We start from the raw sequence: 62,250 nt of genomic DNA, 5'->3' as shown, positions 1-62,250 counted from the left end.
CACCTTTTAGGGCTTCTGTGGCAAAAAGGATCCCCCCCCCCCCCCCCGTCTCCCCTTCCTCTCTCCTCCCCTTCCTGGAGCATGTGTGTGTGTGCACTTGTGGAAATGACACTTTGGAATGTGCGCAGAAAAGATATTTTTAAGCTGGCAATGGGGATTTGTTTGTCTCCTTTTGATAGCCAAATTTGCATTGGGCCCACTTTAATGTGCATTTAACCCCTTGTTCTGCTCTGTGTGTGATAACCAATAGCAAATGGGCTTGCTTTTCTGGGATGCCACCACTTTAACCATTTTTGGGATGGAAGCGCATAGGACCTAGGTGTGATAAACTCCTAAGAAATATTTGGTGATCTGTCTAGCCATATATCTTTGGCAGCCACCTCTTTCTCCTCCCCATGTGTGCTTCTCTGGCAATATCAGTTTCTTTTTCTTGCATGGCACCCATGCCTCTTTCTTTCTTCCTATGTGAGGGGGGGATGCTGGGAGATGCAAAATACATGGACACACTTGTTGGCTCAAGAACCGCCATGACTGGACTGTCAAAGAGATGTATCTAAACAATATAACTGTGAAGTCAAACAAGCACTTTACTTGCATCTGAGCATATTTTTAATGTAGCTGCATTTATCTCCCCATGGCTATTTACATCTCTACAATTACACAGGCAAATTTCTTTATATAACAATTAGAATATTTGTGATGTACAAGCAGGATTGGGAAAAGGTTCTCCTACTCCATTCCAATCCCTTTTCCTTTGCTCTACAGCATGTTTCAGGAGCTCCTATGACATTTTATAATACACTCGTTCCTCCACATTTGCAGCTTTGGCTTTTCTGGATTTGATTATTTACGGATTTTATTAATATGTTCTCTCTAGGAATATCTAGGTCCTCCAACACAACTCTATGGTCAACTTTAACCAAAAGTCGCACTGAAGGCCCTAGGGATTCCTAGAGAGAACACTCCACTAAGCATTTGTAGCTCCTCCAGAGCAATTCTTTGGTCAATGTCTGGCAGATGTTAACCACAGAGTTATGCTGGAGGACCTAGAGTTTCCTAGAGAGGTGTTCCCTGAGGTAAAAACATAGTGTTGTTGTTTTTTGTGGTTTTTCCATATTCACGAGGGTCCTGTGCCCCTAACCCCAGCAAATGTGGAGGGACGAGTGTAAGCATTTTCATGGCATGAAGAAAGACGCCAGATCCACTTTTTCCATTTTACTGCTAGTAAAATAAATGACTAATATGAGAATGATCTCCCAAAGAGAGCTTTGTCATCTCTGTTTAATGATGGACAGAAACATTTCGGCAGGGATGAAAAATTAGAAAAAGAAGAGCAATCTTTTTCATCATCCATCAGCAATAAAAATAAATGTATAAATAGACAAATTTAAAGCATATATTACATAAGATACATTAGAATAGTTGTCTGCCAGCTTTTTTTGCCATCACATAGACACATATGTGCATAGACGCACGTGCAATCTTTTTCAAAATTCAAACTTTATATCCACAACAACAAATGAGATAGAACATTTCTAGAGTCTTTTATGTCAGCTGCAAGGCTGGAGGTTGGGAGCACAATTGTTCTTTTTAATTATCCATTTAAATACCTCGCATATATTATTTCATTTAAGTAAGTTGTCGCTTTGACACTATCTCCACTTGTTTACTGAGGTTTGTATATAATGGAGATCGGCGCTAGTCTTTTTTCAGTGAGCTAGAACCAAGGATATTCTTTAAACAGGTTTTTATACTTGCATCAAGCATCTGTTAAGACTGTTTCCCCCCTCATTTGAGAATAAGAGTGCTTCTGAACATATGAGGACAGCTCTAGCCCATCCATACAATAGATGATTAGAGGGCAAAGAAGGACAGTTGGTTAGAAGAGCAGGAAGTTTTCAGTTTTAAAATAAAGCTGGAAAATGGTAATTCGATCCAAAATGTATCATGGAGATTTTAAAGTAAAACAGCCAGGGAAACATACAGAATATAGAATACATTAATACAAGATATAGTGATGCTCACTACATACATACATTCAGCAGGTGTAAGGCTGTTTAGATGGGGTTGTTAGTATGCTGATTAAATTACTAGTATATCACTTGTTCATACTCATACACATACTCAGTATATCACTTGCTGGAAGGTGCCGTGGTCTCTGTGCAACTGATTGGCCATTACGCGAACAGAAGAATAAACTAGAGAGGCTTGTGGTCTGGATCAGCATCATTCTTTTTATGTTATTATGTCTAATTATTAGCATCATAAATTAATTTATGCTCCCCCCCCCTTCATGAAGCCCTGGTGGAGCAGTGGTTAAATGAACGTACTGCAGCCACTCACTCACAAACCATAAGGTTGCGCGAATTCAATACCAGCAAAAGGGCTCAAGCTCGACTCAGGCTTGCGTCTTTCCAAGGTTGCTAAAATGAGTACTGTACCCAGATTGTTGGGGGCAAATAGCTTACACTTAGGGAGCGCATAAGTGCAGTGATAAGCAGTATAGAAATGTACTTGCTATTGCCATTTTAATTTTACAGCTTTCGCCTCACAGTTTACTATTTCCATAGCTGTGTTTGCTAAAATGGGAGTTTTGTACATGGCAGTGCAAGCGTCTTATTTGGGGTACACAGACCGTTAAATGGATGCTATGATATGCACCCAGAGCTCAAAAGATTCTTCTGTTACCATTCAAAAAATACACCTCACACCACCCATCAATGTAATTTAATTCAGCATCATAAGCAGTAACAGGTGGAACAGACCTCACAACCTTCACAATGGAGTTTGCTAGTCATAGGCAATGTGGGCATGCAGAGAACACACAACCAGTGAGTCCCACTCTTGCTCCTCTCCGTTCTTCCCCACTTTTCGTACTGTTTTGTGGCTCAGCCACTGTGACTTTTAATCCTCTTCTGTGGCATACTGTTGCCTGGAACAGCAATATATGCAGCAGCTACAGAAGATCAACAAAACCAGGATAGTGTGGCTAACAACAAGCACCCCAACTGCAAAAATGTACAGAATTTTATCACAGTAATCCTGGGGATGATGGAAAGGCGGAATGAAATTAGGCAAGTAAACTGAGAACACCCAGTAGTTCCCCAGTATGAACCATAGGAAGAGGAAGAGGCTGAGGGTGAGATGAATATAATATTTGTGAGCATTTTGCCTCCATGGATATTCGTCATCGTCATCATCATCAATCATGATTGATTTGGAAAGCAGTTGCCTCATCCTGGTTGAGTCAAATAGCAGAATGGTAACCTACACGTTGTACAGAAACAAACAAAATACGGTCAACAAATTGAAAGCCTGGCTCCTTAATATCAAATTCATATTCACTGTGGATTGCATTTTAATTGCACTCACTTCACCATAAATACCTTTAATATGACCACATTTATTATAGTCTGAGACTCAATGGCTACATGTACATAGCAGAAATAATGCAGTTTGACACCGCTTTAACTGTTATGGCTGTGTGCTATGGAATTCTGAGATTACAAGTTTTGTGAGATATTGAGCCTTGTTTATCACAGTTCCGGTACCACAACAAACTACAAATCCCCAGATGAGGCCAAAGCCTCTGACTTTTTTCAAAGTCTTTTTACACATGTCCATCCTCCCTTTTCCTCCTTTGTCCTCTCTCTAGTCTTTTTTAAAGCAGCATCAGCATTTGGAGAATGGTGATGGAGGAATGGGGAAACTGACTGTAGTAAACAATGTAATAAAGCTTAAGCTGAAAAGGAACAGGATTCTACTCCAGCCGGTCCCGCAGCATCCCTTACGGAGTTTCTATGAACAGCAAAACAGAAAGAAAGGGGACAGCAGATATACCTCCCTTACTAGCTATCTCCAACAAGTTCAGAAAATTTAGGAGCTTATCACACATGGGGAAAATTGGGGGTTTAAACAGTCATTTTCCTAGGGAAATTGTGCAATCGCAGTGTAGATTTTAACTTACATCGCAATTAGAGAGGACTTATTCTGGGAACAACCAGGAAATAACCAGCAACAAATCATTGATGGGATTTCCTCTTGAATCATTTGTTGCTGGGATAAGTCCTCTTTAATCGCGACATCATGTGAAAATCTTCACCACGATCATGCGACTTTCCCAAGAAAATGACTGTGTGACACACACATATGTACACACACACAGAGACAGACAGACACCATTTTCCCTGTGTGGAAAAAGTCCTTAGATCTATAAATATGGCCACCAAAATGGAAATCATAAGAAAAGTGGAGGCTGGTGAAAGAAAATCTCATCCCTGGATGCAGTTTGGAAGATGTCTTTAGTAAAGTCTCTCAAAATGTTTTACTTACGCAAGACTTACCTGACTGTTTCATTTCGCATGTGCATGTTGGTGGTTTTGAATGAAACATCTCTTGGAAAATGTCGAACTGTTGTTGTTATGTTTTTTATGGTGTCGGAAGCTATCCTTGTGCTTTTCATGTTCTTTCAGCCTCTAGTACCAAGGAATTAATGCCCAGGAACACATCTACTTCATTAACTGAAGCATACTAGTACTTCAGCCAAATGTAAGTTATTAATGGATAAGTAATTGCCATACAGCTATCCTTCAGGGACTGTTAAATCTAATCTGCACTGCAGAAATAATCCATTTTGACACTGCTTTAACTGCCATGGCTCAATGATTTGGAATTATGGCATTTGTAGTTTTGTGAGATATTTAGCCTCCTCTGTCAGTGAGCTCTAGTGCCACAACAAGCTAAAAATCTTAGGATTCCATAGGAAGAGCCATGGCAGTTAAAGCAGTGTCAATCTGCATTATTTCTGCAGTGCAGATTAGATGTATATTATTAAGGTATGATGTACCTTATTAAGTATACCTGCCATCCAAGGGATATATACTGTTTGTTCCAAACTGCCCTCATCCCTGCCATCACTCTGGTGCTTGCAACAGTTCCCCACCATGCAGAAAAATCTGCAAGTGAAAAATCTTCCTTAGCATGACGATGGCAGGAAAAATTAAATCTACTGTACCAGTTTTCACCTTGTGATACATAGCACTGGTGGATTGCCAAAAGATAGTCTTCAGACTTTATTCTGGGGTAAACAAACACACCTCAAAACAACTACAATAACAAGTCTATAAGTGACCATCAGTCTGTTCTGGGGAGACATTTCTCTCTAAACTCCCAAGTGGCAATGAGTTAATTCTGAGAAGGTGGGAGAAAGCATGATCCAAAATAAAAGATCAGTTCATTTAGTCTCCCAAATAAATGTTGTATCTCGGTTTTAGGAGTTTTAAACAATATTCCAAGACAGTTGCCAATTCCCGCCTTGAAATGGGTGACTCTGGCATGCTGGAAAGTACATTGGCTTTTTGATGCGCTGCTGCAGCCTGCCTGCCTCATAACTTCTTGCCCACAGAAGACACTAGAAGACCTTCCTCAAGTGAGAATTGATAGCAAAGGCCATACTAGGTGGGCAAATGTTATATTCAGTTCAGGCATCTCATTCTGAGTTAAAATTTAATTTCCTTGGCATTAAATCAGAAATACAGTCATTTGGGGTTTTCTTATTATTATGTCTCTGTGAATGAATCTCATCTCAAACATACGTTATATCACAATTTGTCTCAGAGGAAATGCTAACACATGCACAACAGTACCTTCAACGTGCCAACTACACCACCCACAAGAAGATATAAGGGAATTAGTGGCTGGACTGGACAACTGTTTAAAAATTTCATGCCTGCAGAACAATAAAACAAGAGTTACTTAGCTAATCTCTCAAGTGGTTAACAAAAAGAAACGATGCAATGGCTCTGAAATACAGGAAAGTTATATTAGGGACAGCCTCTAGGGACAATCCAGAAATGCAAGTTGCTGTGCTGATCCATTTCAACAAACTGCAAACACACCTCTGTTAACAAAGCCTCTAAAGAAGTTCCTTTTTACAAAGTCTTTTTATACACACCCAGCCCCACTTTCCCCTCCTTGTTCTCTATCTGGAAGGGATTTTTGGTGGCATCATTGGAAGGCTGGAGAAACACAGACTTTCAGGGTTAGGTGGCAGCAATATGCTGCTGAAATAATGTCCCATATTTAAGCTTGAGCTGGGAAAGTGTGGGTTTCTACTCTAGCTGACCTTACTGTGACTGTATTTGCTGATGTATAACAGGCAAGTTAAACAGTAGCTGCTTCCAGAATCCCTTATTGAGCATACATGAACAGCAGATAAGCCTGCCTCACCATGTTAAAATTGCATAGATGAGTCTGGACACCAAAATGGAAATCATAGGAAAACTGGAGGCCAGTGAAGGAAAAAACTATCCCTGGATTTATTTTGGAAAAAAGCCTTCAAGTGGTCTCTAGGAAGTTCAAAGTGTTCTTGTTTACTTACACAATGCGTGCCTGACTTGGTTTCTTCATTTCACAAGCACATATTGTTTGGCTGTGCATAAAATATTTTCTACAACATGTTGGACTGCTTTTCGTTTTTGGGGTAACTGAAGTATACCTGTATTTCCAGCAGTTTTCTTCTCCACTTGGCACAGGGCTGGGGTGTGTGTGTGTCTTACCTAAGTTAGTCTATTTGTAATGGATTTTAAGTGTCAAGACCAGGTACTCCTCAGACACTTTATTTGGATCACCTACATCAATATATAGCTACTTTGAAAATCCATTTTCTTCTCAGCTCTTGTGAGGATTGCGGCTAGGCTTTGAGGGAACAAGGTCATGGCAGATGAGTTCATTGTCGCTGCTAATGAAATTGTCCTGCTGCTATGATCCCATCAACCCTATATACTGGTAGTTGATCCCAAGAAGCATATTAGTTCTTCTGAATTTTGGGTTGCCACTATCTATCTGACAGGTTTTAATGATGATCAAAAGAGGATCCCACTAATACGTCTATGGGGATCATCTTATGCTCAGCCTAGCATGCTAACAACTTAAAAACAAAAGTTTTCAGATGTTTGAACATTCATAAACATTAGACAACATCTCAGCAAGTGAGCAGTCAGCTCAGTTTAATGAAATGGAATCCTTACAGCCTGTAACCATAACACGTGTTTAAAAAACTGAAGTTCACAATGAAGGAAGTGTTTCTTTGCTCAGTCACCACCAACTTAAATGGCTCTGAAAAGGGGATGAGGGGAAACCATAGATGAGAAGGCTTTCAATGACTGCTAGTCATAATAGCTATGTGTTACCTCCACTAGGGTGAAAGGCAACATTGCTCTGAATGCCACTCACTGGGGAATATTAATATGACAGTGCTTTTGAATTTATGTCCTGCTTCAGGAATCTATCCCACAAGCAGTGATCTCTGACTCTGGGTGACTACCAAAACTGAATCTTCAATCCAACAGGCCCTTGATCTGATCCAGCAACTCTGCATGTATGTTCTTATATTTCTGCAAGCATACAACTTTTTCCACTTTAATTTGATACCTTATTAATCTGTCTACAATTACAATAAGCGCTCTAGCAGAGCATTTAGAGAGAGAGAGAGAGAGAGAATTTAGCATCTATCTTTGGGGTGTTGTTTAATTTCTTTGGTTAAAAAAAGCTTACCTGTAAAAGCCATAGACAGTGGTAACGCTAGGAAAGCAAGAAGTCCAAAAATAAAGCAAGCTGTTAGAAAAATAAGAGTTGAGTTAGAGGTTTGGAATAATTTAAAAGGTGAAAAGCTCTACCAAATGTTGAATGTCTCTGTGTCAATTTCTAAAGGTTGAGCATCCCTAATCCAGAAATATGAAATCTGAATACCTCCAAACCCCAAAACTTTTTACCGCAAGCCACCCCCTTCCACCTTCAAGGTGGTTGCCTTGGCTGCTGTGCTCCTGCTCATTTGTATCTCAGATCCTCAGTCTCTCTCCAGTCTCATGTATCATACACCACATAAGATGCAACATGCAATGCTTGAGAGAGGTGCAAGGATATAGAAAATGGTGGGAGGCGAGGATTCCCATCAAGCACTGCTCTTGCATTTCCACCATTTCACAGATCCTCAGTCTCACAAATACAGTATTTTCTATGCTGTTTGTGTTGTATATTGTGTATAATGTAGGTGCAAATACAGGTATTCCAAAATCCAAACATAAATAAATAAATCTGAAATACAAAACAATTCTGGTCCTGGGTTGGGTAAGGGGTACTCAGCCTGTAGTTGCTTTTCATTTATTTCCTTTTGTGAGAAAACAGAGACAGTTCACTATTAAATAAAGGAAAAAGGGAAATGAAGAAAACCTATTATTAATATCCCACGGCAGGAGAACAAGAATGGATTATAAATGAGGTACTTAAGAACCATTTAGCAGCTATTAATGAAATGAAAACATGGCTGTAGCATAGCAGATTTCCCAAATGTTGCTGCCTCTTTCCCCAAGCAACCTACCATTGCTGGCAATTTTTGAGATGCATCGGTGACACGCTTTCTCGAAATCTCCATTCATTCTTGATTGTACTGTTCTCTAGCCCTTAGGGAAATAAGAAATCAGTAGTTAGATTTTAAGTTAGATAAGTGCTTTCATAATTAGTACAGATCAAACAGACCAATAACAAGTTGTTGTAAATTCTCAAGACACTGCCCCATTTTTGCTCCCCCTTTTTTTTGACACTCCAGATATTGTCAGGCTTTAACTCATATTAGCCCTATCCAGTACAGCTTTTGATGAGAGATCATGGGATTTGTAGTCCAACATCTGGAGGGTGACATGTTCCCAACACCTATTTCACTGGGATGAGCCCTTGGGGAAAATCCAGTTTGCTCTGCAGGAATGGGCCATGACAAATTGTGAAATCTGATCTAACCAAGAAATGGGAGCCTCCATTCATAGGTAAAAACATGTTGTTATTAACATTAATAATAAATGCCTAGAAAATATGAAATTCAAATTAATATTCAAGATTACAGCTAGTTATCTGCCTAGAAAGATTGGTCATATTTTGTGTGTATTCACATACACATATCATCAGGAAAATGTCAGGTTTCCATAGTTAAACATGAAGCCAAATTTCTCTGCCACACTACCAGGGTTTCCATGGCTTTATAAAGAGGCCCAGAAGAATAACTAATGAGATTTCAGTTGAATCACATTAAACCAAAGAGTTTAAAAAAGAGATCTTAAAGATTATGTAGCTCAGCCCCTTGCTTTGTGTAAGATCTGCAGTGCAAAGATGCAGCTATAGGATCTCTCTGTCATTAAGCAATATGTAGAGAGATCTTGTAGCACCCTTGAGACTAACTGAAAGAAGTTGGCAGCACGAGCTTTTCTAGACTTAAGTCTATTTCCTCAGACGCATTTGATCAAATGCAAATTCTCCAAGCTGTGGGCCTGAGCAAGATGCCCTGTGGACCTTCCTCCTCCTGGTCCCTGTCAGATGCCCATTTGCTTGCCTGTTCCTCTTCTGCCAGGTTGACACCACTATGGCCAGAGCCGATTGGGTGGATTTACAAGTTCTCTTTGCTGGGAGCTCTGCTTGCACACTTCTTTTTTGTGGCCAATGAGGCAGCCGCAGTGAAAAAAAGTGGAGACTGTACTCTGCAGCAGAGTGGTCCTCAGCAAGGGCCCAGCAGTTGCAAACCTTGCTGCCGCTAGCCCTGCTCATGAAGGTTCAGTTCAATGCAGACCCTCCACCTTTCAGAACAACTGTAGAAGGAGAAGATATTTGCCTTGCCAACAAAAAGAATGAATGCATTGCTTCTTCCCCCCCCAAACTAATAGGTTAACCCTCCTGCACATATATTATTTTATGATAAAAACATAAATCCTTGCAGAGATTGCAAATGTGGTGCAATTGACCCAACATGCCAGGGCCAGAAGACATAGGTCAAGTTTATCAACAAGAAAGTAATGTTACTGACATGCTGCCAACTGAAAACTGGGAACTGAAAATTGGCTTGCTGAAAACTGATAACATTCTATCCAACCAAGAACTATGTGCAACCTGGATGTCTGCATATTTTTACACCAGTTGAATTCAATCCACAAAATATCTCAGATGGATAATTGATCATTTTTGTGTCTTTTATTGTTTGAGACTGCCTTAGCCATGGTCTCACTTCTCCCTCAGTTAAGGTTACTGTGCAGTGGGTCCTGGTTAGCCACTGGGGTTTGGTTTCAGGTCCCCCCGTGGATAACAAAATCCATGGATGCTCAGGTCCCACTAAATATAATGCCATAGCAAAATGGTGTCCCTTATATAAAATGGAAAATCAAGGTTTGCTCTCAGGAATTTATACTTTTTAAAAATATTTTTAATCCAAGGATGCCTGGATCCGTGGATAAAAAAAATCTGTGGATAAGGAGGGCTGATTGTACTTCACTTATTAAAATCCCACCAAAATTGATCTCGACCCACTTTGCTAATTTGTTGCTAATACATACATTGCAATGCCACCCATCTCACTTACCTTATTGTACCAAAAGAAGAAAGACGTGAAGAAGAAAATGCAGCAGGTGTTCAACAAATGGGACAAGTTACACTCTGCCTGGTGTAGCTTATCTTTGCTTCTAAGTCTTTGACTCTGATGCGACTGAAGCCTTCCTTTCTTTTCCTTCATATGTCCTCACTTTGTGGACCACTCACCGTTCTTGTGCTTCTGCTGCAAAACATGCATCTTTCTTCAGCTTGTTGTGATGAGAGCTCTTACCTTTATTCCCTACACACTCCCACGTTCAGTTCACTTCACAAAGCAGCAACTAAAGGCTTTCATTGTGCCACGAGAGGGCAGTAAAGGAGTGTTTGGGACTCCTATTAAAAAACTGGCATTCTTTTTAAAAACTAAAATATTTTATTTAAATGTCAGCAGCAAAACGTGAAATGTAATTCAGTGAATTTGCTACGTCCTGCAGGAAATGCCATATTTCAGAGTTTGTCCAACAAATATAGTTACTCATCAGTATCCACGGATTCTGCATGCACAGATTCAACCATCCATGGCTCATGTGTGTTCAAGCAAACCTTGATTTTGCCATTTTATGTAAGGGACATCATTTTATTCTGCCATTGCATATAATGGGACTTGAACATCCATGGATTCTGGTATCCATGGGAGAGTCCAGGAACCAAACCACAGCGGATACCAAGGGCCCCATGTAAATAGGACCTAGAGAAAAACAAGCCTGGATTCTCACTACAAGCCAAGATTATCAAACTGAGACTGTCATACTTTGGCCATATCATGAAGAGACATGACTCACTAGAGAAGACAATAATGCTTGGTAATGGAGAAGGCAGTAGGCAAAGAGGAAGATTGCATTCCAGATGGATAAAGAAATTAGGGAAGCCATTTTAGTACCCCATTGTATATAATGGGCCTTGAGCATGCATGGATTTTGATATCCATGGGAGCTCCTGGAACCAAAACCCAGTGGATACTGATGATGATAATAATGTTGATGATGATGATGATGATTTTCTTACCTGCCACCCCTCAAGGTTCAAGATGGGTGCAACATAGATTAAAACACATAAAATTATTTTAAATACATTAAATTAAAACACAAACATAGAACACATGGCTTGGTAGCATCGCATGGTAGCATCGCTTCTGCTTGGAAATTGAAATGGCGTTTGGCTCTGCTCATTGCTGGCTGGCCACCATATCAGATCACCCAGTTGCAATGCTAAATGTCAACATTTTGGGTACTCTGAAACAGACAGTTGACAGTGGGTGGCAGGCTGGCCCATATTAACTCGTCTTTGGAAGTGTCACAGTTGCCCACCCTCTGGGCAAATCTGTCAATGTGAGTAAAGATGAAGTGAAGGCAGCTGTGATGATGGCAGCCAGGTTGGCACAGCAGAGTCAGGGATGGGCACTTCCGAGTCCTTCGGCTGGTGCAACTATGGCCCTCCAGATACTGATGAATGATTACTTCCAAACTCAGTCCTCTGAGAGCCAGCATGTGTAGTGGTTTGGACGCTGGACTAGGAATCTGGAGACCAGGGTTTGAATCCCAACTCGGCCATGGAAACTCATTGGGCAACCTTGGGCAAGTCACACTCTCTCAGCCTCAAAAGGTGATAATGACAAGCCCCCTTTGAAGAAATCTTGCCAAGAACCCCCCCCCCGTGATAGGTTTGCCTTAAGGTTACCGTAAGTTGGAAATGAGTTGAAGACACACAACAACAACAACAACAACAACATAATCAACAACAATTTGGTCCGTCACCGTTAGCCAGATTTGCTAAGGCAAATAGGATCTGAATTCTTTTGACATCTAGAACAAGCTGCCTATTATTCAAATCAACGTTAACAGCAAATTATACTAAGGCACACTTGCCCTTTCAAAAAATCAGAAAATGCTCAATGCTTTTAAGAAAGGAGGAATTAACATACTTGCTTATGAAAGCCAAAGCTGAAGAAATACTATTGTCATTACAAAATTGATAGTGTTAGGATTAGATCCAGGACAAATTCTGTCCCTATACAAAAGCAGCATATATGTAGCAGTGAGCTATAAAGGAAAGTGCTATGTGGCTGGCAGCTCACCTTGACCTAAATACTTTTGGGGAAGGAGGGGAAATCAGATTTACCAGACTGAATAACACTTTTGGGGCCACATGACCAATAAGGGCACTGGAGTAACATACATGCTACTTACAAGGTAACATATAATTGGCATTGCTGCCTGTCACTCTCACTCTGGGAAAAGGTACAAATGGGGTTAGTGGGAACTATAGGCTTAGCTGTCTGATCATGGCTTGGTTTTGCAGCATGGTACAGTTTCTCACTATTGCAAGCATTCACCTGCCACTAATGGCTGCCCCCTTCTGGGTCCTTATTGTGTGGCCCAAGGATCCACTCTGAAAACTGGAGTGGGGCACTCCTGGTGCCAAAGCACAAGCAGAGGTGTGGAGGTCTGATGGACTTTTGGTCACTTCCGTAGCTGACAATCATTTAAAAAAGGGGGCTTAAGAGAACACCGTCAGTCTTGATGCCATTTAAATGTGCCGTCACGAGTCCTTTTCTTCCACCTCCACAACCATACTGCTCTACAAAAGGCAAGGGGAGGGACGAGGATGAGGAGAGATGCTACACACAAGCTACTGGCAGGCCCCAGCAGAATGCATCTTTGTATAATCACTATAATTAAGTTGTCTCCACTCTCTCTTATATATCTGTGGCAGTATATATTTAATAAGCCAGTTCCCATCAAGCAGGTTTGTTCTTAACATTCTTCATTTCAATGCTGTAGCTGCATTGCAGAGAGCTTAAAATAGCACACGCATTATTGTAAGGAAAGGAACAAATCATAACAGAAATCAAAAACTCACTCCAGGATGGGAGAGCCATAAGCCCCTGTGTGGGGATGCCTTGGCCAATCCATCTTTCTGAATTTTGAGGTACAGTTCCAAACCTGAGTCTTTGCCACCCACAACCATGATCAAGGGGCCAGCACCACACTGCTGTGACTTGGGCCCAGTCGCTTGTAACCCATTGCTACCTATGGCCTTGTGCAGGGGAGGAGGAGATCCAAGTAGTTACAGAACTATGCCTTTTAACCCTCTCATCATTAGAGGTTTTCTATTCCTGTCCAGACAAACACTTTGGTTGCCTCCTTGGTCCAACATTAGCCAAAATCAGGTGATGTTTCCCAAAGGTGAGCATGAATTTGGTTGTAGAAAATCATGTAATGAGCTGGTCTGAACACCCCCCAAGAATATGTCACCTATTGTAAGAAAGTGGAACATTTAGCTGTCTAGACACTGAGCTGCAATTTCCATCACCTTCCATCTGTGGTTATAATGGCCAGGGCTGACAAGGAGTTAGAATCCAACTACATCAAGGGAGTTTTATATTCTCTACCCTTGGCCTCCTAACTGGTTGTGGTGGCTTCTTGCCGGGACTCCTTGTGTTAGTCCATGATCATAATAAATATTTACTCTATTATATTCTTGCCAGAATAGTAGTGGGTCCTTGGTATCCACTGTGGTTTGGTTCCAAGATCCCCCATGGATACCAAAATCCATGGATGCTCAATCACATTCTATACAATGATGTAGCAAAATGGTGTCCATTATATAAAATGATGAACAACTCATTTCCTTTTTGGAGTTTTTTTTTTTTTAGAAAATATATATTTTTGAGAAGTGGTTGGTTGAATCCATGGATGCAAAACCTGTGGATATGGAGGGCCGACTGTATTATTATTAGCTGTTGCAGCAACAGCATCATGCCTTTTTCCCAATCTGGGACAAAAGGTAGCTTACAAAGGTTAATACAGCTTTAAAATTCATCTCATACAAAATGTAACTGAGCTAACAATAGAATTAAAAGCAGTTTAAAACAATTTAAAAATACAAATAGACAGTACAGTACGTTCAGAGAGCCCCTTTCTGTGGAGCAATTGACCATCAAAGGCCTGCCAAAGCAAGGCTTCACCTGTTTATAAAAGGATAGCAGGGAGGTTATCAGTCTAGCCTTTCTAGAAAGGGTGTTCCAAAGAATATAGTCCTTCAGATAACCTGGACCTGAGCTGTACAGTAGGGCTTTATATTGTGTCCATTAACATACTGGCAGCCAATGGAGCTGTTTCAACAAGGGAATGAATGCTCCCTAGCTAACAATCCAGATGCAGATCCTTTGGACTTGATGTCGAACACAGCCACCTAGCCCAAAAACCCCACCAAAAAAAACCTTCTGAACACACTTCAAAAGCAGTTCCGTGTACAATGTGTCACAGTAATCCAAACAGGATGCAACAAAGACGTTTGTCACCACGGCTAGATCTGATGTCGCTAGGATCAAGTGCAGCTGGTGCACAAATCTAAATGTGCCAATATATTCCTGCCCATTGCTGAACCCCTATCTTCCAGTTTTAGTCTTAACTCCAAGAGTACACCCACATTTCAAACCTGCATTTTCAGAGGGAGTGTAACTGAACCTTAGCGCAGGCTTAATCCCTATCCCCAGATCTGCCTTTCAACTGACACAAATGCATCAACCAGCATTGCCCCAGAAACAAAGAGCAACCCAAGATGGACTTCTGCTGTCATCTCAACTACACTGGGCCTCTGTTGCTGAGACAATCAGCCTCAAAGCAAGACTTGAATGTATTGCAAATTTCTCAGTGTCCCAACTATGCCACTGTGGTTTGCTGGGTGAATTTTGAAAAAGGACATGATGGAAGTTTTGGAAATACTGTAGTTTGGTCTGTTCATCCTCTTTAAAAAGGTGGGCTGTTGAGGGAGTCAGCATGGTATAGTGGTTTGAGAGCTGCACTATGATCACGGTTTGAATCATTTCTTGAGCATGGAAACCCACAGGGAAGTCACATTCTTTCAGCCTCAGAAGACATGAAAGGCAAACTCCCTCTGAACAAATCTTACCATGAAAACCCCATGATAGCTTTGCCTTAAGGCTGCCATAAACCAGAAATTGCTTGAAGGCACACAATAATAACAGTATCTGATATTCAAAGCCTGGATGAAAAGCTCTTGTGGGACAGACAGATCATCCACCAACTGTAGTTTGTCAGGCTCTAAAAGAAACCATGAAAATCATTCTTCCTATATTGCTCTCTGGTGGCAATTTGAGAAATTGCATTCAATGTTCACATAGGGGGGAAATCTCAACACTGATAAAAGGTACAGTGGTACCCCGGGATACGAATGCGCCGCCTTACGAAATTTCCAGGTTACGAAAAAAAATCAATTAAAAAAACTGTTCCGGGTTACGAAGGTTATTTCGGGTTACGAAAGAAATTTTTGGTGCTTTTCGGCGCTTTTTCGCACCAAATCGCGGCTTTCGCTATTAGCGCCTATGGGGTTTCGGCTTGCGAAAGCTTTTCGGGTTACGAAAGCGGCGGTGGAACGAATTAATTTCGTAACCCGGGGTACCTCTGTAAAGGCAAAAGGTAAAGGTGTCCCAGGTCTTAAAACTCTAAAAGTACCAGATCCCATCTGTTCTTGGATGCTAAGCAGGATCAGCCATGTATGTTTAGTAATTGGATGGGAGTCCATCAATATCTACCAAGTGCTGTATGCTATATTTCAGAGGAAGGAACTGCCAAATCCATCTCCCAGGATTCCTTGTCTATGGTCCAAACACACTGCAGAAATAATCCAGTCTGAGACCACTTTAACTGCCCTGGCTCAGGGCGAGGGAATTCAGGGAACTGTAGTTTTGTGAGATCTTTAGCCTTCTTTGTCAGAGAGCTCTGGGCCACAATAAACTACAATTCCAAGGATTCCATAGACTGAAGCCATGGCAGTTAAAGCACTGCGTTTTGTACCTAAGAAAACTATGAAATTCATGGGCTTGCCATGTAGACAGGTAACTTGAAGGCAGATAGACATATACTCACAAAGGGGTCCCAAATTCAGTGTTGCCACCACACACACCATCTGAACCGAGTCTTTATATATCTAGCATTCGGAGGCCAAAAGCGTATGATACAAAAACAATACTTTATTAGCAGAAGATGAACATAGCAAAACAATTAATTTAACAAATATTTCACTCTCTCTATAGGAAGGAGCCAAGGCAGTTAAAGCAGGGTCAAACTGCATTATTTCTGCAGTGCGGATGCCACCTTAGACAACACAGTTGTCTACACTGTTGAGGAGAGGTCAGTCTCTGTTTTGGTACAAAGAACCAGTGTGGTTTAGTGGTTTGAGTGATGGAGTACAACTCTGAGAGACCAGGGTTTGAATACCTGCTCAGCCATGGGAACCCACTGGATGACCTTGGGCAAGTCACATTCTCTCAGCCTCAAAGGTAGGCAAAAACAAAACTTCTCTGAACAAATCACAAAAACCCCTTGAGCTGTTCACCTTAGGGTCAGAAATGACTTGAAGGCACACAACAACAATTCTATTTTAGTATGGTAATTAAGAAGTTAAGAAAGACCACAACCTAAGACTATTCTGTCCAGTTCTCCAAAATGCTCATTTTATTGGATATAAACAATCCCTTTCTGAATTTATGTCTCCCAGTCCGTAGAAAGCCATATCTTTGCTCTTTTTCAAACAGACCTGTTGGTGGACCGTTTAGGTCCAAATTATCTGGCAGACCATGTCTTCCCATCTGAGATCGCCCTGGTTCACAGATCTTCAGGGGAGGCCTCAACACCCTCAAAAGCATGTCTGGTGAGCACAAAAAGAGGACCTTCTTGATGGATGTTCCTATTGCTCAGGAACTGTCTTCCTAGGTCTTAGGAGCTGTCTAGGGTTAGACTGTCTCCTTCCCAGTGTGACCCGATGCCATAACCGCAAAGGAAGACAAGGTGTTCCAAAATGTAGGACATTCAAGATAAATGTAGGACATTACAAAGGCTAAAACACTAATATAAATTCATGCTTCTGATTCTCAAAATGGAGAACATTATTATTATTAACCTTTATATTTATTTATATAGTGCTGTAAATTTACATTGTGGAATCACTCCTGGGCAAAAGGTTTAAATGTAGGGCATGTCCTGGAAAAGTGGACATCTGGTCACCCGACCCTTCCCATCCTCCTTTTGGGCAGGGAAAGACTTGTATTCTGGCAAGCTTTTGAGAAAATGTTTTCCAAGAAAGGATTTTTAATAGGGTGCTGTACTATACCCTATTGTTTATACTGTTTTTAAGCTGCTTTTTATTTTTTATTGCACATTTTAGATTATTTTTAATGTTATTGACAGTTTAATAATACAGTGGGCCCTTGGTATCCACTGGGGTTTGGTTCCAGGTCCAGGATCCCTTGTGGATACCAAAATTGGTGGATGCTGAAGTTCCATTAAATGCAGTGGCACAGTAGAATCATGTTCCTTACACAAAATGGCAAAATCAAGGTTTGCTTTTTGGAATTTGTATCTTTTTGGAATAATTTCAACCTGTGGATGGTTGAATCAGTGGATATGGAGGGCCTAGGTTTTGGTATGTTTTAGCCATATTGTACAGTCGGCCCTCCATGTCCGTGGATTCTTTATCCACAGATTTAACCATCCACAGCTTGAAATTATTCCAAAAAGATGTAAATTCCAGAAAGCAATCGGTTATTTTGCTACTTTATATAAGGGACCCCATATTATTACCCCATTGTATTTAATGCGACTTGGGCATCCATTGATTTTGGTATCCACAGGGGGGCCTGGAACCAAACCTCTGCAGATACCAAGGGCTCACTGTATTTATTTTGATTTGTAAGTTTCCTTGAGCCATAGTTTTAGGCAAATGTTGAAACAGAGGATTTGAGCTGTCAGTAAAGTTACATTGATATGAAATCTGTCACATCTCTCCCTGTTTCACAGCTCATACTGCGGCACATCACGCATACTACATCAGACTATCAGATTACTTTGATCAATTATAACTACAATTACTTGTCTGCAAACTTGGAATAATGATAATGATAATTATAGTTTCCAAAATTCTGCTGCAAGTGGCCATGCTGGTTCTGAATTCTGGGATATGTAGTCCAAAAATAACTTTCATCAGCTCTATTTTAACTATGTATTTGAAGCCATCTGGATTTATGCTTCTCTTTTATCCAAGAGAGAGAATTGATAAAAGGTTGGATGATTGAAAAAAAGAAACGAAGCCATATTTTAGCACACTTTTCCTGAAACAGTTCATTAATGCCTGGCAAGCTTCATTGCTTTGCTAAATTATACCCAGGTTTTTTCAAGCATTTCAGTTTTTTTAAAAAAATGTTTGATTGCATTAACTAAAAACTCTGTCTGTATTGTAAAATTGTTCTCTGCAGTGTGCTGACAGATTTACAACACAACAAAATACTGGTAGTACTGTGGACCCTTGTTATATGCTGGGGTTTGGTTCCAAGATCGGCCGTGGATAACAAAATCTATGGATGCTCAAGTCCCATTAAATATAATGGCATAGAAAAATGATGCCCGTTATAAAAAATGGAAAATCAAGGTTTGATATTTGAAATTTACACTTTTTTGGAACGTTTTCAAACCATGGATGCTTGAATCCGTGTATAAAAAAATCTGTGTATAAGAAGGGACAAGTGTAGATGTTTTAAGATTTTTTAAAATCATCACCACATGAAGAGTCATGGCGGGGAAGAGTGGTTCAAGCCTTGCTGAGAACAGCAGCACTGATCTACTGGAATCATACTTCACAGATTTCCTAAACTTTCACCTAAATACTGTGTAATTTCAGAACCATTACAGTATTTGAAACTCTGGCCTGTTACAGACTGCCATAATAAAGCTGCTTCGAGTCTCTTTGGAGATATGCTGTTTAAATGATGCATACATCCTAAGAATCAGAAGCTGCACCAAAGCTGCACTCCAGTGCTTAGGAATGGAGTGTGGCTTTGGCGCGACCTCCGGACTCTTAGGACCCAGGCATCATTTAAATAGCATACCTCCAAAGAGACCCGAAGCAGCTTTATTTTGGCAGTCTGTAACAGGCCTCTCTGGTCATTGCCTTTTTAAAATATGCTTCCTGGTTGCTGTAATGTCATCCTGTAGCATCAGGCAGAAGTGCTTTCTCACTAAGGCTGCATCCAACAACAACCAACTACAATTCAGCTACAATTCCCAGAATTCCACAGCATAGAGCCATGGCAGTTAAAGTGGTGTCAAACTGGATTATTTCTGTGGTGTGGATGCAGCCCTAATCAGGTTCCCTCCAAACAGTGATTTTGTTTAGAGCTTGGAAATACTGTATTACTTTTCGGACTACAGCTCCCAGTAAAACTCTTTTGCACTTTCCCTATCTTGAGCAACATATGTCTATCAATGGGTAGTAAGTAATGCCACCCAAATCCATTTTAATTTCAAATGCAATACAATAAAATGTGGGAAAGTCAAAGGAAGGAGTTCATCCTTCTACAGGGCACTGTAGAGAGATGAATATGAGAAGATTGTTGAGAGCTGTGCATGTGTATGCATTATTTATGTGTAGTTAATACAAGAGATAAAGGATTTTCTTCTTAATTTCTTTCTTTTGGAGTTTCTTGGACATGAGTATGTGTGTGTTTGTGAGATTTTTCTGAGACTTAATTCATTTTAACTATTCTGAAGTCATGTATGTGCATGCATTTGTGAGATTAGAGAAGCGTTTCCTCATCTTTCTTAGGTTTAAATTTTAAACTCTTTCGGTGAAATAAAATAGCCATTGCTGTTTTGACTGGGAGGAGCAGCCATTTAGAGAGTGAAGGGAAGTGTGTGTGTGAGAGAGAGAGGAAAAGTAGAAAGGAGGCACTTTACAAAAACATTTTCTTAAACAATCACTAGCACTAGAAAACTTTTTTTGGTCTGGTAAGCCCTTCCTAGGTAGGATTTTTCTGTGTTTTCATTTCACCCTTATTCATCTGAAGTTTGTGTGTTGGTTTGGAAATTTAGTCACTAAACAGTTTAGCAATCCTGGATTAACACATCTGTCGAGAAAGACAGATGCAAGTTTATTTGTCTGATAAAGTAGAAACCAACACATTCACTATGGCATCTTTCTTCAGCTGCTTGTTTCTTTTTGAATGTCAGATTAGGAAGCCAATACTTTTCATTGCATACTGTCAAAGTAAAGGGGTGTTTTTCTTCATGCACACATAATGTTGCCATGTTTTCAAAACAGCAATAATGCACAGTTGAAAATAATGACATATGACAGGGTTCGACAGTCATGATGTAGATATAAATTTGTGTTCTACCTAAATACCAAATGCAAGTATTGATTTCAGTTAACCTAACCATGTGTTCCACGGAAAAATTAACACTTTGTCCACATTTACAAATTAGTTTTGCCTTTATGAAGGGTCCACACCCCAATATACAGGATTTGGAGGCATTTTATTCAGTCTATATATTTTAAAAAAGCTTTCTAAATAGGGGACATCCCTTATAGCAGTGGTTCCGAACCTTCCTAATGCCGTGACCCTTTAATACAGTTCCTCATGTTGTGGTGACCCAAACCCATAAAATTATTTTCGTTGCTACTTCATAACTGTAATTAAATAGGTGTTTTACAATGGTCTTCGGCGACCCCCATGAAAGGGTCATTTGACCCCCAAAGGGGTCCCAACCCACAGGTTGGGAACCACTGCCTTATAGTAAGGGACACCTGGCAATCCTATGCATACACAACAGATTTCAAAAACTATATTTCTCAATTAAAACAAAACTGCAAAGGGTTTATTAAAACCCTGAAACTGAAAACTGCCTAATACAGAGGCTCCTGATATTGGTGTGCAATTTGGCAGACTTAATCTCTTTAGGATCTATTAGGCCTTCCAGGTTCATCAGATCTGTGAAGAAGCAAAAAATGTATAGCTGTTTAGATTTCCCAGTAGGATAGCTGTTTAATGTTATTCTCCCTCATCACTCTTCTCCTCTTCTTTCACAGATGCAGTCCGCAATATATTTATTGTTTATTAAACAGAACATAATAATATAAAACAGCTATTCCATTAGAATGAGTCATGTGTCCTATGGGGATAGATGCTATATTATATCTCACCCAGGAATCTTAAGGCCATCCATAGTTGCCCTTCACACAGGTGGGACAGGAAGAAGTCCTTACATTGGCGGCTGAAGTGGGAATAAAGGAAACCCTTTACTCTTGGAGATTGCAGTGAGGTTGATAACAATCCTCACATGTAGTAGCAGCAGATATTTAGGCAGAATCTTACATCCGATGAGAAAAGTGGTGGGATAAAGAGGTTGAACCGCCACACTGTGTGCAGCTGTTTTCACTTTCCATATTGCAAATGTTCAGACTCATCCTTCTAAAGATTATTAGACATTTCCATGTCTCCGGATCATGGGTTAAACACAAGAACTCATGGTTTAGCATTAAAAGGAAGAAACAAATCTTGCCCAATGACGTTTTGATACAGTGGTAAAATTGTTCCTGCATTATAGCCAGTGGGTACCATGTGAACGAGCAAGAAGTTCTGTATTAGCACCTTTATTTGCCCTTGTACAAAACAGAAGTAGCATGTTTAAGCAATTTAAACCTATTTTATATAGTTGTAGAAAAAAATTAATTTCTAAAACAGTCACATTCTCAGTTAAGGAAGAAGGTCCTTGCCCTTGCAACCATTCATTTCTGTTTCATGTTATACTATCTGTGCTATTAAGAAGAAACATCCTGATTAGTCATCTCAAACATACACTTTGTCCCTATGCCTATAAGCAGTTCAAGTTGTTATAACACAAACCAGCAAACATCGGACTTCTCTCAGTAAACCTGCAGCACCTTCTGTTCACAAGGTTTCCTCTCTTAAAAATTAATCCATATTAGTATCTTTGGAAAGCATTTGGTACACAGATTGAGGTTCAGCCTGCCATCTTTGATGTCTCCACCTTGAATACGACATGTCATTATACAGAGACCTAAGAAGCAGCTCAGATGTTTGGATTACTTCAAGACAGCTTCCTCTGTTTTAATCAGATCGCACAAAACACACATACTCAGAACATGTGTTCTTAAAGCTGAGTATAAAACCTCCAAGTCTGTTGTGGAGAAACAGCCACAAAGTAAGGTAGTCCTGTCTCTCATCATTGTAGATCAGCTGCAGAGCATGGCATCCTTAAATATACTGATCTTCATCTTGGCTGTTTGTGAGCAGTGACCAATTGTCTGCTTCGTTCCTTAGAGAATTCCTCATGTGCCTTGACAGTCTGTCTGAAGACAACGAGCAAAGGGAGACTTGACTGATATCATCCCAAGAGTCTGCCTTGGGATGGTCTCGTCTCCTGTCATCCATTCCAATATGGACACTAACTTGGGAAGGAGTCAGTGGCTTCATGCGCCCATGAGCTTGTGCTTCATATCTTTCCATATCGGGCTTTTTATAGCTGCAGAAAGCAGAGAAACATACATATTACAAAATGTTAAAGGCTCAAAGAATTGTTCTCCAAATAACAGGGGCCACTGCAGTGACTACTTGTCACTGGTAAGTAGTGGCCTTGTGGCTTTTAAAATAAGCCTTCCCAGTGGCAGAAAGCACTGGGGCTATACAAAAATTGCCACTGTCTGCAAACCTATCAACAAAAGAAATAATGTATCCTCTTAATGACCCACTTATGTTTGAAGTCATTCTGTTTTCTTTAATATAACTCTAATAAGGAATGAACAATATAGTTTTTGTGGGTTTTTTGGGCTATGAGGCCGTGTTCCGGAAGAGTTTGTTCCTGATGTTTCACCAGCATCTGTGGCTGGCATCTTCAGAGTATGCTGGCATGGATGTGAGTGGGGTATATATACTGTGTGACCCTTGGTTGAGAGTGATTTACATGTTAATCTTTGTGTTGACCTGTTGTTGAATGGCAAGGCCTCAGGGTGTCTATTTAATTGCTGATCCATCATCTGCTGGGAAACCCCCTTGACCCTGGGTAGTTATCATTTGCCCTTGCTGGGTCTTGATTTTGGTGTTTTCAGGACTGGTAGTCAAACTTTGTTTACTTGAAGGGTTTCATCTTTCCTGTTGAAGTTGTCTAGGTGTTTGTAGATTTCAAGGGCTTCCATGTGCATTCTGACCTGGTAGTTGTTGGGATGGTCCAGAATTTCAGTGTTTTCAAATAGCATTTCATGCCCAGGGTGGTTTATAATGTGTTCTGCTACTGTTGATTTTTCTGGCTGACCCAGTCTGCAGTGTCTCTCGTGTTCCTCCATTCGTGTTTGAACACTATGTTTGGTGGTCCCTATGTGGACTTGTATGCAGCTGCATGGTATGCGGTAAACTACTGCAGCCATGAGAAGGTCTCTCCTATCCTTCACTGAGTGCAGCATTTGCTGGATTGTCTTGGTTGGTCTGTAGATCATTTGGAGGTTGTGTTTCCTCATCACATTCCCTAGTCTGTCTGTGACTCCTTTGATATATAGTAAAAATACCTTCACTTTGGCTGGTTGTTTGTCTTCACTCACTTCCATGCCAGCATTCTCTGAGGATGCCAGCCAGAGATGCTGGAGGAATGTCTGGAATAAACTCTTCCACAACAAGGCCACATAGCCTGAAAAACTCACTAAAAACTATAGATGCCAGCCATGAAAGCCTTTAACTTCATAATGAACAAAATAATTTGAAAGATGCCTCTAAGTGAAACAAAGATGGTAAATTCTGTTTCAAATGTAAAGTTCTCACAGTCTGGTAGGTTAAAAAAAATACCTATATTGTGGTTTGGGTGCATGTAGCTTTAGATTTTGAGCAATTAAATGTTTGAATGGAAAACCAGGAGCTCTAGTGAAATTTGTGTGTTTGTTTTAAATTCAGACTGCCACCATTTTTCTTCCCTCAATGTTAGTGCATATCTCTTTCCAAAACGGAAAGGGAGAGAAGAGGGAAACAGTAATTAGATGGTGTTGTACAACCATGCAGGATCCAGTCCCACATCTTGCAGACTAGATCATGGGCAGACAGAAGGTGGATTTGGACTATAGATAGATCACTGGTTGATTTCTAGTGGATTGTCTTTAAGTTTTGGTTGTTTAACAATCACTAAAACTTATCTTTTGACTTTGATCAACTGCTGAAATCAAGAATAGTAAGGCTAGTTGACCTTTGTGAGGAAAGGATGTGAGCCTTATTCAGTTTTAACAGTTGGGATTGACTTAATCCTTCCTTAAGCAATGCTAACAGACAGAATCTTAAAGTTGAAAGGGATCCCAACCATGTAGTCCAACCCCCTGTCAGTGCAGGAATCCATCACTAAATCAGCCATGAGAAATGAACATCTAATTGTTTGAAAAGCTCAGATGAAGGAGACTCCATCAACTTCATGGGTAGTCTACTCTGCTATCAAATAGCTTACCACTAGGATGTTTTTGTTATAATTCGAATCCATTGGTGTGGGTCCTATCCTCTGGAGCACCAGAAAATAAGTTCTTTCTATTTTCTGTGACATCCCTTGAAATATTTAAAGATGGCTATTACAGTATACCACTTCTCAGCCTTCTCTCTTCTAGACTAAACATACCTAGTTCTTTCAATCATTAATTGCAAGGCTTGGTTTTCAGATGCTGATCACTCTTTTCTGGATATGTTCAACTTGTCAATATCCTTCTTAAACTGTAGTGCCAAGAACTAGTCACAATACTGCAGGTGAGGTATGATCAAAGCAGAATATTTCCCTTGGTCTGGACACTATACTCTGGTTAACGCAATCTAAACTGCACTGTTTTTCCTTTTTCTTTTTTGGTGCTGCATCACATTGTTGACTCATGTTATTTTTATGATCCACCTAGACCTCTAGGTCCCTTTCCCATGTATCTCAGTCAAGCCAGAGATCACCTCTCTCATATTTCTGCATGTGATTTTTTTCCCCCAGCCCAAATGTTGTACCTTAAACATCTCCCTCCTAAAATTCATTTTGTCAGCTTGGGGCCATCCTCTGCATCATTCCCAATGCATCTATGCACCATCCTCAATATACACTAAGTTGAGGGCAGAGGTATTCTGGAAAAATGAAGATAGATGAAGCTACAGCCTCACCATTGATGTTTCTCTTCTCAGTGTTAACTGCTTATCTCCACCTATTGTAATTCTCAAGACTTCCTTGCCTGCCACCAGTTCTGCCCATCAGTGAGTTTGTATTATTCCCTTCATGGAAAGTCTGCATAAAATTCTCTTAGCTGAAATTATGCACATTGGCTACTGTACCCCAAAATCATACCAAGACTTACAATTTGAGCTGCAGGGAAGAGAGCAATACTGATACTGAGGAGGCTGCCATGGCTGCTGACCCCATCCATGGTTGTAACACAATTCCAATGGGCATAAATACTCCTGCCATAAGAAAGCACACAACACACACACAATAAATGCAGAGCATTTGTTTGAGTAAGTATCTTTATAAGCAGCTGAAAAAAATAGTTCAGGTATTAGAGAGAAGCCCTTCTTAGCCCAAGTATACTTTCCTTACCGCCTACCAATTTCCCTTTCAATTGGAGGAAGCTATTAGTCTGATGCACTTTCCCCAAAACTTATCAGCTGACTTTTCATTTGTCATGCTCCAAAGCAAGCCAGATATAGCACAAAGAGCCAGAAGGTTGAGTTATGGCTGTTATAGAAGGGCTTAGGAGAGGTAGGTTACCAAATGCGCAGGAAGGTCTTCTGATGTTTTAACTTTTTTTTTAAAAAAAAAACTGTAGATAGTTGAATTACATTTCAAAAATATCTTTTTGTGTGTTTTTACCGATATGTATCTTTTATTTGTACCTGTTTTAACTTTTGTATGCCATCTTGAATCCTGCTTGTTGAGGAAAAGGCAGAATACAACCGAACATCACCATCACCACCAAACAGGCCCATACCATTCCAAATCAAATGGCAAAAGGAACTAGATACTAAAATGTCAGTCCTTTCACTTCCACCCTTCTTTCTCTCACCCTTCTCACAAAGGCCAATTCACAAGGAATGTCAAGTTGATATGTCATTGTCCTGTCATTTACTACCTGTACCTTTTTAAGACACTAGAGGGGCAGTGAAAAATGTTCATATATGGCCTCAACCCATGGCCTCCTTGACTATTATGAAAGGGTGCCAGAGTCAAGTTAGTCGGCTTATGAGAGAAATGACTTGGCAACAATGCTACAATGACAATGTTGATGTTGCCCCCTCCATGTGTGAGCTGCCATATTTGAGGCTAACAGCAATAGTCCCCTGTGCCTGCTCCTAAAAAGGCCCTGACTGTAGGCAACATACTCTTACTAGAGATGTTTCTTAACAGTTAACCAATCTCCCACTTGCCCAAGACTCAAGCCAAATACTTGTGAACCATCCTAATCATTACTCACCTGCTGCTATCGGTATGCCAAGGAGATTGTATATTAAGGCCAAGATGAGATTTATCCGTATTCTTTTTACAGTCCTCTTGGAAAGATGGATACTTGCAACCACATCTAGTAAATCATTCTACAAAAAGAAGAGGAGGGGACAAAGAAATCAAGATGATTTTTTGTAATAATCTTTGGATTCTAAAAGTTCTGGGGGGGGGGGGTTATATATTATGGACTCACACGAATGAGAACAACATCTGCTGCTTCTATGGCAACATCTGTGCCTGTCCCAATAGCAATGCCAACATCAGCCCTGGCCAACGCTGGGGAGTCATCGATCCCATCTCCAACCATGGCAACTCTCTTCCCTGCTGTTTGGAGTTCTTGGACTTTGGCTACTTTGTGAGATGGAAGAACCTCAGCAAATACTTTTCTGATCCCAACCTAAGTGCAGAAGGACACTTTGCATTAGGACAAATTAAACAGAAAGTAATGGTAAGAGTGGCGAAACCAAGAAGAATGGAGAAAAGGAAATCTTGAAAACTGGAGATGGGCACACATACCTGCTTCTAAATCAAACCAAAGACCTATTTAATCCAGCATCTTGTTTCCTTTGGTGCCAACCAGATGCCTTTAGGAAGAGCACTTTTCTTACTTGGCAGTAACATACAGTCGGCCCTCCAGATCTGTGGGCTCCAGATCCACAAATTCCACTAGCCACAGATCAATCACCCCATATTATTAAATGGCAATAACATGAATGCCAACACACTGGAGCATGTGTTTTTTTTATCCATGCAGGGTCCTGGAACCAAACCCCATAGATATGGCAGGCCCATTATATTACTGTATATTTAAATCTGGAGGTTGCATATAGACACCAAGACTAGAATACACTGAAGAGTGAGTGATTCATCCCAAAGGTCCACATAACACAGATGCACATTCCTTACCCTCAGCTCCTGCTTAGAGGAGCAAGACAACTTACATTTCAGCTGTGGACACAAATCCAAAATACCAGAGGCATAGCCTTCCTTTTAGAAATGTTTTGTCTCAAAAGTTTTGCAGTGAAGAGAGAAATGAAAAGCTTGACATAGAAAGCATTACTTTAAAAAATTAAGATCTATATGAAATTAACCTCTTAAATTCAGCCAGACAAAAAATCTTGTCACTAAAAGTCACGTCAGTTGACTATTTTAGAATAGACCAGAGCTTGGAAGCATTCTTCTTTGCACCAGGACAGCTATTGCTTTGCTGGCTGGGAAAGTTGTAGTCTCAAAAGGTAATATTACTAAACTCTAGAACAGATCAATGTGTAACACTTCAACTTAATCCACTCTGGACTTTGTGTTGGATGGGAATGTCTTTTTCTGTTACCAGAATCTCATAATTCTGGAAAAGAAACATTTAACTTAAGTATAGACTTAATTTATGTGTACAGTATTTTAATATACAGTGTGCCCGCGGCATATGCCAGCATGCCATACACAACTTTCAGCTTATGCTGAAGACGCACCGTGGGAAAGACAATTCTGAGATAAAAGTTATTTTTGCATACCTAGTGAGAACCTTCAAATAATATCTAAACCAGGGGTAGGCAACCTGCGGCCCGCGGGCCGGATGCGGCCCAGCAAGGCCTTGGGACCGGCCCCAGCCCGGTCCTGCCGCCGATTGCCGCCGGGGCCTTTGGCCTCTTGCGTGCAGGGGCAAGGGAGGCAATTGTCTATAGATGCCTCAGAAACATGCATTTATATTAACATTTTTTAAAAAATCAGCAAATTTTTTGTGTGTCCTCCACTTTTTTTAAAAAAGGGTCCACCACTTGAAAATGTTGTCCTACATTTGTCCTGGTTTATTTATTTATTCAAATTGTAAAAAAATTATTTAATTATTTATTTTTTGGCTTCGGCCCCCCAGTTGTCTGAGGGACAGCAACCTGGCCCCCAGCTCAAAACGGTTGCCTACCCCTGATCTAAACATAGATCTGCCTCCCAATTCAGATGGTTAATTAAAAGGCTGATCATTCTCTCATGGTCTCTATCAAATCAGAAAGCATACCTGAGTTGCAATCGCTTTGGCTGTTTTTCTGTTGTCCCCTGTAATAAGCACTACATCCACTCCCATATTCTGCAATATGTGCATTGCTAGAGCTGCCTCTGGTTTGACTGTGTCTGCTATTGCAATCATGCTACAAAGTGTACCTGAAGAAGTAAGCACAAACATTTATTTATTTATATTGACACGTGACATTTATACGCTGACTCTTAAATCTGAGTCAATTGGGGCACCTTCTTATTTATTTAACATTCAAAACCAAGTGGCTCCAGATGGGAATGCTATATGCATTCCTCCACAACCTTGTTTTTACATTTTTAACTTCTTTAAAACTGTCGAACACCACCATAGCAGCTTTGGCCACCCAAGATCTATAGCAATCCAGCTGTTTTATCCTTCCAATTATGGCAGTGACCAAAGTGTGGCCTGTTCTCTTGCATATAGCCTCTGTGGCCATGGCCCACTCTAAACAAGGTTTCTTCACACACACACACCCAAAAAATCTGTCCCCAAAAGCTATTTGCCATTCCTGGAATTTTCCACAGATGGTGGATTTACAATCTTTTTGATGCTGGCACTCCTCTACTCCCCACAATTTCCAAGAATGCAAAATAAAACATAAAACACGCTGAAACTACTTGCCATGCCTATTCATTTGGATTTTTTAAAAAATAATGAGTCAGGTGTACACCTCAGAGTGCCCCAGGAGTCAAAACTGGCCCAAAGACCTTCTGCAGTTGCCCACCCTTGTTCCACCCTACCATATAACAAAGCTGGACTCCCAGTGGCTACAAAGGACACAGAATATGTTTAAATATCTTTAGAGTACCATCTATAGCCACCAAAACAGCTGTGTGTCCTTTCATTTCATGGCTCGTCATTGCTTCATGGACATCACTGGAGATGAGCAAGCCATTCCGTCTCATCCATTCCCGATTTCCTATCAACACCGAATAAGTCTGAGAGATGTCTGCATCTGTCAGATACAGAAATACAGTTCCATGAAAACTTAAAATTGTTTAAGAATCTCCATAAATTACAGGGAAAGCTGTTTTACAGAACCTGCTTAATAGGCAGTGGGAATATTCCACTACTGCCCAAGAAGCATAATGACTGCTGCTCTCTGGTGAAATACCAGGGCTGTTTTTTGTTTCTTTGTTTTGGTTTTGTTTTTTTAGTGATAAAGGCCCATCCTATTTTGGCTAACTTACACTTAGGACATTTTGAAAATTTTGGCACCTGGAAGCAGACAGTCTTTCATAGACTGACAGTACCTAAAGCACATAGGCATATAAATTCTAAACAGCACACTGAGTAAAATACACACATGCACACACACGCACCAGTGTCCAAAGTTCTCTAGTGGAGCATGTAAATCACAAGATTCTTATGAAATACATTGTTTTCAGAAGAAATACACACTATACACTCTTAAAATTGAGCCCATGAAGTATCTTAAGGTGTTATGACAATAAAAATGGGCGAGAATAATAGAATCACAGAGTTGGAAGAGACCACAAGGGTAATCCAGTCCAACCCCATCATACAGGAACTCACAATCAATGCACCGCATGTGGCAGATGGCCATCAAGCCTCTGTTTAAAAACTTCTAAAGAAGGAGACTCTATCACAACTTGAGGGAGTGTGTTCCACTGTTGAACAGCTATTACTGTTAGGAAGTTCCTCCTAATGTTGAGGTGGAATCTCTTCTCCTGTAGTTTGAATCCACTGGAGCAGCAGAAAACAAGCTTGCTCCATTGATTGGGGACCTGGTGACTCACAAACCACTAATTCAGCAGCCCCTCAATGTATTACTTACCTCTCAAGTCTGAGATCAGAGGCTGTAAACTCTGCTGCATCACACTTCTTTCAGACTCACCAAAGTGCTGCTCAGATTTACCCAGCACAATTTCAATGCTGCTGACATTACAGCTTATTCCACATCCAGGAACTGCATGAAAATCTTTGCAGTACCCTAGGATCTCTGTGCCAAGCTCCTGCAAAAAAATTGGATTTTAAATAAACCTTTGCTTCTTCAAAAGTGCTGCAGATATTATGTGCATCTACAACAAAATGCTGAGTCTACAGCTACAAATATAGACCTAAATGGGTTTCCTTGGGACGGGGCCAAGAAATGTGCAACCTACTTAGTTTGCTCATTCTTGCCTTAAGGCACCCCAGACCATGAATTTGAAGAGGAAGCCTAGTGACAGTAGAAAATTCTCACTAGTGACACATGTGAACAAATATTTCCAAGGCCCCTGGTTTTCTGGGCTGGGAGGGGCCATGCCCCATGAGTTTCTAACAGATATTTGTAAAGCTCCTAGCATATTTCAGGCTCTTTATTCTGAACTGTATTAAAAACCAGTCTGTAATGTTAATTTGACTTGAAATAAAGATAACTTTAGTTGTGAGCCCATTAAGAAAGCATATTCATCATTCATCACACTTTCTACAGTCAGTCTTCTCTTCAAGTTTATCCTGAAGGAAAATGGGTTCTTCTAGAAAATGTAGATAGTGTGAAGTCATAATTCATCCTCACACTACCCCCAGATGAGTTTTTCCATTTTCTGGAAGATTACAGTAGATTTAAAAGTAAGGATGGTACCAAATTAACACTCATGAGAATCAACCCACTTGGGCTTCATTTTATTATTAAGGCAACAGCTAGCCATTCTGAACCATGGATGAGAGGGATAAACAAATGATGGAGTCTGGGTTGAAGCAGTGCTTGGAAAAATTACCATTTGGGACTATATTTCCCTAGCCAGCATGGCTGTAGTTCTGCCTTGGACCTATTAGAGGGAAACAGGCGCAGTGAAACCCATTTGTATGATTCGCAGAGACCACGAAGAAGAACTACATATCCAGTGCAATATCTCATTGCACAGTGAAGGAGGAATTGCTTTCTTGGCCTGTTACAGACAGCCAAAATAAAGCTGCTTCGAGTCACTTTGGAGGTATAGTATTTCAATGATGCATGAGTCCTAAAAGTCTGGAAGCTTCACCAAAGCTGCACTCCAGTCTTTAGGACTGGAGTGTGGCTCTGGTGCGGCCTTTGGACTCTTAGGACGCATGTATCATTGAAATACCATACCTCCAAAGTGACTCGAAGCAGCTTTATTTTGGCTGTCTGTAACAGGCCCTTGATCCATTGTGTTCTGTGAAATGCTCACTGAAGTGTGAAGTGTGCACACACTTGGATCATAGGCCCTCAGGGAAGGGTGGCTGGTTTAGACAGGCAAGTTGTACATGGGCAAACCTAGCCCAAGTCTGGGAAATACCCACCAAGGGGAATTAGGGTTATCCAAATTGCTGAATTAAAGTATTTTGACATCACTTTAACTGTCATGACTATCCTACAGAATCCTGGCATTTGTAGTTTGACAAGGCACAAGAGCTCTCTGACAGCCCAGGCTGAATATCTCACCAAAGTACAAATCCCAGGATTCTGTAGGATGGAGTAATGACTGTTAAAGTGTTTAATAATAATAATTTGTTGTATTTATATACCGCTATTCCAAAGATCATAGCAGTGAACAGCAAGTAAGCTAATTAGCAAGTAAGCTAGTTTGCCCCCAACAGTCTGGGTACTCATTTTAGCCGAAGGAATGCAAGTCTGAGTCGAGCTTGGGCCCTTTTGCTGGTCTTGAACTCCAACCTTGTGGTTTGAGTGAATGTTGCAGTAAGGCATTTAACCACTGCGCCACCAGGGCTCCTTAGTTGTTGTCACTAAGCAATCTGCTTGAATTCTGCCATGTGGATAGTTGAATTGGCAGTTCAAGTGGTGTCAAACTGCTTGAATTCTGCAGTGTAGATACACCTCTCCTTCACCTGCTCGCTTTGTTATACTAGCAAGTCTTTTGTAGTATTGGTTACAGGGACCTGCAAATAAGCATTGAGGAGAAAGTCTCTACATGGGGTTTTCAGACACTGAGAAACCCCCCTTTTCATTTCCCCCTCCTCAAGCAATAAAATATTCTATTTATTTCTAATTGCTGACAACACTTTTCAGAAATTCAGTATTCTAGTCCCTCTGGGCTTTAAACATTCTTCTGAGCAAAATGAAAGTGAGTTGCGGGACAAATCATGCCCACTACTTCGCTATGCAGCTGTCTATCATGAGGCTGATTCTTGTTCCAGGCTTTGCTCAGCTTGGAGGAACATTTATTGAGTTCAAGCTGGAGGCCCAATAGCCTGGTGCTTTGTAGTACAGTGCTTGGCCTGGGAAACTAGCATGGCTGGACTGGGAGAACTTGCTTCAGGCACAACATGGCTGGGAGTATGCTTATCCTCAGGTGGTCCCCGGGTGCTAAACATGGTTCCCGCCAAAGCTTTGAAGGGGCTGCTGCTACCAGGCAGCAGCATGGCAATAGTTTTGGGCTAGAGCTATCTGTGTCTGAAGACCAGGTAATGGGGCAGGGAAGGTTGCCTCATGACTTTCCCATTTCTCTCATCTTTCAGTTATCTGTAGTATCAGAAGGGACCATTTTCCTGCACTGTCTTTCACCAGGCAGCATCCACAAGGTGCGTTGGGAGCAAAAAATTCAGCCTCTCCATTTCTTGCCCATGTCAAGCATTAAGGGTATTCTCCTGCTTGATGTTCAGATAGGAGATAAGATGCTTCAAATGGCCTTTGATAAGCTCTGACAGTTTCACAATTGGCTACATTTGGCAGAACTTTCCTTCTGGACTGGGATGAAATGCTGATGAAAAGGGCATACCTCTTTGCAGTATTTAGTGATAGCCATTCCTAGAGGATGTTCGCTGCTGGCTTCTGCAGTGCCAACAACTGCAAGTACTTTTTTCAGAGAGAGAGAGGCTCCTGCATTTCCAAGCAAGAGGACTCGCATGACTTTTGGAACTCCATAGGTGATAGTCCCAGTTTTATCAAACATCACTGTCTTTATCTGCAAGAAACAAATCAGGCAGCAATAACAATAGCAATAGCAGTTTCATTTAAATACCACTTCATATTGCACTAAGTGGTCTCTAAGCAGTTTGCAACTGTACACTAATTGCCCATAACAAGCTGGGTACTAATTTTAACGACTTCAGAAGGATGCCAGGCTGAATCGACCTGTAGCCCCTGGCTAGGATTGAACTCACAACCTTCTGTCTGGTGGGAAATGGAAGGAGGTCAATTGGGGGGGGGGGTCACACCATGAGTTACTGCACCGGGTAACACCAACCCTAGGGACGGCACGGTTCTGCTGAGGTTAGAATAAACACAAACCCACAATTAGATGAATACCCCTATTCTACTCATGATACGGATGGTGTTCATGGGAAGCTGCAAACCTGGACTCCTCTGCCCAGCCTACAACTAAGCTATCCAACAGTAAGTGAGGAAGGCTGCACCTCTCCATCTCTCCATCAGTTCCAAAATATCTGTTGGCCAGTCTCTTTGTTTCTCTCCATGCCTGTGGCACCCCAGCCTCTCATGTGGAAGTATCTAGAAGCTTCAACATTTCTCCCCAACTGGTCATCCTCATTGGGCAACTGTCTTTCATGATCTCTGTTGTCCTTGGTGATGCTGATCCCCAGTAAATGAAACTTAAAACCATCACATCCTTAACACTTTTTTAAAAACCTGGAAGAAAGACTATACCTCTCAGCTCTGTTGCCCAGATAATGGGAAAGCCCTTTATCACAGAAACCTGCAGGGTAGTCAGTATAAGAACTATGAGTAAATTATTTTAGCCCAGACAAAATCTGTCAATAACTTTTTAGTTTTTTCTCTAGGCTCCTCAAGATTGGTCTAAAGTAGTCTGCACAATATAACTGGGTTTTGCCAGTTAATATCACTTTCATGTCCACTCATTCCATTCTTTTGGAAAGACTGGTTGTAGTAATTTCTTGGATCTGCAATAGAGCACTTCCAAAAAAAACCCCACAAAAACACCAAAACTGCCATTTCTCTGCAACACTAAAGTACTATACCTTTATAACTCTTTAAAAAATAAATGAGAGAAAGGAAGAGAAGGAATATTTGTACCAATATGCCTCTGAAAAATAAAGAGAAATTCAGCTGAGGGTGGGAATAAAAGGTTGCAGATGATTCCAGGAATTCCATAAAACAGAATTCCATAAAATTCTGTTATCCATCTGAAGTAACAGAAAGATAATTTGAATATTTTTTTAAAATCCTGGAGACTTCAGTGGTAAATACAATTTTCAGCAACCTCCAATAATAATAATGAAATAAAATAAAAAATTTATCCTGATTTTTATCCCAGACAAGGCATTTTTTTGTGAAACCTAGAAAGCTGTACTGTTTCAAATATAAAGTTACACTCTAAGCACCTAGACAAGAAATCCTTTGTAAATTTAAGGGTAAGACTACAATCCTACACATTTTTAATGAAAGTAAGCCTCTATGAATTCCTAAAGACTTACTTTCAAGAAGACATACAGAGAATTGCACTGTAAGCCTATCTTAAGATTTGATTAATAATAACAATAACAACTGTTGTTGTTGCAGCTAAATAGCAATAGACACGAATTAGCAATAAAATATTAACCTTATGGGCCATTTCCAGGGGTTTCCCACCTTTGATGAGAATACCATTCTGTGCAGCAACTCCAGTGCCCACCATGACAGCCGTTGGGGTGGCCAAACCCAAGGAACAAGGGCATGCAATGCACAGCACTGTGATGGAGGTCTGAAAAGCAAATCGGAGGACAACTTCTGCTTTTGGGATGTGTTTACTGTGATGCTAGAAGGGAAAACAAAAAATGTTTGCTCACAGGAGAAATCCAGTAGTATTAAAGGGGCAGTAATATTTTAGAGGTAGAAACTGGCTCTGAGTTTCACTGTCTTAAAAAAAAGCCACTCTCGAATTTGTTGGGTCACTGTAAGTCAACTGGTGACTTGAAGGCCCATACGCACACAAACATTAGCAATAAGCAATACATTAAGCAATACTTAAAAAAAATCACCACATGCACACACTCTTAGTTGTCATCTGTACTTTAGCTTTGGAGCCCAGTGAATATATCAATACTTAAAAATTTACTATCTTTTCCCATTAGTACACACAAGAGAAACTGGCCTGGGAATTTCTCTGCTCCCAGCACATTCATCCAAGGCAGAATGCTCCTTACAGTCTTTGTGTATGTTATTACCCAGTTTATAGTTAGAAAGCAATACTTATTCCCTGTATTAAGATCAGTTTGTTTCCTGTTTGTCCCCAACTGTGAGCTTCCCTGGTAAGGAGCTGCTCTCTCTCTTCTTTATGATAGTCTCTAAGGCTATTGTAGCACCAATAGATCAGTATTGTGTACTGGTCTGAGCACTGGATTAGGACTCTAGAGGCTAGGGTTTGAATTCCCAGTTGCACATGGAAACCCACTGGGTGACCTTGGGCAAGTCACAAACTCTCAGCTTAAGTGGGGGACAAAGGCAAACTACATCTGAATGAATCTTGCCAAGAAAACACCATGATAGGGATTGCCATAAATTGGAAATGACCTGAAGGCACATACAATAGTTCATTTCTCATTGTCCTGTCTTTGTATCTTTGTCACTCTATTTGGGAACCAATCCAGACAATAATCTCAGGTGTTGAGTGGATCAGCCCCAGATCTCAACTCCAGTGTTTCTCCAAATGATATGGGGGGGGGAAACTATCCTATCCTGTGTTCTTCATAGCTTTTTCCCCAGAGCAGCAGAGAAAATATTACAGTACATTCAACACACTCCTGAGCAACCTTGAGTTATGTGTGTGTTCACATGCAATCTACTTAAATAAGTAGTACTTACGGCAAAGTACTTCAGCACAATGTCAAAGTGTATAAATCCAATTCCAATCCAGGTTATCAGAGTTACAGTTGAAATAATTACTATAAAAGGGACAAAATAGCCACTAAATTTGTCAGCCAACTGCTGGATGGGTGCCTGTAAGTGAGACAATTAATTACTTTACATTTATGTGCAATGCAAAGAAGGATATAACCTCAGCCCATCATGCTAAGTTACAAGTATGTTTTGGTCTACATATTCCATCAGCCCTAGCCAGCATAGTCAATACAGTACAATCCCGTATCTACAAAACCAGTAACCATGGTTTCATATATCCATGTCCCAAAAAATATGTTCTCTCTAGGCATTTTCAAGGTCCTTCAGCACAATTCTGGTAGACGCTGACTATAGAGTTGTGCTGGAGGATCCAGAAATGCCTACAGAAATTTTTCCTCTAGGAATCTTTATGTCCTCCAGCATGACTCTATGGTCAATTTCCACTGGAAGTCATTCATTTCAATAGGTTTTGCTATTATTCATGATTTCGCATTCCCATGTTAAGTCCAAGAATGAATCTCCTGTGGACATGGGTTTGTACTGTAGTGAGAACTGTAATCCAAAAATTTTCTTGAGAACCACAGTTGCCCATCCTTGCTGTATGGAATGGTTGTTCAGACAACAGTCTGTTTGACCCCAATGTTAATTGACATGGCTGCAGCCTCTGGTATCCCAGGATTTGTAGTTTTGTGATGCATTATTGCTCTCTGGCAAAGAAATCTAAATACCCCACAGAAGAACAAACTCCAAGATTCCATAGAAATGGAGCCATGGTAGTTAAAGCCATATCAAAGTGTTATAATTGTGTGTTTGAAAAATACCATAGTTTCCTCGCTTGAAGAAATTTTCAGAGTTGAACAACTAACGAGGCTTCAAAAAGCAAGTAGGCATGGAGACAAAATTGTCTATGCTTTGTAGAAATGTTGGGAAGAGTCGACTGCATTCAGGCAAGGCAATATACAGGACATTGCAGGCAACGCCTCTGAGTTTACCTTTCATTTGAACAGATAAACACTTTGTTTGCTTTTTCTGCACAGTGTATAGATGTCCAGTGCCAAGATAAACACAGATTGAAAAGCCAAAAGCCAGCAAATAGATGTACTTTACCTTTGACATCTGAGCTTCTTCTACCAGTTTCACAATTTGGGCCAGGGTGGTGTCAGAGCCAACATGAGTTGCACTCACAAGCACCGAGCCGTGTGCATTGAGAGAGCCTGCAATTACGGTACTGCCAGGTTTCTTAACTACAGGCATGGCTTCCCCTACAAAAACAGAATATGTGAACCAACCTATATCTGTTACTCACATGTCTCTCATTTAATGACAAAGAGGACTTGGGCAACACATGTGCTATGTTAGGGGTGTGTGTGTGTCTTGAGGTGGAATTTGAAGGTGGGTTAAATTACTCCCCAAAACTAGCTGTGTTGCTCACCTGTGACTAAATAAGAGCTATGCAAGAGGAATCTCTCTGATTTAATAAAACCAGACGCTTACTGTCAAGAGACAAAGGTGGTGCTGATCAAAGCAGATGAAATACATATCTGCTTTGATGAAGGAGCTGGGAACAAACTTGCTTTGTTCTCTTTGCTTATTATTTACTGTCCCATAGCAACCTTGTATCTCTTCTCAAGAGCTCAGCAAATAAAGGAGCAAAATACAATCCATTATTCACATGCGTTTATACGAGATTTTTATCACCACTAACCCTTATTCTAATTATTTCAGGAGGATTTAGTAAGGCTATACATCTGAACTCCAAGGAATCTCTTTAAATGAGCATGGATCTCCAATTGTGCACTGCAACCAGGATAGACAAATACCAATCAACTGATCTGGGAGAACCCATAAAGAAAAGCTGATTTCAGATTTTGCTATGGTCTTTTTCACTTAACTTACATTTACCATAGGAGCATGGTGTACTTGGGATGCAGAGAACCGACACATTTTGATTGGTGTTGAGGATGCTGATAACTGCTGTTCTTAGAAAGATACTTAACACTTTACACATGTAACTTCTGGCAGCATTTCAGTCTGGTTCTCTGATCCATGAGATCAAGACTCAGAAGATGAATAGGGAAAATGTGGTCCTTCAGATGTAGCTGAATTGCAGCTCCCATCATACTTTCCCATTGCCTGTACAGGTTAAGATTAACAAGAGCCATATCTCAACAACATCCAGAGGCTCACATGTTTCCCACCTGGATCTGTGGGAAAGCAAACATGATTTAGGGCTCATTCCCACTGCTGTTTGCTCCGAAGCAGGATTTGGGGCAAACGACTCTTGTTCCCATTTGAAACCGCTTCTGATCCTCATTTGATCGATCCCAGGAGGAAAGAAGCAGGGTAAACACAAATAACCCAGGGTTACTTAATAGTGCCTTTTTTGCGGTTCTTTTCACAGGAATCGATCCTTAAGTGAGTCAAATAAGTGGGAACGACACTTGTAATCGCAGCATTCAGAAGGGGAGGGACAAATGGCATAGGGGTGTTTACTATCCCTCCTCAATTTATGACAGATCCGCCATCCCCCCCCCCACGGTCAGTGAGGATTCCCTTCCCAGGATGTAGAAGCAGCAAAAGGGAAGAGAAGGGAGAGAAAGAAGGAGGCAGGAAAGAGGGAGCACCAGAGACACACACAGGCCTTCCTGGGCCTTTCCTCCTCTCATTTCTTCCCCTTCCATCCCCAACTCGGGGGGCTTCTCTTTCTCTTTCTCTCCCTCTCTCCCTCCCTCCTCCTGCCATTAAATGATTGACATATGAAGTGGCACAAATGGGAATAAGCATTGTGCCAAAAAAAAAACACACGCTTACTCTGGAGTAAGGAAAATCTTGTTTGTAGTTGGAACAAAGGGCCTTTGGGGATTGATTTCTGACACGCAGTCAAGCCGAATCAGAAATCGAGTCATCCTTCCAATGAGAATGCCCCCTTAGATGCCATGTTTCACGGATTCAACAAGAGAAGCATTTTGCATCTAGTTATTTGTTACTTCTGTACAGCCACATCCTAACATAGAAAGTGAAAAAAGGATTGTTGGAAGCAATGCCTCTGCTGAAATTAGTAGCTTAAGTGCAATTCCTAGTGCTGGCTAGAACACACCCACCGTATCAGTTTGAGTTACAGAAATATTGACTTAGCGTTCAGCAACTGATCCAGTGGTCTAATGGTACTAGTGACTGCATTTAAGCCATTGTGAGGAACATTTTATTTTCACTGTTTATGTTTTATATAACTTGAATTCTCTGAGTTGCCCCTAAGGGATATTGTATTGAGGGGTGCAGCTCTCCAAATGCTGGACTGCAACTCCCAGCTTTCCTTACCACTGCCTGTCCTGGCTAACACTGCTGGGACTTTCATTCCATCAAAATTTCGAAGGCTTCATGGATCCCACCTCTGCTATAATGTAACCAAGGTAGGGCAGAAGCTATTTTGCCATTCTCAATTACATATACAAGAGTTGTAGCTGACTTAGTTACAGTTGCTATGAACTGAAGGTACAAAATTGAGTTTGAAGATGACTAGGGCCTCATTCCCACTACCTTTTAAACCAGATTGCAATTCGTTTTAAACCAGTTTAAATGACCCTGGTTCGCACTTGAACCAAATTGCTGAAGCGGTTCAGAGAGGGGATCCATGTGTTAGACTCATTTAACCCATGTCTGCTTGACTTTGTTTTTTTCTGCGTCTTTTTGAATAAATCAATTCCGTGCAAGTGTGATCTAGATGTGGATCAGAATTGATTTAAATTTGCCCTTTGGCCAGGTGGAGCGGGTCTATTTTGAACTGATTCATTCATGAATGTGAACCACAAGTGGGTTATTTTATTTTATTTTGCAGCAAGAAAATGCAATCAGGACAAATGTAGTGTAAACCACGCTCTGCTGCCAAACCGATCCATTGATTTGGTTCGCAAAGCTATTTATTTGTAAGTGGGAATGCAGCCTAGGACTGGGGAGAGAAGCAAAAAGGAGCAATCTTTTGTTCTGGAATGGTCAGGTGGGAAGAGTCAAGAAAGTTGATGGGCCACTGGAAATTACATAAGGGACACCATTGGCCAGAGGTTCTAGCAGTCTGGAGACGTCTTGGGAGAGGATACTTAGAAAACTATTAAAGACAACTAACAAGAGTTGTTGGCTAAAAAGAGAGTGCTCAGAATAGGAGAAAGGAGAAAGGCCTGCTTGAAGAAATTAATCAGAAGCTGGTGGAGGAAGAAGCTAGATAGTGTGAGGTAGTGATGCTTCAAGCAGGCAACATAATTCTGCACTGACAGGGTACTAGGAGATGTATTGTTTTTAATGTTTAATTTGTTCAATTGATGTTTTAGGGGATGGAGAGAATGATTGGGATATGGGGTATGTATGTTCTACTTTAAATTGTAAGCCGCCTCGATTATCTCCGCCAGAAAGATGGGGTAAAATAAAGCTTTTGTTTATTATTTATTATTATTACTCATCAGGCACAGTAACCAAATAAATTTAATCTAAGCACATTTAGGAAATCTCATACTGCTATTTAAAAAGACTGCCTTTTCTAAATAATTTTCATAATGAACATTTTCATTTCATTCATCTTGTCTCTCATGGTGGAGTCAGTCTCATTCCTATGAATAGGTTACTGAGTTTCTTACAACTACACAGGGTTGGTTTTTGATGGCAGTGGGTGCAGATTTTATAGATACAGGCTTGTGGCAGATAGTTCCAGAGACTCAAGTCTGGAGGTTTTAATCAATGAAACACAGATTAGTAATATGTATGGGGAGCCCTATTATTCAGTTAATTAACAATATGGAAGTTACCTGTGATGAGGGATTCGTCAGCCATAGAACTGCCTTCAATGACTTTTCCATCAACGGGGAATTTCCCACCAGGTACTACCTTTACAATATCTCCCCGCTGAACTAGTTCAACAGGCACTTGTTCTTCCCTGTAAGAGAAAGCTCATGTAAGTGAGCCACACAAATCAAACAAAAGCACTGGAGTCTTTTAACAGGGGTGGATTCGCAGCAGTAAAAAATATGCATGATGAATTATGGTATATTTGTGCCTGCTTCATACAGTATACAGACTGTATATTAAAGTTCTTCGAGGGAGATGGGGAGAAGATACTCAAATATTTGTTGATACCGTGCAAGATCATGGATTTCTGGATGACATGTAGCCTGAACTCTTCTCTGACTATGCAGTGCGATATTTATGTCCCCCAGTGTCCCACCCTTATCTTGCACAGTTATGTCAAGTACTGTCTAATGTATGTATTATACCTCATAATAGAACTGAATTCTTGTCCTTGAATAGATTTTAACACAGTGTGAGATTCTACATTAGCAGAAGATTTTTATACCAAGGCAAGAAATTTATTTTCATCTGCTCCACTTACTAGATAAAGCTATCCAATCTAGCTGCTATTTTTTTTAACTGTATACGCTATCTAAAATTACAGTATATCTGGTTGTCTTAATAAAATAACTGCATAATTTCTAATTCTGTTTTAGAGAAAGTGTGTTTTGTTTCAGGATGCAGACAACTGCAAGTAACCATGGCATAGTTTATATTTTCAGAAATGAGGTTTCCAACATTGTTTCTGTTTTATTCCCAGCAATCGTAGGGACAGTCGGATACAATCTGAATCCTGGCAGAATCTAAATTTGAATGTCTGAAACACCATTCCTCTCAAACATCATCTCAGGACTCTGATCATACAGCCTTCATGACTGCAACAAGTTTGCATCCCATATCCATTTGACTCAAGTAATTTACTTGAATGCTTCTGCATTTTGGTGACTTCTGAGTTTGCCTACAAAGGTATTACTGAGTTTGTCTTCAAAGATATTATTGGAAATAAATAAAAGTTGCAGCAAATGCAGTTCCTCATATGCCAGTCACATTCACCACTGCCCATTCATTGCACATCTAAACTACATTTGAAAAATATTCCAATACCTCATAATATTGCTATACGATAGAAAGAACACATTTTTACCATGGCATACCCAATGATGCAGTTGTCAGGTCCAAGTGTCACTACGACAGCTTCTGTAGCTTGAAGAGAGATTAATTTGGCAAGTGCCTCTGATGTTTTACTCTGTGAAACAGACAGATGACACATCAGCAGTAATGGTACACTTACTCAGGTTCTTATTGAATCACACATAGCTTAAAACATGGGTGGGTGACTTTGTGCTTACAGGTGTTTTTGTCCTACAACTATCATCATCACAACCAGTGTAGCTAATAGGGAGGGGTTGTGGGCACTGCAGTCCAAACACATCTGAAGGGCCCCAGTTGCCTACCCTAGTCCAAAAACATGAAATGTCCCCCATTTTCTCTTATGTTAGAATACAAAGAATTACATTTCTCTCTCAAAGATTCAAGCTCAAGATATACTAACCTTGGCTATGTGTTCTAGCCACCGTCCAAGAGCTATGAATACAAAGAGCATTGGAGGGGTGTCAAAAAAGGTGATGGGACTTCGCTCAGCTTTTTCAGCTATGGCAACCAGCAAAATGACACATGAATAGATGTAAGCTATAGATGTGGCCAGGACAATGAGAACATCCATATTGGCCATCCTGTGCTTCAGTGACTTGTAGGCTTGGACATAGAAGTACCATCCACCAAAGACCTGTCCAAAGAAAGCATTGTTCTTTCAGGTTGGTTCGACCAAGGCTTTTCTATCCAAATTTGCAATGGGAGATTTCAAAAAGGATTTAAAAATACTTTAGAATGGTACCTGAACCAAAGTACAAAGGACAAAGAAAAGCAGATTCAGAATAGATAATCCAGGAATTAGATTTTGATCCAGCACCATTGATTCATGATGGTCAGCAGCAGGTATTAACATGTAAATCATTAAGATCAAAACAGGAATACCAAATACCAGGCTGCACAAGAACGATTTCCTCCATCTGAAAAGGAAGGGAATCCACAGTATTAGAAGGGAAGCCTTCTCTGGCAATGAAACAGGCAAATATTGTGCAGTCCACCTTCTAATGATATCCATGCCAACTGATTAGGAAAGTGAATCCTGAATATGGATTTTGTTTCCATGCTTCACTGCTACAGCTAGCTCTGTTTTTTACAATGAGATTTGAGGGCATGCTGGGGATTGCAAGAGGAAGGAGGAATCATCTTGTCCTTGTTGCTGGTGGAAGGTTTTCCATCAGTAGTAGGTGGAGGGGAATGATTGAATACTATCCACTGTTTGTATCTATCTGTCATATGTTCTCATTTGCAGCCATACGTACTGTTGGATCTCCTGTTTGTGGTCCAGGTTATGATCTTTTGGATCTCTTTTAGCCAAAGATGCTTGAAACCCCATTCCCTTTAAAACAGAACAGAGGGAGAGAAGACATCTATAAATCTAAATGCAAAAACGTCAAGTAAAATTGTGTATAGCCGATTATCCATTAAAACGTGACACTATTTTTTATCCAACTCCCCAAAGTTGGACTGCACAATTGCTCTGAAACATGAAGTCATGATTTATATACAAACAGTATCCTTTTTATTTATATTTCATAGCCTACATTCTTCTGACAACGTGACTTCAAGTGCCTTATATATATAGCATATTCAACACGTTAGTATGTTGCTTTGCTTTGTAGCTATAGAATTTGTCATTATCAGTAAAGTAGGAACCAGAATAGCAAGACATTTCTATAAACACATTAAAATGGTTCTCCTGACTGCTTCATTTATTGCTTTGCTCTGTTCTTTGTTTTTCTCTACAGCATTGGGAGGATGACTGTGGTGTCATAAATTTCAGACTGGCTGCTAAAATACCACTTTAATAGTTACTGTTTTCTCCTTTGTGCTTTTTTTTCTGGCTGTTTTGAAAAATGCTCTTTACGCTGAATTGCTATTAGAATAAACCTCAATTGCAGGACAATACTTAAGGATTCAAATATTTACCTAAAAAGATCTTGTATCAACTGTGCTTTTCTAGTGGGTTGATTTTTACCATGCCTGAGATCATTTTAACACTTGTCTGGGTGCCTACCACTTTCCATATGGAACTCTAGGAGCTCCTAACTGGACTTCTGAGGCGGCATCCCATTATGGATTTTTTCCCAGCTGCATTTTTTTGAGGGGGGAATCCCCCTAGCCACTTAGAAGTAGGGGAGATTCCCATGTTTGGAGGAGCAAGGGAGCGTTATGCCCCTTCTGACCTCTTGGGAAGTAAACTGGAAGTCTATTGAGCTGGGGTAGGCAAGGAAAAAATTGCTGCATGCCCACTTGAGAGGTTGGGAAGGCATTTTGAATTTTAAAATCAAATGGGAATGGGGGGGAAAACAAAAACCTAGCCCTGAGGACACATGGGCTGATCTTTTCCCACCAAGATTTATAATTTTAAGCAGAAGAGAGAGATTATTATTGATCGGTTGAGTACCCTGTGACTAGGTGTCTTTCTGATGACACCACTAGAAGTCCTGTTGTCATGCACCCCAGACTGCCCATCCTACTGATACTGACCCTGGATTCCAAATTCAATGGCTTTTAAATTAAAGTTTGTGTTAATAGCTTACCTCAATAATTTTTATAATGTCTCGAGGGCCAACAATTTCAGAGTCAAAACGAACATGAGCTTTGGAAGTAGCCAGCACTACAGAAGCCTGCAGAATGCCTGGTGTATGGGCAAGTTTGGATTCGATGTTATGAACACACGAAGAACAGGTCATTCCTAGGATCTAAGCAGAATAACAAGTTAAGTGTCAGCATGAGACTGCAGACCACTGCAGAGAGGGGAAGTAAATAAGTAAAACAGCCATTTGTTGTTTGAAGGGTGATTGAATAGCATACATGTGGCTGGGGTTGGGTAGAGATAGAAAGGAGGAATATAGCAGATATAGGTGTGTGGCTATGGAAGGGCAAAATGAAGGAATTTCACCACCACCCCCCCCATGAAATTTTCCTTCAGTCCCCTATTAGTAGCATTGTTGAGAGAGAGACACTGAAAAACTTTTACACCTAGGGGTATGAAGCATTAAGTTACTGCAATGCTAGAAATTTGGGGACTAAAGGAAAATGGCACTGGCAAGGGCAGAACTCTTATGTGGGAGGATAATGTCCTCATTTTGCCCTCCCTGTCAAAGCTAAACACCTGATCCACTGGCATAACCTTGCATAGCTTGTTAGAAGTCATGCTTTAAATATAGCTTCTCCATCCTGGCATTTTCCAAATGTATAGTCAGAGTCTCATCATCTCCAGTCAGCAGACTGTGGCATTTGTACACATCTGGAAAGCACCAAGCTGGAGAAGGCAACATAAAACTCTCCAAAACCCCTTTTCAAGGAGCCAACAACAAAATGAGTCACTTTGAGGGTCAACCAAAATATTTTATACCATTTTCTCATTCAGTTTTCTGTCAGCCCTGTGGCTTGTAATGCCAACATTCATGATTAACTTAATGGCAAGTCTGTATTAAAAATATTCTGCATTCGACATTAACACCAACAGATTCAATTTTCTAGCTCACTAATAAAATATGTCAAATTTTTCAACCAATATTCCAGTTTAATTTATTCTTAGTTCTTTATTTTACGTTAAAAGTGTTTTTACCTACTGTACATTGCCTCGGGAGCCCCTGATGGGCTGGAATGTGATAGATGATGATGACAGACAGACAGACAGACAGACAGACAGACAGACAGACAGATAGATATTGAAATGTTGAATTGCTACAAATGGCTGGAAGAGGAGTTGCAGCCCCACACAATCTGGAGGGCATTATGCGTGAGAACGTTAGTATAGAAATCTACACCAGCTTATTTTGGAACGGTAATGTTACCTTTTTTTCTCACACCAATCGCATTAGTGAAGCTTATGGGAACATGCCGGGTTGAAAATGTTCAATATCACACTTCTTTTCAATCATGTGAATGTGCTGTTCTGGCAAAACCATGGTACCTTCTGCACTGGCCCAGTAATACTACCTTCCATGCCTTTCAGAACATGTGTGCCTTTGCCAAGATTGCTTTTCTCCATTTCCATGAAACTCCGCGTTTCATGTGAATAGCAAGGAGGAAAATCACACCCCCTTGTGTAACATGACTGCCATCAATTGTTACTGTGCAGAAAGGATCTATCAAACCAGGAGGACTAATGGAATAGGAGCAATATTAGTAGCTTATTGAAGGGTTTTCCCTATCAATGAATAGGTGTGTTACAGAAACAAAGAAAATGCAAAGTAGCAACTGAATAGACACAACACAGTTTGATAAGTTCTGGGCAAATATGCTAACATCTTGCTTTAATTCAAATTTACTGTCTTGTATGATAAAGTCTTTATTCCCTCAGATGTCACAGTATTTTACAAATCTTCTTATTGCTACCAACAGATCCATCCAGAGAGAAAAGTGGAAAGAAATAGCAGAGTTAGAAATACTAAGCAGTTAGGGAAAGTTGAAATCATTCAAAAAGATTGTTTGCCCATCCATCCCTTCCTTCGCTGGGGCAGTTCAGGCTCTAGTTTTATTTATTATTTATTTCATTTCATTTCTATGCCACCTTTCTCTCAGAAAGGGACCCTAGGTGGTTCTCATGTGAATCATCATTACTTTGAACAAAAATGAAACTCCATTAAGCATTCAAGCACTCTTTTGGAAGTCATCTACGTGAAAATACGATTTGGTGCATAGATTAAATTAACCTCCAAACATGCACAGTTGTACAAAAAAAAAAATTAAAAAATCAACATAGCCCCAAACCAAGTTGTGCCACTAATGTTTGAAATTGTTATTTAAATCCCCATAATTGCTGTTGGAATCTAAAATACAAAGTGTAGAAATTCCTATAAACCTGCAAATTACAGAATATAATTTTCAAACATGAAAATTCCTGTTTTATTTGTAAAATATTAATTGTTTCATTGGTAAGATGACTTGCACAATGGATTAGTAATTGAACTTCTAGTTGGGCTTTGTCAGGATTAGCTGGGTTCAGTCGTCTGACAGATGAGTATTTTTATTTGTATTATTATTATTATTATTGGAATATTTATATGTATTTTACTTCTTTTATGAGTTTTGCTATTGTACAGTATATAGTATTTTGTACGCTGTATTTTGTTGCTGGGCTGTGACCGTAATAAATATTTATCTATCACTAGTAAGATGACATGGATGCTATCTGAGAAAAAGAATGATTCCACCAAAGAAACATTGCATTTATGGTCTCCTTGATACTTACTGTAAGATCTACATTGCCATCTGCGCCAGGATAATCGTCTATGACTGAGGCTCCAAAACCCAAGTTCTCAATCAACTGGATTATTTCAAGAGGCTGAATTCTGTCTGGTTTATATGTTACCTCTACTTTCCCTGCCATCAAGGCAACAAGCACAGAGACTATTCCTGTAAGAACAAGGCAGAATCAGACACAAAACTACATCATGAATCACTCAACAATCTGGATATAATAGCAGGACACTGTTCATCCCTTACTGTTAAGCGGTAGTTTTTATGATTCAACTCAATCTATAATTTTAGGTCCCTGAGATAGTAGCAGACCCCTCTGAAATCAGTGGCACTCACTTCCAAGGAGTTGTAGAGGCACCCAGTCTCTCTATCACAGGCAAGATATGTCACTGCTAAGTCATTGCAAGTTAGGCTATATTTACTCCAATAAATATAGCCCCATTCATGTAGTGCCTCATTTATATAATAGTCCTATAAATACAGTCTCCTTTATAAGTACTATATTCCAATAAATACAGCCTCATTTATGAATAACTCCCATAAATATAGCATTGTAGCATTTAAGACAGAGCTATTCATGTCACTGCAAGTACCACATAAATAAAGTTATATTCATTCCAGAATAATTGAACGATCCCATTAAGCAGCAGATGCCACCTCCTATTTCCCAGACCTAAAGAAGGCTGTCCAAACTACCAACAATAACTGTACATTCAAAGGATCCAAAGGAGAGATAAAAACATGTAGAGATGTTGACTGTTTTACCATCTTCTTTTTGCAGGTTCTTCTCAATGCTTGATACACATGATGCACATGTCATCCCTGTGACCAGCATAAAACATCTTTCAGTTGTTCCAGCACTGGATGGTTTTGGAGAATCATCAGGCAATTTATTTTTCTGTGACCAGAAATCTTTGTGTGATAACTTCGGAGTAGCTTTGTTACTCAGGGCAGTAGAGACAATCACACTGGGCTCTTGACCTTCATCAGTAGTTCTCCCAGTGGTGATGATGGCATCTTGAATAAGGACAAACTGAATTAATACAAACAGCATGAGATCAGAAAATGCTAACTAAATGTTATTCAAAAGGAGATTTTAGAATTCCTTTCGAAAATCATATTAGCATCAAACTGGGGGTGGGTGGGTGGGTGGTGGTCTTTCAAACCTGAAGATATTTTAAGAGAGTTGCAAGGAAATATATCTAGAAGTCAAATTCCAAAAGGAAAAACTGGACACTTTGTTGCTTATCATACTAGTCCATTATTTTGGGTTGTCCCATTTGAAAACTACTTCATTCAGTTGTATTCATGAAGACAACTGAATGTTCATGCTTGTATTGCCGCCTTACTACATTCACACTTTAATAGAGTAACTTCCACTGTTTTCTTTTTCCCATTGTAAATTCTCAATAGCAAAAACGCTGTTCATATTATACTGTCTGCCCCACTTCTTGTGTTCATTGTTTTTCCTTTAATTTTTTAAAATATGGTATGACACTACACTATACTACTGGAACGGATCCTCCACAGATATGGAGGTCTGACTGTAAAAATAATTTAAAACATTTTTTTAAAAATGTAACACTCAGGAGCGATAACACTATGGACATGGTATGAGAGGAAAGGAGAGAAGAGATCTTCGGAAAATATCCTCCATGCAGTAAAGGTACCTGAATAGAGACTTCCAAAGGTTAACAGGTCAAGATTGCACCGTTATCTATAAAAGCAAATCATTTATTATTATTTTTAAAATTACAAAAAATCTAAAAAGAGCTTCAAAAACAGAGCATAGAAGACAGAGTGGGAGGCACAGTTATTTATCTTGGGAAGTCTTATCTTCTCCGCCCAAGCACCAGAAGTAGTAGTCTAAAGCTTCCCTGCTGGAAAGTTCCTTGGGAATCGCCAAGGGAGGAATAACCAGACAATGTCTCTACCACACACACTATTCATTCTCACCATGAAACAGAATAAGACATTCCCACTCAGACTGGTTATTGAACCATAGCAGGAAAAGCAGTAATTGGTGGATTATTTCCAGCATGAAAAAAATTGAATTACAAAGAATCCATAGCACAACAATAATGGGAGAACCATAATATTGTGTGATAAGGCTGAGGTAACAGTGAGATTAATCCACTATTATAATAATATAACTGCGTTGTTTGATAAACACCTTAAATTACAAAAACTAAGAACAGGGGCAGTGGACTGACAGCTTTCACTCATTTAAAAGGTTGCCAGAAGGTTGTATCACTCATAGGTGATAGAGCAAGCCTGAAGATTTTATATTATTATAGGACTGGGTTGGACTCCCATTTCCTTTATCCTTAGCAAGCCTGGCCAATGGTGATACATGATGGTGATTTTACACCACACAACATTTAGAAAACCACAAGTTCTCTATCCCTGTACAACACATTGGTAGGTTCCTAGCAGGAGTGGACAATTGCGCAGCCTATTTAAAAGGAAGATGGCTGTTCCTAACACTTTGCCCTCTTTTTTTCTGGGATGGAGGAATCTGGATAGGCTGGGGACTTAAAACAAAACAAAACCCCAAAAGCAACTAAGGGACTTTACATGGCCAAGGGTTATACAGTCAGCCCTTCTTATACATGGATTTTTTATACACGGATTCAAGCATACACGGTTTGAAAATGTTCAAAAAGAGTATAAATTTCAAATATCAAACCTTGATTTTCCATTTTTTAGAAGGGACACCATTTTGCTATGTCATTATATTTAATGGAACTTGAGCATACATGGTTTTTGTTATACACAGGGGATGTTGGAACCAAACCCCAGCGTATAACAAGGGTCCACTGTAGTTTGTACATTCTTAGTTTACAGGGGAATCCTTCCATTTCAAGCCAGGCTATAAACATTCCAAGGCTTTTCCCAGCTGGTAGACAACAACAACCTATTGGTGTAAGAAATCTCTGCTAGCATGGCATTTCCACTTGTTTTTTATGCTAGGGGAATATGAAAAAAGCATAAAATGCAAAGTCAAGTTTGCTGTGCCCCAAACTAAGCACAAATCTTAAACTAATAACTATTAACAGAGCAACTCATATTTGGCCAACAAAACATTCCTGCGGTTTCCAATGGCAATTAATCCTACAACAGATTCTACAACATTTACATTTACATTGGAAGAACAGGATCACTGCAAAAAGGATTAAATGCAGTGGAACTGGGAGACTGCCAGCAGCAGAGAAGTGGAAATTTGTCAGAATCCTATGCTTATTCAAAGGTTGCTCCTGCTCCACCCCTCTTTACCCTTCATTGCTTAACAATAAATCTGAGAGGAGGGGATGCAAAATACACTCTCTTTAAAATAAATAACATCTTCCAATTAATGCTGTCTCTCTTCCCCTAAAGGCACCAGATCCCATCTGATCTTGGAAACTAAGAAGGGTCAGCCTGGCTAGTACCTGGATGGGAGACCACCATCAAATACCAGGTGCTGCAGGCTATATTTCAGAAGAAGGAACTGACAAAACCATATCTGAATACTCTGTGCCTGAGAAAAACTTATAAAATTTATGAAGTCACTATAAGTTGGCAGGCAATTTGAAGGTGCACACAAAGACATTTCCTTCATCCTGGAGTCAGACAAAGACAAAAAACAACTGGTAACATAAATCACTGTTGCTTGATTTTATTACTCATGGATTTTTTAATGCTTGTGAAGTACTTGGAGCAGGGGCATGTATAAGACATTAAGTGTGTGTGTGTGGCTGGGGGGAAATAAGTTAAAGTAGTATATTAAGTCTTATATATTTTATCCAAATAAATCAAGGTGTGTGGTAGGAGTCCATTCTAGAAAAGCAATAGCAGAAATGTTTGGTAGTGGAGTATTTTACATAAACAAAATAGCTTTGTTATTGTTGTTGTGTGTCTTCAAGTTCTTTCTGGCATATGGCAACTCTAAAGTTATAGGGCTTTCTTGGTGAGAATCAGAACTAGCATGTCAGTCAGTCACCTATGGCGACTAAAGAAGTGTCCTGAATTAAATGTTATGCTGATAGCTATTAAAAGAACAACCTATATTTGGCCACCAAAACAATCCTGCTGCTGACTTAAACATAAATTAATCGCTCAACAGGATTCCATTCAACATCACATGGTTACCAGATTATCGAAAGCTTCAGCAGCAGTCTCATAGCAAAGGCATTTGGATCTCAGACACAAGTATTCTTCTCCAGAAGCAAATACAAGTTGTGTCTCCCTTATTCGAAATGCTATGGACCAGAATGTTGTGGATTTCAGAGTTTTTTGGATTTTGGAATATTTCCATATACTGTACAGTGGGCCCTTGGTATCTGCTGGGGTTTGGCTCCAGCCCATGGATAGCAAATTCTGTGGATGCTCAAATCCCTTTATATACAATGGGGTAGTATAATGGTGTCCCTCATATAAAATGGTAAAATCAAGGTTCACTTTTTGAATTGTATGTATTTTAAAAATATTTTCAAGCCGTGGATGCTTGAATCTGTGGATAAAAAATCCATGGATACAGAAGGCCAACTGTATTTAATGAAATATTTTGGAGCTGGGACCCAAGTCTAAATTACACTTTATACACACAGCCTGAAGATAATATTATACACAATACAGTTGGACCTCAGTATCCGCAGGCTTGCCATTCGTAGATCTGAGCATCCACCTACGGCAAGCCCTGTTGTCCTCAATGGCCATACCTACACACAGCTGTGCTAGCGGGTGCGCACACATCACACTATCAATAGGAAGAACAGGACTTAAGGTCCTGCTTTTTTTTGTATCGGGGGTATCAGAATGGACCCCTCCCGCATGCATATGGAAGTCTAACTGTATTTTCAGTACTTTTGTGCATGAAATAAAGTATGTGTACATTGAACCATCACAAAGCAAAGCAAAGGTGTCACTTTCTTTAGACAATTGTAGACAATTATGGGTTTTAGAGTATTTCAGATTTTGGAATTCCAAATAAGAGAGATTCAAGCTGTAACAGTAAAAGTGGGATTATATACTGCAACCACCCTTCCACTCTCTCGATGGGGTACAAGTTCTACTCAGTACACTACACTTCACATTTAGGAACTGTTTCTGGGTTGGCTCCTATCTATTGCATTCTGGATCTTAACAGAATCAGAACTAGCATGTCAGTCAGTCACCTATGGCAACTAAAGAGAATTTTTGCTCTTTGCAACCATAAACCACTGGTACTCTGGACTATATCTGAACAAGCTGCCATGTAAGCTGTATAGTTTGCTGATCAATTTCTAGTACTGTTGATGGAGGTGATCAGATTCTTCCCGGTCACAAGACTCTATAACATAAAAGCTTTATCATACCTGAAAGGACTGAGGCATCAAATCCCATGTCTTCTATAGCAGCTCTCAGCTCTTCAGAGTTGGTTATGACTGGATTGTAGGCTATCGTTGCAGTCCCTTCAGTTAGAGACACAGAGATATGCAGCACCCCTTTCCTTTGGGATATAGAGCTTTCAATGGATTTTACACAGGAATTGCATGTCATTCCATCAACCATAATAACAGTTGTACTTGATTCACTCTGCATTTGTGCTGGGGGAGGGCTGCTAGACAGATAAGGGGATGCTGCATTGAAGATAAGTAGTCCATTATGGTCTTCCATGCCACTAAAGAAAGACACTTTAAAGTTACCAGGGGGAAGAGCTTGGATGGCTTGCTGCAATGTGGACAGAGTGATATGGTTCTGGTCATACCAAACCGTGGCATTTTTCTGTTCCAAGGAAACCTTAATACACTGCACCCCTGGCATATCTGAGATTGAACTTTCAATTATGTTGACACAGGACTTGCAGTGCATCCCTTCCACACCCAGCACTGCAACACAAGCAGTGGTTGCATTGTCTTCTGATATATCTCTAACACCATCAAGCCCACCAGGCGTTCTTACATCCGTCTGCTTTAAGCATTCTGCATCAATCAAGTCAAGTTTCAAGCAGGTTTGCTTATGCTTGATAGTGCTTTTATATCCCAAGCTATTTATGTTATCCTTTAATTCTTCAGGGTTGATTACAAGTGGATAATAGGTGATGGTGGCTTCCTGGCTGCTGAGAGCCACTTTGACTTTCTTCACACCATGGAGTTTCCCAATCTTTTCTTCAATGGTGTTAACACAGGACTGACAGGTCATACCTTCTATTTTCATCATAACCAAATCTTCTTTAGTCCCTTCTCCTGAACACTGTGTTGCATCTACAATACTGGCATCAAATCCCATGTCGTTGATTTCCTGGCAGATCTGATGGGGACTTATTTCCAGCCCCAAGTATTTTATAGCAGCATTTCCTTGCTCAAGGGACACCTTAATGTCAACAATTCCTTTCACCTTGGAAATTCTGCTCTCTATGGATTGTACGCAGGCTTGGCAAGTGATACCCAAGATATCAACGGTAAGAGTGCTCACTTGAGGAGGAAAAGCATGTGAATGCTCCAAGTCATTCTCAAAGTTAACGTTGTCAAAGGCAAACTGGTGCTTCATTGCTGATCCTGGTACAGCCTGAAGAAAAAAACAAAGCAAAAACAATGTACCTGTTTTGAAAATATATCACAGAATTGTACATAGCCAGAAATAATTTTAAAATGTGTAATGATTTCAGTATTGTAAACACAAATACACCAAGCATCAGTACAGCTGATCTACCAAACTGGGACCATGCGTCTGATTGCTTCTGTCCCAGAAGGCTCTTTATTCTGCTCATTTGTGTTAGGCTGTTGGAAACTACTTTAAGGAGAAGAAAAATACAACACAGCATACCCTCCCAGTTTGGCTTCCATCCCATTGTCTCAGCTGCTTTTAAAATGTCCTAGCTTCTCTTTCATCAACCCACTATACTCTTTGTCCACAGCTTACTCTAGCTGCTGCAAAATGAGTTCATTTGCACTCAGTTATCAGTACCGGGGAGAGAGAGGAGAGAGTCTTGCCCTTCTCAGTAGGCTCAAGCAAAAGCAAGCTGTTGTAGCTTCTCCTAGTTCTGAAACAGAACATCCTGTGCTCTGTAACTCCAAATTGTTTCTTGAGGTAAGCAAAACAAATAAACACACCTGTAAAGAGCAGAGGATGAGAAGAGTTTTGACCATTAAAAGGGGGCTTTCCTTGATAGGATTCCCTTTGAATTACACCTCCCCGGAACTGTGCACGTGTCCTGGTTTTCTTCTGAGCAATGTTAAAGTGTAAGAACAAAGACTTTTGTGGAACTAGATGTTCACTCTCCTTGAACTGAAACTTCAACTCATTTGAAATGTGGTCCTGGAGGAGAGTTCTGTGAATACCAAAAAGACCAATAGAAGGGGCCTAGTGGAATCAAGCCTGAACTCTCTCTCCCTAGAAGTTAAGATGACAAGACTGTCATACTTTGGCCATATCATGAGAAAACATGACTCACTAGGAAAGACAAAATGTTTGGAAAGATAGAAAGCAGTTGGAAAAGAGGAAGACCATGTTAGGTGGATAGATTCAACCAAGGAAGCCATGGCCCAGTTTGCAAGGCTTTTAACAGAGCTGTGGATGACAGTGTGACTTGGTGGTCACCATAAGTCATAGTAAATGATGGCAGTTAACAATAAAAAGTATCAGAGGAGTATTTACATGTTCATAAAAAGGTGTTTTACTGGAAAATACCAATTATCATCTCACAAAAGAACTTGCAGTCCCTTAGTGGACCAAAAAGGTAAGTTATGTTCATCATTTTATTAACATACAGCCTGACAAGCATTTGAGAAATTTAAAGTCTTATTAAAACTGAAACTGTCATTACAGTGAAAGGAGTTTCGTGTTTCTTTGAGCCAATCGACTTAGAAAGCATCTGTATTTATTAAATAAACAAATGAAAAGGGGAAGACAAAAGGGAAGAAATTGCTCTGCTACATGTGTCCCAATTACTAAAGTCACATTGATTTGAACTGAAATTTTACTATGCTCAGGAGTTGAAAATTATAGTAACCGAAATGTATTGAGGGCAAAGTTTGTCAGGATGATGGACTTAGGTCATGTCAAATCCTATGCTCTGGAATGAAAACAACCATGAAATGATTCCAGCTTCCAGATGCTAGCCCAAATAAAAGAGGTACTACAGAGGCAGTTTGGACACAATAAAAAGAAAGCATATAGATACTGTTTGATCGATGGATACCCACAAGAGATAGAGATGTATGTTAGACGTAATGTTTGAGTATCCAATGAATGTAAATGCGTGTATATGTGTTTAATTTTTATGTAACCAATGAAATGTAATTTGTTGTTTTCTTTGTTCAAAGGACTATAAATACTTGGTTCACTTTGGGATCTGGGCTCCAAAAATTTGGAAGTTTTTTTCTTCTGGAGATGCTGTTTCCTTTCCAATTGGCTCTCGGTCTCCCTGGTAATTCTGGTTAATATTCTGGTTCTAAATTAATCTGCAACAACATTCTTAATTTACCTATAAACGTACAGACAAGAAGCAATTGATGCAACCTGTTGTACCATTAAGAACTACAGTATTGGTAATATCAGTTTCCAATAAAGAGCTTACTTATAATTATTTTTGTTTTCCTTTGCAAGTAATTACTGTTATTTTCATTCCTCCTGCTGAACTGTCAAAACCACCTCTGAGTATTCCTTGCCAAGAAAGCCCTATGCCATAAGTCGACAAGTGACTTGAAGGCATGCGCGTGCACACACACACACACAAAAACCCACAAACCGATGCCAGGTAGCGGCTATCAAAGCAGACATTTTAGAACTGTTGCAGGGTATTTACCCTTTTACGTATTCTTTAAAAAGGAGAGACATGAACAAGAAAAATAAGAGATACTAGCATACATAACAATACAACTACAAAGTTAGAGATCTTCACAGCTTAAGGAATCCCACATGAATTGTTAATCAGTATTTTCATATTTGAACCAGCATGGTGTAGAGGTTTGAGCATTGGACTACAACTGGAGACTAGAGTTCAAGTCCCAGCTCAGCCATGAAACCCACTGGATGGCTTTGGATAAGTCCAACTCTCTCAGCCTCAAGGGAAGGGAAGGACAAACTTCCTCTGAACAAATATTTCCAATAAAATCCTATGATGGGTTCACCTTTGGGTTCCCATAAGTCGGAAATGACTTGATGGCACACAACAACAACAGCAACAAATGTTCACATTTATTGTTCCAAGAGACATTTTGGTATTTCTGAATGTGAAAGAAACTCCTTTCCTTGTGCCATCTCTGAAGTAAATGCCACTAAACTCAATGAGGCTTATTACCAAGTAACATCTTACTTCTTTCACCCACCAAGACCCACGAAGAGCAAGGCATGAATACTCTAAATCATTTAATTTGTATTCCTCCATCCCATTTAAACTGACCTGTCTGTCACTGCTGTCCGGTACTCCTGGCAAGACACTGCAAGAAACATCCTTCTCTTTCTGAGACACACCATTTGTTTTCACAAGCGCTACCGATTTGCCATATTCACCACGTTCCAACCTGAATAGCGTATCAGAAGACTGATCCTTAGAAAAATGCACCAGAGTAATATTTTTATGCTGAGAAGTTGCCAGTGAAGACTGGCTTTTTCTCAAAGGCCCCTCTTTTTTCTTTTCCATCCCCTTAAGAAGTTGAAGGCACTGGAAAGCTTATTATTATTATTATTATTATTATTATTATTATTATTTTCAAAAAGGGGCAACTGAATTTGCCACTGCACCGCAGTTTCCTCTAACCAGTGCCTGCAACAATTTCAACACCAGCATAGTGAATGCTGCAAGGTTTGGATAGCTGAACTGACCCCTCCCTAGGCTGTGTTTGCCAGTGTACATTTGCAAACAGGTTTAGGTATTTCCCACCAATTGTCAGCCTTGTACTCACTGAGAAACCCCATCCAACACCATTCATCTTTGCACACGGTTCTCCGGTGTCCTCAGTCAAGGCTGCCTTTCACAAACTTGTCAGATATGGCCTGTATGAAGCAACCTTGGTGTATAATTAACTTCAACAGACAGGCTTTCATCTTGCTTCAACCACATGCATGTTCAAAAGCCGGGGGGGGGGGGGGGGTCTGTTTTTTAAATCAGATTTTAATTATACTTATTTACACACACACATTATTAAAACATGAGGAGAGCACTATGCATACTGTGCAGATCTTTGTAATTTGACAGAGCTGCAAGGGGAGATGGGAGCTATAAACTGAGAAGAACAAACACAAAGCCAGTCTCCAGATCCAGAAGGAATTAACTGAAATGTTAGATCACCGGGTGAAAAGCCACCTTATAACTACCTATCCAGCCAAACTATTCTTAGGTTTTCCGCTCTCCTTCTTCACATTAGCAGTTTCTGCCTCAGGAAATCCTCTGATCATAGGAGCACCAAAGAGATGGCCAGATTGAAAAATTGGAGAGGGTTCCTGTATTTTTAATGGCACTGGTTGTTGTGTGCCTTCACATCATGGGGTTTTCTTGGCATGATATGTTCAGAGGAGGGTTACCCTTGCCTTCTACTGTACTTGTGCAGAAAAGAAAGTTTAAGCAGGTGTTATTTGTTACCTGGCTGCATTGTTACCTGCTGAAATTTCCCGCTTCCACACAATCACTAAAGGTAAAGAACCATCTTCACTTTTCACCTAGGATGTAAAATCCTAAATAGTGGAGTTTATCAAACAAGGGAAATTGGAAGTATAATCCAAAGGCAATCTGAATGCAATCATGTGGTTTAACGTTATTGCATGATAGACTACCACATGCAATTTCGGGCAATGGGAAGTCAGTCTGAACGCAATCATGGGGTGTCATGTTATTGCGTGAGAGGTGATCACACACAATTTCAGGCAATGGCAGGCTATTTTCAGGCAAAGGGAAGTCACTTCGAACACAAATCGAATTCATTTAAATTCGCTGAACTAGCGAATTCATGTGAATGCATTCTGGCCCCACTTTCTTTTCATTCGAAATTAAGAGAAATTCCTCCCGTGTGACAAACTCCTATGAGGCTATTTATCCCACTTACCGAGTTTAACACACGTTAGTTTACTTCACCAAGCAGACACAGTCTTGCTGCCCTTTGAAAGGGACTTGGCTGGTTTTCAATGAATTCCTGAATATGCATATTGCTGTCACTGCCAGCTGTCATCCAGCTTGCCAAAGTGGTGGTTTTTCCGTCCCATTAGTTCAGTGAAATTTCATTGTGCTTTCCCACCATGGGACAGATTGCTCCCCCATGATCTCTCTTTTGGATAGTTCTAGTCAATGTCAAGGTGATCACTGCACTGCTGTACTGACCACAGTTGTCCAGGTAAGCACTGACTGCCAGTGGATGTCTTACATTCCTCTTCTCCAAGATGTAAGACATTCACTGACAGATGGTCCTTACCCACTTTGGCTTCCTTTGGAAGGTCATTGGATACTTATTGGCATTTTGTGGTATTTGAATTTATTTACAAATATACGGACTGAACATACATGAAAATATGCAAGTTAATACTTTGCAAAAGCTAGGCAATCCACTGCTCACACTGCAAATCTCTCCGGGGTCTGCCAATGTGGTTAGCTTGTGTGTGTCTGTCTTCAAGTTGCCTGTTGATTTATGGTGACCCCATGAATTTCATAGGGTTTCCTTAGGCAAAGAATACAGTGGGCTCTTCGTATCCACTGGGGTTTGGTTCCAAGACTTCATGTGGACACCAAAACCCATAGATATTCATGTTCCATTAAATACATTTTTATAGTTAAATGGTGTCCCTTATAGTAAATATATAGTAAATATAACACAAACAAAATACTCCTCATTCTAATTAAATAGACTATAATCCGGCCACGTGTGATTTGGTGGAATTTGGTCTTTTTGCTTGGGAGGCAGGGATCCCTAAGCTCTGCTGGGAAAGGGTTCATGTTTTACCGGAGTATCAGCGAGTATCCCTGGGGATAAGCATTATCATAAGTGTGATCATCTGTCCTCTTTGCATGGATTTGCATGGCTGCATATTTTCAGCTGAGGGAGGGCAAATAGATGCAAATTTGCACTGGAAAGTGAAGACAATGAAGCAAAAATCTGCAGCCATTCGCATAATACACTTACATGTAGAGTAGCCCTTCATCTCATTCCAATTGTAGTCTTTTTTCACATGGGCTCCTAAATTACAACATTTCAGCTGACAGGGGGAGGAAACCTTAGCCCTTCTCTGATTATTCTTTCATAACATTCCTCACCAGTAATCTATCAAGTAAGCAACTGGCCAGATATTTAGTTTCTACCATAATATATTACCTATACTTGGCCATTTTAACCAACAAAGGATGTGCTTAGGCCAGACCCGTCCAACAGGTTTATTCTCCACCCTCAGCTCAGTAATGTATATTTGATTACACCAAGCCCCATCTGCCATTGTTTTTCCCCCATTCATCAGGTTTGGGGTACAGTATTTTGCTCTGCTTTGGATATCGTCATACTAAGTAGCATCGTGTCATCTACAAATATGGTTGCTTTCCTGCAAACCCCTGATTCCAAGTCATTTATATCAAATCTGATATCATAAATTTAAAAAGTATCCTTTAAGAGCACATAAGTGGAAACATGTAGAGCAGTCTACAATAGTAGAGTGTGCTATCACCGGCCTGGCTCAGCCTGGCCCAGCCCTAACTCAATTGTAGATATTAAGACCAGTACAAAAAAAAGCTGAACCCAGACCAATGAACTTAGGAGTTTATCACACGAAGGAGATCGGGAGTTTATCTCATGCATATCCCAGAAAAAAATAGTGTAATTAAGCATAACAATTTCACTTGACGTCGCACAAAACCCACCATCAAAGAGGTCACAAAGAAGCATTAATGCACATTTTTTTTATTTTCAGGATTTCAGCAACAATGCACTTCTAATATCACTTTATTTGTGCAATTGCATGTGATAATCATTCGTGCAATTACTTGCCATTTCCGCTTCATTTGCGGCATGCTTTAAATGCGTTTTAATCTCTCTTTAATGCCAAAATCAGCCCCAGTGTGATAAACTGCTTAGATTTGTTTCCAGTTCTTTGGAGAAAATATCTTCTGCTTCTGTACACATCAAGCCAGATTTTAAAGGGATGAATGGGTGGATGGGAATGTGATCACAGGACAATTATACCACCTTCCCATCTTTTATGAAGCGATACCATCTAACATTATTGTAGAATGTGGAAACATTTTGGAGCTATAACTCACAGAATTCCAGACTGTCCTAAAATTCCAAGAGACCACCATAAATCATGGTTACGAATGGCAAGCTCTGTAATACTAACATTGAAAAGTATATTATGTATGAAGATTAAAAGCCATCTGGGTCATGGTTTTTTCATGCAACCAGTCCGATACAGAAGTATCTTACACACAAATGCCAATCAGATGCTTAAGCAGAAGCTTACAGTCTTTTTCAACCTCTCTTGGTCCTGCATTTAGCATAGACAAAGCCTGGCATGATCAAGCTATGATGCAGATAAACAAAAGAGCAAAGCAATAATAAAACACTCAAATAAACATTTTTCTCTTTCAACCACTGCCACTTACCAGGATTAAAAAAGGCTATCTTAAAACATTAATCGAATCCTCCAACAACCTTTAAAAAAAAGCAGCATCCAGCAGCATTACAAGCTTTCTGTGCTGCTAAAAAGCCTAGACGCGTCCTACAAACAACTCTGTAAAATAGGCAAGGTCAAAAAAGAGTGACTGATGCAAGGTTGCACATTAAAGATACAAAGCCATCACTTCTTGATCCATATCAGCTAACTATTAGAGATCCCACCCTGGCTCCTATACTAAACTAGAGAGGTAAAGAGCCATAAAATGGAAAAACAGGATAAATTATTTTATCAGTAATAAATCCCAGCCCTTTCCACAAACCAGAGAAAAGTGTGTTTCCAGAGAGATCTGGAGACAAGATCCATGTTTGTTCTGCCATAACTTCTGCTAGCCTAGCGGAACAAACAAAGGCTCCTCCAGATCTAATCTCTTGGATCTTCTCCCAGCAAAAACCTCTTTTAAAAATGTCCTGCCTGAATAACAGAACTGTGCTCTGAGTTTCATGCTCAAGAGCACAAATGAAGCAGAGGAGAGAGAATTGCTTAAGACTGCAACATAAAAGGGAACAGAGATCGTGCCTTTACTTGTTAGAGAAGGGTATGCAGAGGGAAGATGAGAAGCTTCTATTCTATCAACATATCCAAGCTCCTTTCCTGGAAATACTTACCAGGCTGAGTTACAAATCTAGCAGGCATTTTTCAATACCCAAATTCCTGTTTTTAGAGGGAACACACATTATATAGCTTAGAAGAAAGCATAACTTTATATAAATAATGCTTGTTAAATAATTATTTCTTTGTTTTGACAGCACCACTAATACAATGTTTGCTTTTTCCCCTTAGGGATGTCTATTCCGAAGCAGATTGAATCAAGAACAGAAGAGAAGAACTGAGCTGACTAGAGACAGAATATCTTCTTATTAATGGCATGTTTTTCACTGGTTTAAAATTTATTGATAGCTTAACTATCTTTTTAACTTTTGCATCAT

General features: G+C 40.1%; 2 protein-coding genes across 8 annotated transcripts; both read right to left on the bottom strand.

The window, feature by feature from the left end:
* Positions 1-2,392: 2,392 nt before the first annotated feature.
* Positions 2,393-10,641, bottom strand: TMEM272 (transmembrane protein 272). Of its 2 annotated transcripts, XM_042444323.1 has the most exons (5): positions 10,397-10,641; positions 8,378-8,459; positions 7,555-7,614; positions 5,646-5,728; positions 2,393-3,267 (listed from the first exon to the last, which is right to left on the bottom strand). In XM_042444323.1, exons 2-5 carry the CDS (start codon positions 8,433-8,435, stop codon positions 2,905-2,907), a joined length of 564 nt encoding a protein of 187 aa, XP_042300257.1. In that variant the 5' UTR covers positions 8,436-8,459; positions 10,397-10,641; the 3' UTR covers positions 2,393-2,904. The 2 variants fall into 2 exon arrangements, with proteins under 2 accessions (XP_042300257.1, XP_042300262.1); XM_042444328.1 differs by lacking the exons at positions 5,646-5,728; positions 7,555-7,614; positions 8,378-8,459; positions 10,397-10,641 and adding an exon at positions 4,344-4,379.
* Positions 10,642-21,836: 11,195 nt separating this feature from the next.
* Positions 21,837-57,481, bottom strand: ATP7B (ATPase copper transporting beta). Of its 6 annotated transcripts, none has more exons than XM_042473656.1 (21): positions 57,078-57,479; positions 53,050-54,241; positions 48,479-48,730; positions 47,706-47,869; positions 45,043-45,204; positions 43,762-43,838; positions 43,248-43,422; positions 42,906-43,139; positions 42,508-42,599; positions 41,314-41,441; positions 37,628-37,782; positions 36,485-36,619; positions 35,244-35,438; positions 33,444-33,629; positions 30,599-30,716; positions 29,549-29,695; positions 28,723-28,865; positions 26,905-27,108; positions 26,683-26,800; positions 25,570-25,672; positions 21,837-22,745 (listed from the first exon to the last, which is right to left on the bottom strand). In XM_042473656.1, exons 1-21 carry the CDS (start codon positions 57,315-57,317, stop codon positions 22,478-22,480), a joined length of 4,488 nt encoding a protein of 1,495 aa, XP_042329590.1. In that variant the 5' UTR covers positions 57,318-57,479; the 3' UTR covers positions 21,837-22,477. The 6 variants fall into 6 exon arrangements, 5 of the variants coding, with proteins under 5 accessions (XP_042329590.1, XP_042329583.1, XP_042329598.1 ...); XM_042473649.1 differs by having other exon boundaries at positions 30,539-30,716; positions 57,078-57,478; XM_042473664.1 differs by lacking the exon at positions 29,549-29,695 and having other exon boundaries at positions 30,539-30,716.
* Positions 57,482-62,250: the final 4,769 nt, after the last annotated feature.

Source organism: Sceloporus undulatus, chromosome 1 (assembly GCF_019175285.1).
Source record: "Sceloporus undulatus isolate JIND9_A2432 ecotype Alabama chromosome 1, SceUnd_v1.1, whole genome shotgun sequence".
Lineage (NCBI taxonomy): Eukaryota > Metazoa > Chordata > Lepidosauria > Squamata > Phrynosomatidae > Sceloporus > Sceloporus undulatus.
The sequence above is the reverse complement of the archived record's forward strand: the minus strand, read 5'-3'. Positions and strand labels throughout refer to the sequence as shown.

Excerpts from the sequence above, each read along its gene's own strand:
- TMEM272 (XM_042444323.1), bottom strand. The coding sequence starts at position 8,435 with ATGAATGGAGATTTCGAGAAAGCGTGTCACCGATGCATCTCAAAAATT. Across the intron at positions 5,729-7,554 it reads ACTGTCTATGGCTTTTACAG|GCATGAAATTTTTAAACAGT; the intron begins GTAAGCTTTTTT and ends ATTGTTCTGCAG. Across the intron at positions 3,268-5,645 it reads GTGTAGTTGGCACGTTGAAG|GTTACCATTCTGCTATTTGA; the intron begins GTACTGTTGTGC and ends TACAACGTGTAG.
- ATP7B (XM_042473649.1), bottom strand. The coding sequence starts at position 57,317 with ATGGAAAAGAAAAAAGAGGGGCCTTTGAGAAAAAGCCAGTCTTCACTG. Across the intron at positions 47,870-48,478 it reads GAACCTGCAAAAAGAAGATG|GAATAGTCTCTGTGCTTGTT; the intron begins GTAAAACAGTCA and ends TTGTTCTTACAG. Across the intron at positions 30,717-33,443 it reads TCACTAAATACTGCAAAGAG|GAGCTTGGCACAGAGATCCT; the intron begins GTATGCCCTTTT and ends ATTTTTTTGCAG.